Source organism: Lathyrus oleraceus, chromosome 1, assembly GCF_024323335.1.
Source record: "Lathyrus oleraceus cultivar Zhongwan6 chromosome 1, CAAS_Psat_ZW6_1.0, whole genome shotgun sequence".
NCBI classification, from domain to species: domain Eukaryota; kingdom Viridiplantae; phylum Streptophyta; class Magnoliopsida; order Fabales; family Fabaceae; genus Lathyrus; species Lathyrus oleraceus.
Genome location: NC_066579.1, coordinates 193,078,577 through 193,150,665, shown reverse-complemented (window position 1 = coordinate 193,150,665; position 72,089 = coordinate 193,078,577). Strand labels below are relative to the sequence as shown.

The 72,089-nt window shown below is 37.7% G+C and overlaps 3 protein-coding genes across 3 annotated transcripts; all 3 read left to right on the top strand.

Moving 5' to 3' along the window:
• Nucleotides 1-19,043: 19,043 nt before the first annotated feature.
• Nucleotides 19,044-22,789, top strand: LOC127127209 (transcription factor VIP1). The gene is made up of 4 exons (XM_051056340.1): nucleotides 19,044-19,787; nucleotides 20,535-20,667; nucleotides 21,887-21,971; nucleotides 22,168-22,789. Exons 1-4 carry the CDS (start codon nucleotides 19,291-19,293, stop codon nucleotides 22,410-22,412), a joined length of 960 nt encoding a protein of 319 aa, XP_050912297.1. The 5' UTR covers nucleotides 19,044-19,290; the 3' UTR covers nucleotides 22,413-22,789.
• Nucleotides 22,790-24,287: 1,498 nt separating this feature from the next.
• Nucleotides 24,288-27,755, top strand: LOC127127201 (abscisic acid 8'-hydroxylase 3). The gene is made up of 9 exons (XM_051056330.1): nucleotides 24,288-24,549; nucleotides 24,980-25,298; nucleotides 25,532-25,684; nucleotides 25,948-26,214; nucleotides 26,477-26,563; nucleotides 26,652-26,730; nucleotides 26,967-27,073; nucleotides 27,301-27,419; nucleotides 27,505-27,755. The coding sequence occupies exons 1-9, from the start codon at nucleotides 24,341-24,343 to the stop codon at nucleotides 27,593-27,595; spliced, it is 1,431 nt and encodes a 476-aa protein (XP_050912287.1). The 5' UTR covers nucleotides 24,288-24,340; the 3' UTR covers nucleotides 27,596-27,755.
• Nucleotides 27,756-62,372: 34,617 nt separating this feature from the next.
• On the top strand, nucleotides 62,373-64,489 carry LOC127127189 (SKP1-interacting partner 15). The gene has a single exon (XM_051056318.1). It carries the CDS (start codon nucleotides 62,544-62,546, stop codon nucleotides 63,699-63,701), a length of 1,158 nt encoding a protein of 385 aa, XP_050912275.1. The 5' UTR covers nucleotides 62,373-62,543; the 3' UTR covers nucleotides 63,702-64,489.
• The last annotated feature ends 7,600 nt before the right edge of the window (nucleotides 64,490-72,089 follow it).

Sequence of the window (72,089 nt, the reverse complement as noted above, 5' to 3'; positions counted from 1 at the left end):
CAAAACAGAATGCAGAATTCCCTGCGTTTTTCATCGTTGGAGGACTTCCGGACCTCCGATTTCGATTCCGTAAAAAGCTACACGTTCAGAAAATTATAACTCATACAATACTCTAAGTATATAACATTAATTTACAGTTTTAACACAGTCAAATCACCACAATCGAGAATATGCATCAAGACCTAACAATTCCAAAACCATGCAAAATTAGGGATTTTAACCTAGACATATATCTACCTATTGACCTGATCATACTATCCCATAACAATAAGGATTCCCCCCTTACCTCTTCAATTTTCTGGAAACCCTAGCTTCTCTCTTGTTCTTCCCCTCTTTTCCTTGTTTTTCCTCTTTCTTTCTCTATTGCCTTCAATGAGCTAATGAATCCTAATTCTCACTCTACTACCTCTTATATATAGTATTCTATTTGGGCTTAAAGAGTGATACCTCTAATTTAATTAATAGGCCCAATAAGACCTAATATTTAAATATCTCGAATTTAATTCAATAAAATTAAACCAACTCAATATACACCAAGTTAATTAATATAATTAATTATTCAATTATATCTCATATCAGCTAAATAATTAATTAGCACACCAAATAAATTAATATAATCAATTATTATGCTACCTAACAACCAATTAATTAATTACCACTCCAAATAAATAAATAAAATATAGTAATAATAATATAATAATTAAATACTAAAATTGGGTTGTTACAAGATCAACCTCAATTCCTCGCTGGCTTACAATGAAACCCAGTCGTTTGTCTAATCTTACCCCAAAGGTGAATTTAATTGGGTTTAGCCTTAGCCTGGATTTCCTCAATCGTGCAAATAGCTTTTGCAGATGGACAAGATGTTCTTCTTTAGTATGGGATTTTTCAATGATATCGTCGACATATACTTCGATCTCTTTATGAATCAAGTCATGAAAGAGAGCAACCATTGCTCGTTGATATGTTTCCCCAATGTTATTTAAGCCGAAAGGAATAACCTTGTAACAGAAGGTTCCCTATGGGGTGATGAACGTAGTTTTTTCCATGTCTTCCGGGGCCATTTTAATCTAGTTGTATCCGGAGAAGCCATCCATGAATGAAAATACCGAGAATTGAACTGCGTTATCCATTAACGCGTCTATGTAAGGTAATGGAAAGTCATATTTCTGGCTCGTTTTGTTTAAGTCCCTGTAGTCAACACACATTCGTAATTTTCCATCTTTATTTGGTACTAGTACAACATTTGCAACCCATTAAGGATAATTTTCCACGACTAAGAATCCTGCATCAAGTTGTTTCTTAACCTCTTCTTTGATCTTGATAGTCATATTCGGCCGAGTTCTTCTTAGATTTTGATTTATTGGCATACATTCTTATTTTAGAGGAAGCTTGTGCAAAACAATATTTGTATCAAGTTCTGGCATCTCTTGGTATGACCAGAAGAATACATCTACATACTCATACAGGAGTTCAATCAAATTCTTTTTCACATCGTCTTCTAGGGCGACGCCTATTTTGACTTCTTTTTTATCGTCCCCTATTCCGAGGTTAATGATTTCACCAATTCCTGGTGTGGTTGAATAACCCTTGATTCCTGCTGTAATAATTTGGCCAACTCCTTAGGGAGTTCATAATCTTCCTCACAATCCTCGTCAGCATGGTAGATTGGGTCATAATGGACCATAGCAATATCATTATCAATGAAATCTGAGGTGGATCTGCATGAATTATGATCCATGCTTTATTTTAGAATGATGGAGGAGAAAAGTGTATGAAAAGATCATTGCCATATTTTTTAAAAGAAAAATGAAAGACAAGGAACATAATTGAATGCAAAAATATACTTTTTATTCATGATAAACTTTGATTGAAAACAATAGGGATGCCCTACAAGATTCCACTATTCCTTTAGCAGAGCATAGGGATTTGAAAATAAAACAAGAAAATTACTTTTCAATTAAAACGACTTCAAGGATGTTCACGAAAATCCAATTGTTGATTTCTTCTCCTGAAGCTCTCTAGTACATAAGACATGCCATATCAATGACGTTGTGTTTAAAGTTCACTAGGGAAATCTGGCCTTCTTGAAGGTGTCTGACACTAGAAAAAGTTTCTGGCAGTGGGAGAACTCGTCCTTTAATTGCTTTCGAAGTCATCCTTTTTTGTGCAACCTAAGATGATTGATACCGTATTCCTAATCGATCTTTCTTTGCAGGTAACTCGAGTATTTTTTCCCACCCTTCAAGGTGAGCGGCTTCTACTACCGTTTTTGCTTCTTTCCAGGAGGTCATGGAAAGTTCAAGCTTTTTGTGCTCTTTGGAGAGAGGAGTCATTATAACATTTTCTATCTCGAAGGCTTGGAAAGGAGTTTCATGAATTTCACTTTCTACTTCGACATATTTGAATGATGACAAATGGCTCATAATTATGTCGTCTTCACAGTCTATAATGACCAGCTTGTCATTGACTATGAATTGAGCTTTTGATGGAGAGTCGAGGTGACTTCTCCGATTGTGTGAATCCATAGACGTCCTAGAAGACAACTGTGTGCATGATATATATCCATGACATAGAAGGTATGAGGACCAACCTTGACTGGGAGGTCCACTTCTTTGATTATTGATCTCCTGAAGACGTCAAAGGCTTTCACCACTAGGGTGATGGGCTTCACCAGTAGTTCTTCTATCATCAATTTTGTAAGGCAGTTTTAGGTAAGACATTCAAGGATGATGTTGTGTCAACCAACACTCTGGACTGGACGATGTCCACACACTCAATTGAAATATGTAATGCCTTATTGTGAGCCATCCTCTTAGGTGGTAAGTCATTATCACTGAACTCCAGGCAATTTCCCACTGCAATGTTAGCTACTACTCCCTTGAATTGATTCACAATTATTTCTTGAGCAACCTGGGTTGCGCCCAAGAATTTCATTAAAGCATTCTGATGTTCCTCTGAACATAATAGTAAGAACAAGATGGATATCTTCGAGTGTGTTTGGTTGAGCTGGACAACCACTTTACAGTCGCTTTTATTTATAATCTAGAGAAGTTCTTCAACTTCTTCTAAGGAAGATACATTATGAGGAGGATTTTCCCCTGGTTGGTGTTGAAAACCTGTTTCCCTTTTTCTTTGGTCAAGTATTCATTACAATTCTCCCTTTGAGGTTGTGCAGGTGCGAATACCCGATCACTTCGATTCATGCCTCCTATTCCGACGATGTTGGTAACAATTGGTTCTTTGACCACAAGTGGTTTATCCTCCTGATTTTTCCCCTGTATGTAGACCGTGGAATCATAACTCCAAGGGATGACCTTTGTGCTTTCATAGGGGAAAGGAGATGGCACACTAATTACCAAGGGGGTTATCGGATCTTTCGCTACTTTTATTTGGGCTTGGTAATATGGAATATACAAGGTAGAGACATCTTCATCCATTAAACCTTGTTCTACTCAGATGGCTCCTTGATCTATCAGTTGTTGAATACTGACTCTTAACTTATCATATGCTTCGGGATTCAAAAGACATTGCTTACAATCAGCTTGGCACCCTGGGAACACATCATGTTTCAACAATTATTATTTGACTACTTACATTAGAGTTTTCATTTTATCCACCTCAGTCACTATGTTATGTCCTACAGATTCTTCCACGACACTTACAGAAGGACCCATGTGCGCAGGCATGGAATTCTTGTTCACATTTGGGCCATTGGGTGTGAAAATGATAGATTTTGAATCAATCGGGTATTTTACTTTGTTCTTCAGAGCTTTACAATTATCGATTGTGTGTTTGGGTGCTCCGGAGTGGAACTCACATCTAGCATTTGCGTTGTTTCCCCTAGGAAGAGGTGTTGGAGGAGACCCAAGTTCCCTTAATTGAACCAATGAGCTATTAAGAAAATGAGGGAGTAGTTGGTTGTAAAGCATAGGAACCGGTCCATCCTTCTTTCTGGCTTCCTTTGTCTCTGATGTCCCTGTTGATACTAGTTCTACTGTTGTGGGACATATGGAGGTTGATACTGCCCTGACTGTTGCGAAGTTGCTAACCAGGGTTGTTGTGGATACTGATTTGGTATTACCGTTGCTACCTAGTAGTAAGGCACTTGGTAAGTTATAACCTTCCCCTTGGCTACTGTGGCAGCGTTAGTTTCTCCTTCATTCTTCTTTTGAAAGTCAGAATAGGGCTTCTTTGCTCCATTTGAGGTAATGGCAGCACCCTGTATCTTGCTATTCTTAAGGCAATTTTCTATCTGTTCTCCTACAACAACTAGATCTGAGAATCTATTAGAGACACTTCCGACCATTATATCCAGATAGGAGCCCTGAAGGGTGCCCATGAACATGTCGACAAGTTCCTAGTCTAGTAGGGGATGTTGAACTCTGGCAGCTAGTTCTCTCCATCTTTGTGTGTACTCTTTAAGAGTTGTGCACAAGCAAAAAATACTCATTTTATTCAATTGAAGAAGCAATTACAAATATTGGATTACAATCAATTTACCATTCAGGCTTGCTTAAGTTCGACTCTAAAGTCGGTCATCATGACCTTACAAGAGGCAACAAAATTGTAAACTTCCCTAAGGGTGTTTTGGGGAACCATTACTACAAGGCCATTTTCAATTTCTCGGGAATATCTTCAATTGCTCAGTCTACAAACTTTGCTAGATCAAGGTGTTTCTCTCTCCATTCCTGAGCATCTCGGAGAAGATTCTGATTAGCTTCTGATTTCTACCTTGGTTAAGGTCTTGAATTAACGTTTCCCTTTGGTCTATGAGAACCACTAGATGATGGCCTTTACCTTCCCAATAAGAGCTTTATTCTCTTAGTTAATCGTAAGCAACCCTATGTTGATGGTCTTGATCCCTGAGCATGCGGATATCCTCGAAGGCATTTTCCAATTCATACTGACGTCTAGCAAGCAGGCTTTTGAATTCGTCCTTTATGCATTGTTAACTCTTTAGGTAGTCTTGGTTGTCCTTAAGTTCAGCTTGGATACTCTTCACTTAAGCTTCAAATTTTTCCCTCATTTCCTTTTTAGCTTCCGTGGCCTGTTTCCACCAATTCCCCATCTTATGAATTTGACGATAGGCATTGGCCAACTCTTGATTTTTGGTGCTAAGACTACTTTTAACGTCTCTTAATTCTTCTCCTATTATTTTTCTTTGTTTTTGTTCTCATCTTGGATCATCTCTGTTATTGAGAAGTTTCTCTGTCTTTTGGCCGAGGTCGAGCTCCATGTCATCCTTTTTACGGGTGACTTGATTGAGGCTTAGTCGTAACTCTTCACTTTCCTTTTTTAGCCCTTGGATGATAACTTTGAGTTCGTTAAATATTTCAATAGGAACATGATTTGGTTCAACGGGATATGGGTTCATGGTAGGCTCAAAAGGAAAAGTCAACATTGTAACACCCTTCTAAAATACCCCAATAATAATTAATTCAACAAAATATAAATCAGAGTAGATATGCAATTTAAGGGTGTCACACTTGACACTTCACACCATTCACCAAAATAGTTTGTCATGCTCATTTAACAATCAAAATAAAATATTGCACAATTCGCAGCGGATATGCAAACCATGTAATCACCTTACATGTAAAACTGTTCAACAATCACAATTGAAAACAAGGTAAAACATCCCGTCCCGATGTTACATCTACCAGAGCATGACCCACTAAGGAACTACACTAGACTCCAAGCACTAGCTTCTACTCAATCACTGCTCGTTACCTGAAACATAGTTGTAAGGGTGAGTTCCTCAATCGATATAATAAGCATTATAAAATATCATGTAATGCTAAGTAATTTAACACATTTCATCACCCAAATCAGATCACACATTCAGCAACGGCAACATCAACTCAAAATCATAATCATACTCAACCCAACATAAAACACACGTATAATATTGGAATACATCCATTCATATTATACGCCATACATACATTATGCAATAAGACTCCATGCATGCGGTACCGACTATTCGTGAACATATAGTTCAACCTCACCGATCAAATCCAGATACGGCTACCAAGCTCACTAGTCCCACTCATTTGAGACCTAGTGACTCACATCACTAATTCCTCACCATGGGAATTAGCTACCACCCCAAGGGCTATGCTATGCACGCTAAATCACCTAGCATGCAACCATCAACAACAATCCACAATAATTCACTCACTAATTCCTCACCATGGGAATTAGCTACCACCATAAAGGCCATATTATGCACACTAAATCACCTAGCATGCAACCATCAACAATCCACAATGGACATATGCTCACACTCTAAGCCATAAACAGTCCATTCACAATAGCATACATAATAGATATATTCACAACATTATGCACACCATCATACATCATCAATACAATTATCACAGAATCATATTATGTCATGCCACATAATCAATCACAGTATTAGCACACTCTACTAATACCTACACTGCTCAAAACAACGGGAAATTGATCCCTCATATATCATACACCAATATAGGCCAATCATCAATTGTTCACAATATTTAAAATATCAGTTTTTCTACTTTTCAAACAGTGTTAACCGGTTAACGCCCTGGGTTAACCGGTTAACGCAAACAGAACACGCTTCCTGGCACATTTTAACAGTGTTAACCGGTTAACACCCTGGGTTAACCGGTTAACGCAAGACGGACAACAATATTTCACAATTCATAACAGTGTTAACCAGTTAACACCCTGGGTTAACCGGTTAACGCAAGACAGAAAGCTGTTCCTGCGCTAACACGAAACAGAATGCAGAATTCTCCGCATTTTCCGCCGTTGGAGGACTTTCGGACCTCCGATTTCGATTCCGTAAACGGCTACACGTCCAGAAAATCACAACTCATCCAATTATAGATTTAATCACAGTTTTTAACGTAATTTGATCATCACAATTTGCAACACTCATCATCCAAATTAGGGTCAATTCAATGGCTTATTACTACCCATTACATGTTAACCCATAATACCCATTAAACGACGATAAACCCCCCTTACCTGAGTTAATCCGGCAAATCCTTTAGCTTCAAGCTTTTCCCCTTCTTCAACCCTTGTTCTCTTGCTCTTCCTCCTTGCCCTTTTCTCACTTTCTGTCGTTTCTCTGGTTTTCACGTGAAAAAACCCTTTTTACCAAATGGAACTCTTTATATATATTCCAACTTTATTATTCCAATAATAATAATCCAATAATATTCTAATTATTTAATTAAATTAATAAATATTCTATTAACTTAAATTAAATAATTATCATATTTTTATCGGGGTGTTACAACTCTCCCCCACTAAAAGAGTTTTCGTCCTCGAAAACATACCTCAAGCGAATAACTCTGGATAAGACTCCTTCATCTGACTCTCAAGTTCCCAAGTCACATTGCCACCTGCTGGTCCTCCCCAAGCTACCTTTACCAAAACAATCTCTTTACCCCGCAACTGCTTCAACTCTCGATCCTCTATCCTCATAGGTGATGTCTCAACAGTCAGGTTATCTCTCACCTGTACATCATCTACTTGGACCACATGCGACGGATCAGGAATGTACCTCCTCAACTGAGACACATGAAAAACCTCATGCAAATTCGCAAGTGACGGCGGTAAAGCGATACGATAGGCTACCTCCCCTATCCTCTCCAAAATCTGATAAGGACCAATAAATCGAGGTGTCAACTTCTTCGACTTCAAAGCTCGACCAACCCCAGTTATCGGAGTAACACGAAGAAACACATGATCTCCCTCTTGAAACTCAAGTGACTTCCTCCTCTTGTCGTGATAACTCTTCTGACGACTCTGAGCAATCCTCATCTTCTCCTGAATCATCTTAATCTTTTCCGTAGTTTGTTGAACAATCTCCGGACCAACCACAGCACTCTCACCGGACTCATACCAACATAAAGGTGTCTGACATCTCCTACCATACAAAGCTTCAAACTGTGCCATACCAATGCTCGAATGAAAACTATTGTTGTAGGTAAACTCAATCAAAGGTAAATAACAATCCCAAGCACCTCCCTTCTCCAAAACACAAGCCCTCAAAAGATCCTCCAGTGACTGAATCGTCCTCTCAGTCTGACCATCAGTCTGCGGATGATATGCAGAACTCAATCTCAGCTTAGTTCCCAAAGCCCTCTGCAAACCTTCCCAGAACTTCGAGGTAAATCTAGGATCTCTGTCCGAAACAATACTCGACGGAATACCATGCAAACTTACAATTTTCTCAATATACAACTCAGCTAATCTCTCTAACGGATAATCCATTCTGATCGGAATGAAATGAGCCGATTTTGTCAATCTGTCAACAATCACCCAAATAGCTTCAAAATTCTTAATTGTCCTCGGTAAACCAGAAACAAAATCCATACTGATACTATCCCACATCCACTTTGGAATAGCCAACAGTTGCATTAGCCCAGACGGCTTCTGATGCTCAATCTTTGACTTCTGACAAGTCAAACAGGAATAAACAAAACTCGCAATTTCTCTTTTCATTCCCGGCCACCAAAATAACTTTTTCAAATCATGATACATCTTCGTAGCCCCAGGATGAATACTCAGGCCACTACGATGTCCTTCCTCAAGAATACTCTTCTTAAGTTCGGTAACATCCGGAATACACACCCGATTACCAAATTTCAAAACACCATTCTCATCAACTCTGAATTCACCACCTTGACCTTGATTCACTAGAGTCAACTTATCAACCAAAAGCACATCGGATTTCTGACCCTCTCTAATCTCATCCAGAATACCACTCGTTAACTTTAACATTCCCAATTTAACACTATTGTGAGTACTCTCACACACCAAACTCAAGTCTCTAAACTGCTCAATTAAATCCAATTCCTTAACCATTAACATAGACATATGCAATGATTTCCGACTCAATGCATCAGCCACTACGTTTGCTTTACCCGGATGGTAATTCAAACCAAAGTCATAATCCTTCAGAAACTCTAACCATCTCCTCTGTCTCATATTCAGCTCTTTCTGATCAAACAAATACTTTAAACTTTTATGGTCACTGAAAACCCCAAATCTTGACCCGTACAAGTAATGCCTCCATAACTTCAGAACAAATACCACAGATGCCAACTCTAAATCGTGTGTCGGATAGTTCCTCTCATGAACCTTCAGTTGTCTCGAAGCATAAGCTACAACCTGCTTACTCTGCATCAAAACACCACCCAAACCCAACAATGAAGCATCACAGTAAACCTCAAATGGTTCCGACGGACTTGGTAATATCAGAATAGGAGCAGTAGTTAACCTCCTCTTTAACTCTTGGAAACCTTCTTCACATTTTGAGTCCCAAACAAACGCTTGCCCCTTTCTAGTCAACATCGTCAACGGTAACGCCAACTTAGAAAATCCTTCAATGAATTTCCTATAATAACCTGCAAGTCCAAGAAAACTCCTTATCTCAGAAACTGACTTCGGAGCTTCCCACTTAGATACCACTTCTATCTTAGAAGGATCAACAGCAACACCACCTCTTGAAACCACATGACCAAGAAAACTAACCTCTTCTAACCAAAATTCACACTTAGACAGTTTAGCAAATAACTTCTTTTCTCGTAGAACTCCTAAAACCACTCTCAAATGTTCAGCATGCTCTTCTTCAGAGTTCGAATACACCAAAATATCGTCAATAAACACCACAACAAACTTGTCTAGGTACGGATGGAAAATCCTATTCATATACTCCATAAATACCCCAGGCGCATTAGTCACACCAAAAGGCATTACAGAATACTCATAATGTCCATACCTTGTTCTGAAAGCAGTCTTCTGAATATCCTCAGTTTTCACACGTATCTGATGATACCCCGATCTCAAATCTATTTTGCTGAACACACTCGCCCCAACCAACTGATCCATCAAATCATCAATCCTCGGCAAAGGATACCGATTCTTGATCGTCACTTTATTCAGTTGTCTGTAGTTCACACACAACCTCATAGTACCTTCTTTCTTCTTAACCAATAACACTGGTGCACCCCACGGTGACACACTCGGACGAATAAATTTCTTATCCAACAGATCTTCCAGCTGACTCTTCAATTCAGTTAACTCAACAGCAGACATACGGTACGGAGCCATCGATATCGGCCTAGTACCAGGTACCAAATCAATCGAGAACTCAACTTCACGCTCTGGCGGTAATTCATTCACTTCTTCAGGAAACACATCAGGAAAATCACACACCACGGCTAGATCGCAAATCACTAGTTTATCTTTAGCCTCCAAAGTCGCTAACAGCATAAACAACTCTGCCCCATCTGCTACTGCCTCATTCACCTGCCTTGCTGATAGAAACAAACTCTTTCCTTCCTCAATCTCAGGAAAGATCACAGTCTTATCAAAACAGTTGATATAAACTCGGTTAGACACCAACCAGTTCATACCCAGGATAACATCAATCTGCACTAGTGGAAGACACATGAGGTCCATCCCAAAGTCTCTACCAAAAATACTCAAAGGGCAATTTAAACAAACTGAAGTAGTAGTCACTGAACCCTTCGCAGGAGTATCAATCACCATACTCCCATGCATCTCAGATATCTCTAATTTAAGTTTCACAGCACAATCCAAAGATATAAAGGAATGAGTCGCACCTATGTCAATAATAGCTACAAGAGGAAAGCCATTAATATAACACGTACCTCGGATCAAACGATCATCTGCAGAAGTCTCAGAACCCGATAAAGCAAAGACCTTGCCTCCCGACTGGTTCTCTTTCTTCGGCTTAGGACACTGTGGACTGATATGACCCACCTCTCCACAGTTGAAACAAGTCATAGTCTTCAACCGGCACTCTACAGCCAAGTGACCACCTTTGCCACACTTGAAACACTTCTTCTCATTACTGGTACACTCATGGAAACGATGTCCAGCCTGACCACATCTGTAACACTTAGCAGGGGCACTGGAGTCTCCCCCACTAGGTCTCTTCATCCCACTCTGTCTCTGGAAACCTTTGCCAGCTGCATATGGTTTCCCACGATCATTCTGATTCTTGCCTTTCCTATCAACCCTCTGCTGATAGCTCTCCGCTCTGGCCTTGGTATCCTGTTCAAAAATCCTGCAACAGTCAACCAAGTCAGAAAACACTCTAATCCGCTGATACCCAATAGCCTGCTTGATCTCGGGACGTAACCCGTTCTCAAACTTCACACATTTTGAAAATTCCCCAGTAGCCTCATCATAGGGAGTGTAATACTTCGACAGCTCTGTGAACTTAGCAGCATACTCAGTAACAGACCGGTTGCCCTGCTTCAATTCTAAGAACTCTATCTCTTTCTTTCCTCTGACATCCTCTGGAAAGTACTTCCTCAGGAATCTCTCTCTGAACACCGCCCAAGTGATCTCAGCACCCCCAGCAGCTTCCAACTCAGTGCGGGCAGCAACCCACCAATCATCTGCTTCCTCAAACAGCATATGCGTACCGAACCTGACCTTCTGGTTATCGGCACACTCAGTCACTCGGAAGATCCTCTCGATCTCCTTCAACCACTTCTGAGCACCATCTGGATCGTATGCTCCCTTGAACATTGGAGGATTGTTCTTCTGGAACTCACTCAGTTGACGAGCAGCTCCCATTCCCACAACATTCGGATTCCCTCCAAGTACTCCAGCTAGCATACCCAGAGCCTCAGCAATCGCAGCATCGTCTCTACCTCTTCCAGCCATCTCTATTCTGAGAACCCAACAAGCTAAAATAATAAGTACTGATAGGGTTACACAACACCTATCACATACAGGGAAACAGAATAATTACGACTCGACTCGACCGACTATGCTCTGATACCACTAATGTAACACCCTTCTAAAATACCCCAATAATAATTAATTCAACAAAATATAAATCAGAGTAGATATGCAATTTAAGGGTGTCACACTTGACACTTCACACCATTCACCAAAATAGTTTGTCATGCTCATTTAACAATCAAAATAAAATATTGCACAATTTGCAGCGGATATACAAACCATGTAATCACCTTACATGTAAAACTGTTCAACAATCACAATTGAAAACAAGGTAAAACATCCCGTCCCGATGTTACATCTACCAGAGCATGACCCACTAAGGAACTACACTAGACTCCAAGCACTAGCTTCTACTCAATCACTACTCGTTACCTGGAACATAGTTGTAAGGGTGAGTTCCTCAATCGATATAATAAGCATTATAAAATATCATGTAATGCTAAGTAATTTAACACATTTCATCACCCAAATCAGATCACACATTCAGCAACGGCAACATCAACTCAAAATCATAATCATACTCAACCCAACATAAAACACACGTATAATATTGGAATACATCCATTCATATTATACGCCATACATACATTATGCAATAAGACTCCATGCATGCGGTACCGACTATTCGTGAACATATAGTTCAACCTCACCGATCAAATCCAGATACGGCTACCAAGCTCACTAGTCCCACTCATTTGAGACCTAGTGACTCACATCACTAATTCCTCACCATGGGAATTAGCTACCACCCCAAGGGCTATGCTATGCACGCTAAATCACCTAGCATGCAACCATCAACAACAATCCACAATAATTCACTCACTAATTCCTCACCATGGGAATTAGCTACCACCATAAAGGCCATATTATACACACTAAATCACCTAGCATGCAACCATCAACAATCCACAATGGACATATGCTCACACTCTAAGCCATAAACAGTCCATTCACAATAGCATACATAATAGATATATTCACAACATTATGCACACCATCATACATCATCAATACAATTATCACAGAATCATATTATGTCATGCCACATAATCAATCACAGTATTAGCACACTCTACTAATACCTACACTGCTCAAAACAACGGGAAATTGATCCCTCCTATATCATACACCAATATAGGCCAATCATCAATTGTTCACAATATTTAAAATATCGGTTTTTCTACTTTTCAAACAGTGTTAACCGGTTAACGCCCTGGGTTAACCGGTTAACGCAAACAGAACACGCTTCCTGGCACATTTTAACAGTGTTAACCGGTTAACACCCTGGGTTAACCGGTTAACGCAAGACGGACAACAATATTTCACAATTCATAACAGTGTTAACCGGTTAACACCCTGGGTTAACCGGTTAACGCAAGACAGAAAGCTGTTCCTGCGCTAACACGAAACAGAATGCAGAATTCTCCGCATTTTCCGCCGTTGGAGGACTTCCGGACCTCCGATTTCGATTCCGTAAACGGCTACACGTCCAGAAAATCACAACTCATCCAATTATAGATTTAATCACAGTTTTTAACGTAATTTGATCATCACAATTTGCAACACTCATCATCCAAATTAGGGTCAATTCAATGGCTTATTACTACCCATTACATGTTAACCCATAATACCCATTAAACGACGATAAACCCCCCTTACCTGAGTTAATCCGGCAAATCCTTTAGCTTCAAGCTTTTCCCCTTCTTCAACCCTTGTTCTCTTGCTCTTCCTCCTTGCCCTTTTCTCACTTTCTGTCGTTTCTCTGGTTTTCACGTGAAAAAACCCTTTTTACCAAATGGAACTCTTTATATATATTCCAACTTTATTATTCCAATAATAATAATCCAATAATATTCTAATTATTTAATTAAATTAATAAATATTCTATTAACTTAAATTAAATAATTATCATATTTTTATCGGGGTGTTACAAACATGACCTCCTTGACACTCTCTCCTTGACTAACTGCGTATAGGGCTATTTAGCAATACAGTTCTTTTTACCTAGCTCATCCTTCCCCTGATGGTGAACCTTGCCACAAGCTCTACTTATCCTCTTCAGTAATTATGGATATTCAACCCCTTCAGTTAGGACAAATTCTTCCAATTGCTTGGTATCAGGTTTGTCGAGGATCGGGTAACCCAGTTGACGCAAATCCAGACTCTGATTGTAGTTAATCCCCCTTTAGTTCCTATAAGAGGCATGCTGGGGAAATTACCATAAATAAAGATGATCTTGATACCGTCGTAGTCTCGAGAATACCAAGATATGTCGTTAGTTGTTAGAGAAATAGTCCTTTGGGACCATTTGAGGTTGCCCTTATTTTCAACGAAAGGGCCTTTATTAGGTAAGTGGGTCATGAACCATCTGTATAGAAAGGGTGCATAACACAAAATAGTTCCTTTCCTTTTCTTATTCCTCAAATGAATCGAGTAATAAGTATCACCAAGAAAGGTAGGAACGAGATTCTTGGTCATGACGATGCAGATTGAAGCCAAGTCCATAAAATCTTCAATGTTGGGGAATAAGACTATCCCATATATGAGGAGAGTAAGTATTGCATTGAAAGCATCCCAACTTCCTGTGTCAGCAAAGGTCGTAGCTTTGTCCATCAAGAACTTCATGGTAAAACCATAAGTACCACCATTAGGCTTAAGGTTGATTTCTACATCCCTTTTTTTTCTTCCAAGTAGAGTGCTTCAGCTATTTGGTGAAACTTAGGAAGTTCCTTCGAGTAATTTAATGGAACTTGATCCTTAATTCCAATCCCCAGGATGTGTGAATAGTCTTCCAGTGTAGGAGCTAACTAGTAATCTTCAAAGGTAAAACATCCAAGTAGGAGGACCGCAAAACTGCACAAGGGTATGGATGACCATTATATTGACTTCAGTGTTTAAGATACTCAGGAGATTGCCATAACCTTTCTTGAAATCACCTCTAAGAACCAAACGGAATCCCAACCCTCTTAGAGCCTTCAATCGAGGTTCTACGAACTCGTAACTATAAGTACTTTTTCTGCCAGTACTCATCTTCTTTGGAATGCTCAACAAAGACTAATACCTTTGGATTCCCTAGAAATGGTATGCATATGCTAAATTAGTTTTTTATGATGATATAATGTCATGGTATGCAATATCATAGGTTTCAAAGTTTGACGTATTCTGGATAAGCTGCATATGATTCTCAAGGTAGGTAGAGTTTTAAGTTTCCTGCAACCCATATCCCTCTCACAGATAGGAGTCATGGATTCAAATGAAAATACCTTGTCGTAGCAAATGCTTGCAGGATAATGATACTATCATGTGTGTATACTCAAGCTCAAGTAGGAGGATTTTCTCTCAAATAGCATCATGAAACCTAACTCATAATTGAGAACCAATAAACAAATATATCTAAAATATATTAAATACATAAAGCGGTAAATGCAGTAATAGAAGTAAAGTAAAGAGTAAAACAATAAAGATAAACACCCAAACACACAAAGAAAACAAATAATACTGGGTTTGACTCGCTTAGGTAATCCCCAACAGAGTCATCAGCTGCCGCACCGCGAAAAATACAGAGTCTTCACCAAACTTTATTTATTCCAAAGGAAATGGGAAATATCGATAAAACTCATGAAGAAAAGAAGATGGCCGTCGCAACCAAATTCGGGTTCGTGAGTTGGTTATCTAAGGGGAAGGTATTAACACCTCTCACATTCGTTGTAATCAATGAGAACCATTTTGATTGTTTTGCACGGATGAGTGTTATTATCTAAAGGTTACCTGCGACTAGTTTTAATTAAGGGGAAAATAAGTTATTAATTAATGTGCTCGCCAAGATTTTGAAATCCTATGCCTACATATTCCCATAATGCAATGACAAAATCAGAGCGTCTTAGTTCGTGGGATAGAAAATAAGTATTTCTTGGTTGTTTTTATTGAATGATGTTAACGTTCACACTCTAGCAGTTAAACGTTGTCTGTATACTTAAGTGTGAAAGGTCTAAACATAGTTTGTATTGCAGTAGAACGGAAATAACATGTTCATTTGTGGAAAGTTTTTGAATGCCCTAAGGCGAAAATATGGTTTGATGTATTGAGATATTTTTTAATCTTAAGACAAATGTTCAGATGGGGAGCTCTACAACAGTGTCTGAACATTCAGGGAGAGAGAGTCTATACCCTCATCCTTTTTCTTCTAAATTTTTGTGAGTTCATGGCGAATTTAGTCAGTTAGGATCGACTTAATTCAATTTATTAACGTGTTTTAATATGGAATATGAAGTTTTAAACATGGAGTTCTACAACATTGTACAATCCTTCTTCCTTCGTTTTTGTTGTGAAAGAGATTTTGAAAATGACTTAACAATTAATCAAGTTTATTTTTGTTCTTTTGAAAAAGGTTCTTTTTAGGTCGATCTTGATTATTTCTAAGTTGCTTCGTTGACGCTGGCAACATAATCCCTCAATGATTCTGAGGCCCCCTGTCTTATGTTGAACAGGATGGAAGTGAACATTTTCCTATGGCGGCTAGCGTCAAATTGGTGTACAAGCTTCCTCACCAATTCCTAATAGCTGGAAATGGAGGCTCGAGTCAAACCCATATACAATTGTAGGGCGACATCACTAAGGGAGCCACACAGTAAATTTTACTTCAGATTATAATGAAGAACCTGTGGAATTTGAGGAATGTTATGAAGTAAGAGACTATGAGGATCACATTGAGCATTAGATTGAAATAATTTCTTGAAAAATTAGAGGCTTCCCTCTTTAAAGTCCTGTCATCAGAACACTAAATTCCATCAATATTGAGACTAATAATCTTTCTCCTTCTCCTCCGAATCACCATTTGAGCATGATAGAATTTAATATTTTTATTTCCAAATTTGATCCAGTTTTCTCTAAATTTTTGATACCATAAAAGTTCTTATTCTTCTAGAATAGTTGAGAATTATTTTTGAACCTCTCTTTCCAACCGGATGATATTAGATAATGAAGAGATATCCAACTTCCGGTGGACACCTTTAATATGACCATCAACCTATATTTTCCTCTTAAAAATATTACCAAAGACTTCCTTGTTGGAAATGATGGATTTTTCCTTGATGCTAGCCAATTTAGCAGTTGTAGTAAGACCATAAGCATTCCAAGTATTATCAACAAGTTTCTCATAATCAGGGTGAGAAATCCATGGTGCTTAAAAGTGAAGTTTTTTGAAACGTTGCTACAAATGATCAATAAAGGGTTATGATCGGAATCATGTTGAGGGAAGACTTCAATTATTGCATGATGAATCAATAAAGGGTTGTGATCCAACCTTTTTTAACATGTCCACCCATTTGAATATTCCTGTGCCACGTAAAAATGACTCCGATTGTATGTATATCCACTAAATTACAATTCGTCGTTACCTGAGCTAGACGATAAGCTTGTGTATGATGAAAATTGCCACCAGATACTTCAGATGAAAAAAATACTTCATTTAGATCGCCAACTAATAACCAAGGAACGTGGACAATATTTATTAGCCGAGAGAGGTAATCCCCATAATGTATGCATAAGTTCAAGATAAGAGATGTATAAATAGAAGTGAAACACCAAACCCCATCCTTACGGTGAATAAGGGAAGTAATAACTTTATGCATGCTATCCAAAACCGTGATAGTTATTTTCAACACAAGAAGGTATCCAAATACCACTAGAGTGACCTCTAGCTTCTTTAGTTTCAACATGTTTATAATTTAAGGAGCTATGAAATTGCTCAACTTTAACAAACTGAACATGAGTTTCATAAACACAAAACACTAATGAGTTGTGTGTTTTGATAAGACCCCTGACATGGTGCCTAGTGTTGCTACTAAAGGCTCCACGAATGTTCCAAGACATGATTGAAAAGTTTTGAAACCAATCCATAAATAATCATGTTTGGAGCAGGGACCGAAACTCCAATGGCTATGCTTCCATTTTATCTGGAGGGGTTGTTAGGACTTCATAAATATTGTATTGATCAAGATTGACACTACTATCTTGCACATGATCGCGGGATAGTTTATGCATGTCTCCCGATTCCTCAAACATAACAATGCAATTTGGTGATATAGCCTCAAAACTAATTGTTGATTTAATTCCAAACTCAATCTCATATGAATTAGAATTTTGTCTCATGCACATATTGTCTTGGTTGGTGTCTTGTGCGTTAGGCTAAAAATTAGTTTCATTAGTCTGGTGCCTTTTGAGGGGTATATTTAGATCATTAGGTTAAATAGAAACAATAGGTCCCATACCAAGTTTATGTGCATTCCTTGCTTTTCTTTTCTTATGATCCAAATCAATAACATTAATAACTTTATTGTTGGAAGGTTTCCTATTTTTTCTCTTAACTACTAACCAATCTTCTCCTTTATCTGGATTAATATTTGTAACAGTTGTACCCATAATTTCAATAATAGATCCCATAATTAGCACAACAAACAAATCAACAACAGTAGTTGGTATTGTCTCTGTTATGTTAACCGTTTTTTTTTCATTTTTCTTCGATGTAGCTTTGATGGTGCACTATCTTGTGAGATGTCCATAACAACCACATGTAGAACAACAAATATAGTGAAGTCCTTCATATTCCACTTGATACCATATATTTTTCATTCAAAATTTATCCAAACCGGTTTATTGAGATCAATTTGGACACATACACAGAACAATCTTCCATTCCGAACATTCAACGTATTACTACTATCGACCTTAACAGGTGTACCAACGGTAACCGCTAAGGCTAACAATATACTCTTATCATAATAAAACACATTGAGACCTGGGAAACGAATCCAAACCACAATTTTATCCATCTTTGCAGTAGGGGAAGCAAACTCCGAAGTCCAACATTGTATTGTTAAATAGTGATTGAATATCATCCAAAGACCACCCTACATGATATTGGATCGATCATGAAGAATTCTTTAACAATATTCATGATCTCAAATCCTCTCTATATATATATATATATATATATATATATATATATATATATATATATATATATATATATTATATATATATATATATATATATATATATATATATATATATATATATATATATATATATATATATATATATATATAATGATAATATAAACTATATAACTTCTTAATATAATAAAGTGAATTATAGACCGAATGTTTATACCTAATGATAGTAGTAATATATTTAAATAAAATTTGATAGGTAGCTTTGTACCCAAAATAAATAAATTAGATAGGTAGCCATCAAGTTAATTGGCCATTGCCGTCACTTACATCCATCCAATCAAACATAATCTCAACACTAATCATGCTCTTTACACAATTTCCTCAACTTTAGGTAATTAACCAAACTCAAGTTTCATTTTCTTTCCCACACACACTTGAAGCTTTTTTCACTAACTTTCAACAACCACTTCAACAATCACAACGCAACCTCTTCTTCCCATTTCAATCACCACACCAAAAAAGTCGAATAATTTTTTTCCCTTCATTTTCGATGGACCCTAAGTTCATCGGAAAACAACCGCCGGTAATAATCGACCTAGAACGCATGCCGGAGCGTGGCTCCCACCACCGTCGCTCACACTCCGACACTTCCTTCCGTTTCGCCGCAGCCAACTTCGACGACCTTCTCCTCTTCGACCCGTCCGACTTCGACATCTCCAACTTCCCTCTCCCATCTCCTGTCTCCGACGCCGTTCCGATGACGGTCGATTCCGACGAATCCAACGGGAAGTCTGCTTCCGCGCGTCATCTCCGGAGCTTGTCTGTGGATTCTGAGTTCTTTGACGGATTAGGGTTTTCGGGAGGTGGTGATGAGAAAGTTGAAGAGAGGAAGGTGAATCGTCATAGGCATAGTAATTCGATGGATGGTTCTTCAGCGACGTCGTTTGATGGTGACTGTTCTATGGGGATGGTTGATGGTGTGAAGAAGTCTATGCCACCTGAGAAGCTTGCTGAACTTGCTCTTATTGATCCTAAGAGAGCTAAAAGGTTTATCATCATCAACCCAAGCAACATCACTTTTTTTATTTTTTTACTGAAGTTGATTTTGAAGAAATTAAATTTAAATAATTTATTATCTGTGTGTAGTTAAATTGTATTGTGCAACTGTTTTCAACTTTCAACTAGTTAATGAACTTCACTTAAGGTGGAAGTTAAGATAGAATTTACAGGTGCTTTAGAGTTTTGGTCTTGTTGGAACCATTTTTAGTGAGACTTTGACTTAACTTTGGACTAAACTCTTGATTAGGTTCCTTTTCCCTAGGAACAAAAGAGTCAAGACAAAAGTTGTATTTGTGTCTATGATTGGTTCTATGGTCAGGAGATTGAATTCGTGATGTTAATCGAGCACAAATTGAATTTCTGGTCAAAGACTTAAACTATGTGTGTGTGTTTCCCCCTTATTTCAAGAGGTTTTTTGTTTGCAAAAATGTCATTTTTGATTTAGTGTTTCTGGTTGATTCTAAGTTCAGGGTTTCTAATATTGGACCTATGTTCCAGATGGTTAATACTAGTATATTACACATTAGAAGTCCTAGTCGATGTCTAAAAACAATTATGTTTGCTTGTGAGTTTGATCATATCATAATTCATTAATTTGATTTTTTAATTTGTATGTGTTTTATTTTGTAATAGACGATTTTAAACAAGTTGTTTCTATTGAAGGTGTTGTTTGGATTATGGGAATTTGGTTTGGTGCTTAAACTGTTGTGTGTGTGTGTGTGTGTGTTTTTACAGGATTCTTGCAAATAGGCAATCTGCTGCTCGATCAAAAGAGAGGAAAACTCGATATACAAGTGAGTTGGAGAGGAAGGTGCAGACACTTCAAACTGAAGCAACTAACCTCTCTGCACAACTCACCATCCTTCAGGTATGTTCTTTCCTTTTCTTTTCTTAATTTTGAATTGTAGCTTTTTATGAATTGATACATTGAATTTGTTGGTTACTTGTTCTTGTCAGTGTTTGTTGGAGCCCTCCATCTTTACCAATGATGTAGATTTATTTTCTCTCTGATTGTGAGTTGTGTGGTCACAACAACTGTTTAAGGAACCTACCATTGACTTTTTTTTTTTTAAAAAGAAAAAACATGATTTTTAAATAGTAATTATTTTATGTTTCATGAAATGAAAAGTAGGGTGAAGTCAGTTTCTCAATGATTAAATAATAGGAATACATATATATGTATGTATGTATATACTGTAGGTCTATGTATGTAATACATATATGCACCAAATACGTATTACTAATGTATGTGCAGGGGTAGATCTGTGGCGACCCAAAACAAATTAAAATAGTATAAATTTGGTATATAAATAAGTTACTTTAGCCTATAAACATATATTATAGAACACAAGAAATTTTGGCCAAAGGATGGGTCCCGAGTCTATGCATGCCCCTTGATTTGAAAAGTCGCATGGTCTAAAACTAGTGTTGCAATTCTGTTTGTGTTAGTAAATTGAGTTGTGCCACCGGACAAAATAACCAGAGTTTTGAAATCAAATACGCCATTGCTTGATGTCTATTTGTAAATATCATCCAAACCAAAACTGTTTATTTTGTATCTTTTGTTAAAGAAAAATACTTGTGTTCTATGATATGGGGCATGGCTTTTGATCAAATTTCCACTGATTAAGCATTCTGAGTTCTGATTGTGAACCATCAAACCTGTGACTGCTATATCTGAAACAAGTTATAGATTTAACTTTGATTATGACTCTAGCAAAAATTATTTCACCTGAGATTCGAATGCGGGTTCTTCCGAATGATCCGTCTTTAAGTGGAGCTTACTGACCAACCACTTGAGCCCAATCACTTGGTTGATATTGGGAGTGATTGTCACTAAAGGAAAGCTATATACATATTACAATGTATTTGAGACATTGTTTTTAGTATAGAAGTAGTAATTATCTAGGCATCCAACCAACATGGTCCCTATTGGGTTGTTGAATAAATTAATTTAAACCTTTCTGACTATGTCGCTCACATGCACGAATCTAGTGTTTTTAGTTAATTTCAGATTGTTTACACGCCATATAATGTGCAAAAGAATATAAAGGCAGGGAACTTATCAATAAAGTCATGTGATGCAGAGAGACACCACTGATTTGAGTGCTCAGAATAAGGAGCTCAAGATGAAGTTAGAGGCTTTCGAGCAACAAGCACAGCTTAGAGAAGGTATGTGTATCATTTCATATTTATTGATGCGTGAAAAATCGTTGATTTAAACAAAGAGGAATCGAAATCATGAATGAGGAAAATAGATGGACCAAGTATGCATTTAAACCAAAAAGTGGTTGAATTCCTAAAAAATATCATTGCTTGAAGTGTTTTACCACTTAAATATGATCATGGCTACACTTTGTGATTGCAGATCTCAACGAAGCATTGAAGAAAGAACTGCAACGCCTTAGGGCTCAAAAGAATCATTTGATTGCCGTCACCGGTAATCCTTCTTATAACGGAATGTTCTCCCAATTTTCTACACAATTAACCATGCAAGATATGGGTAATCCTCAATCCCAGCAGGCACGATCTGGCATGCCGCCTTCTCGTTCCGATCAACCTTTCAACGGTCTTGGCCGCCCTAACTTCATGGACTTCAATCAACAGAAGTAACTCATATACTAGCATCAAAGTAAATGATTTGGTTACATAATATGTTCTTCACAAGTATATCATGTTGTGTATATATATGTATGTATTATTACATATCTTGTGAAGGGTATAATTGTCTTCAGTCCTGTGTTTTTATATATCTTCTACAGTTGTTTATATCCTATAATGTACTTTCTGTAATTCTAGGTTAGAAGCACATCCTTTGAAATTTCTGTTGCAGTGTTTGGTGGAAACATAGTTAACATAAAGATTTAGAAGAACTAGTTGATGATAGATGGTGGTTATGGAACCACATAACATGTTGTAAATGTTTGAAGTTGAAGCATCTTCTTTGTATGCATTTGGGTTTTAATGAATTTACAACAATTTGCTGACAATGAGGTGAAGGAATTGTTTAATGCTATGAGAATATTAAAAATGGTTTCATGATTTTCGTTGGAAAATTATTTATTTATGGATATAAAATATGTAAAATGCATTATTGACTAGTGTTTTTAATAAAATAATGGCTAGTTGGTACATACAAAACATTCTAATGCTTTTGAATAGTGTGTCAATAGCATGAAACTTTTGGTTAAATAGGTTTGATTAGGGTGGAAGTTTGGTAGAAATTCAAGGTTCAAACTTTAGCTATTACTTGTTAAATACAATTTTTTAATTAAGACGTAGTTTAATATGATTAATTTGTTTAAAACGCATCATCTGATTTTTTTAAAGTTGAAAATGTCAATGTATGTATATTATTAAAAATATAAGAAAATGTTGTCAAATTTTGAACTTTGTATCGCTCAAACCAGTTGAACTATCCTATCCTTTCACCGCTTCTTAAAATAGTAAACGAGTATATACCTTTAACTCTTGTAGGACGACAGAAACTTAAGGCATTATAGAGTAGGGTGGACTCTCAAAATAATAGAGAAATGGTTTGAAATTGAGAATGAGATTATACTTGCAAATAGTGCGAGTCATAAAACTTATATATGGAAAACAGTTAGAATATGTGAGAAACTGTTTGATCAGATCATTCATGTTTGATCAAATCCAATTATGAATGATGATGCTTGGGCAAGTGGAATCGAATGAATGATGATGCTTGGGCAAGTGGAATCAAGTGTCGATCCTCTGATGATGATGCAGTTCTACCTGGTCATTCACTAATATGTGAAAGTGTTTTTGATCGTTTATATCTGGTCGCTCACTAATATCTGAAAGTGCTTTTTGGGGTTGAAGCTCTTGGACGAGTGGAATCAAATGTTGATCCTATGAGGCAGTAGTTCTCTTGAACATCTAGTTAATCCGAAACAAATAACGATAAAAAATTATTATTAGACATAAAAAAGACTTTAGAAACAAACCTAATACTTGAATTTTTAACTAAATATATTTTTCCCACTATACTAGGCCATAATTTACATGCATTTGAAGCATGGCATTGGTTTCCCAACCTAGTTTTGTCCAAGGAATCCTAAATTTGGAGAACACAAGTCAAACTCCTCCTTATTACTACTATTACAAACAAATTTTTATGTATTTGAAACAAGACTTTGGATACCTATGGACGGCAAATAGAATCTCTTTCTTTTCAAAATTGTCATTATACATAAATTACATGCAAATATATAGTATAAACTAACTTGTGTCAACAACATGGGGTACACATATGAAAATAATGACAAGAACATAGAAGTTGTAACATTAATCTACCCAAAAATTCTTTAATAATTACCACCTCAAAATTATCGTTAAACATGTAAATTCCTTTATACAGTAAAAAAAAACATTGGCCTGCAGAATATTAAATTATTGTTATAAATATGCATGCTTTGTCATGAACACAATCTTCAATTTCTAACATACTAGTATGCCTTAAGCATAAGGTGTTCAAATTTATAACAAGCATTTAGTTAATCAAGTATTAGCGGTGATTAATGGAGTTGATTATTATTATAGTTTCTTTGATCCTTTCTTTGGTAGTGTTGCCAATTCTGTGGTTGATGTATAAGACTCGTTCTCCTAAAGAAATGGAAGGTATACCTGGAAATCTAGGGTGGCCTATTGTTGGTGAGAGTTTCTCATTTCTCTCTGATTTTTCAAGTCCTTCTGGAATCTTTAGCTTCATGAATAAAAGACAAAAGAGGTAATCAAAACATCAAAACTTATAACTTTCTAGAAAGATTTAATATGTTTTTGCTCGTAAAGAAAGTCTGATTGCCCGTAAAAAAAGTCATCTATCAAATACAGACACGGACACGGTTTCTAGACACGGATACATCTGAACGTTGATAATAAGTTAGAGAAAATGAAATTGAGTAGCTTTAGCAATATCCTATATAATAGTCTTTTATCCAATATAAAAATGAATGATAGAACAGACCGACCCGTTTTTCCACCTCTATTTGACACAAATCACAAAAAATAACGGACTAAACGGGCAATGCCTGATTGATCGACCTATTTTCCTACCCCTACTTATCATTACCAACTGAACTATATTAACGATACGATAAAAAAATATTTTTAGTCTACATTATTATATCCTTCACTATGATTTACTTATTTTCTTCTAGATATGGAAAAGTTTTCAAGAGCTTTGTCTTAGGGAGATTCACAGTCTTCATGACTGGGAGAGAAGCAAGCAAGATATTATTAACAGGCAAAGATGGGATTGTAAGTTTGAACTTATTTTACACTGGCCAACAAGTTCTTGGCCCCACCAGCCTGCTTCAAACCACTGGTGAAGCACACAAAAGGCTTAGAAGACTAATTGCTGAGCCTCTTTCATTAGATGGTTTGAAAAAATATTTCCATTTTATCAACACTCAAGCAATGGTAACATTAGATCAATGGGAAGGAAAGAAGGTTCATGTTCTAGAAGAAGCTTCTACAGTTGAGTGCACTACGATACGCATGAAATCGGATTCATTGCAGTTGAAAATTTGACGCATTCGTAGAGTTAATATATCCGTGGTCGTTAGATTGAGATTAGACATTCTAACGATCATAGATGTACTAACTTCGTGAATGCGTCAAATTGAAGACCGAATGAAATCTTGGTTCGATATGAATACCAAACATTTTATTGCATGCTAATTGCTAAGTAAGTTTTTTGAACATTGTAGTTTACATTGAAAGTGATTGGACACATGATCATGAGCTTAGAGCCTACCGGAGAGGAACAAGAAAAGTTTAGGTCAAATTTCAAAATCATTTCTTCCTCATTTGCTTCATTGCCTTTTAAACTTCCCGGGACAGCTTTTCATCGCGGTATCAAGGTAACAAAGTAATTCAAATCGGCTAAGAATTCAAATTAATCCGATATATTTCCTCATTCGTAGTGATAAACTTGTATTTTTTTTCCTATGGATACAATATTTGAGGCACCGACAGTTACGCAGACACTCATACACACACCATGTGTGTCTTACACCAGACACATAAACATGTGTCGGTACTACATAGTATAATATATTTTTTTTCCGAATTTCTAGCTAAGAAGTTCACTAAAGTTTCGTTTTCTTTGATGCGTCGTGTGCAGGCGCGCGATAGGATGTACGAAATGTTGGATTCTGTAATTTTGCGGAGGCGAAACGGCCAAGATTTCCAACAGGATTTCTTAGAGTCCTTAATTATGAAACATAGCAGAAAATCAGATGCACAAGAAGATGAAAATAAGCTTACTGATAAGCAATTAAAGGACAATGTATTAACTCTGCTTGTTGCAGGACATGATACCACAACTGCTGCTCTTACATGGCTTATCAAGTTTCTTGAAGAAAATCCAAATGTTCTAGAACAGCTTAGAGTAAGGACTTGTTTGGATTGAGTAACGGATCAAAACAGCTTATGACATGTTTATAAGCTATTTTCTGCTTATTTCAATAAGCTCTCCAAGTTAGCTTTTATAAACCACTTATATGAAAATAATTTATAGTTTGTATGAAAATGTTTGAGTTTAATTAATCTTCTGTTATAGAAATAACTTATACGTAAGCACTTATGTGATAAGTGCTTATGCTATAAACACTTAATTAAGTTGATTATCTAAGTCCATTATGTTTTTGTAGGAGGAACATAGAGAAATTATTGCAAACAGAAAAAGTGGAACAGATCTTACATGGTCAGAAGTCAATAACATGCCTTACACAGCAAAAGTGAGAATCAACATTAACTTTTTGTTTCTAAGTAACTTCAAAATTTTCACACATATCTCTAAGATTATTAATCATTTGATTTTTTCAGGTGATTAGTGAAACACTTAGAAGAGCCACAATACTACCTTGGTTTTCAAGAAAAGCATCTCAAGATTTTGAAATTGATGGTAAGCAAAAAAAATATAATTAGTTATAAATTATCATTTAGTTTAAGATTAATAGAGACTCTGTAACAACATACATCTCTGAAAAAAAAAGTATGTGTTTGTCGGTGTTGAAAACCGACACTAATTTATTTTTTAAAATTATTATCAATATCGAGTGTCTGTATCGTTGTCGTGTTCAGTTTCCGTGTAAGTGCTTCATAATTAATAGATGATTAATTAACATTTGTATTTTGTAGGATTCAAAGTAAAGAAAGGTTGGTCTTTGAACCTAGATGTTGTTTCAATACATCATGACCCTAAAGTTTTTCCAGATCCTTACAAGTTTGATCCATCTAGATTTGATGTAAGTTTCTTCTTTACATTACTATAGCACCGACATCTCGAAAAAAACATGTCTATATAAGTGTCAGCGACACAATACTATTACTGACACTTGTGATTACATTCAACTTATTTATTTTTTCAAATTATTACAGTATCAGTGTTAGTGTCATGTTTTGTATTGTATCCGTGTCTGTGTCCGTGATCGATGGAAGCAAAACTTGATATAATATGAATGAAATAATGCAGGAACACTTGAGGCCATTCAGCTTTCTTGGGTTTGGTAATGGACCACGTATGTGTCCTGGAATGAACCTTGCTAAGGTTGAAATTTATGTCTTCATTCATCACCTTGTCACTAGATACAAGTAAGATATGTGGATTGTATTTATTTTTATCGCCTTGTTTGCACTAAAATTTTCCATTGTATATGATAAAATTTTGATGTTACAGATGGAGAGCTCTAGAGAAAGATGATTCTGTCCAACCAACACTTGTGAGGATGCCAAAGAATAAGTATCCAATTATAGTTGAGTCACTATAAGAAGATTGATTGTGTGTGGAACAAGATATGGACACTATCTTTCATATTTCTATTAGCTATGAAGAAATCAAAGAACCAAAAACCATGCTTTATATCCTCAATAAATAATTGTATTTTCTTATCCAATATATCTATATAAATGGAATAACAAGTTTTTTGAGATGGATGAAGATGTCATAAAATCTCTCACCAAACATGTCACGAAGGATGAGGTTTTTGTAGCCTAAAACTCGATGAAGTCATTCATGGCTCTAGTAGATACTCCCATTGGCCCTCTATCAAAGCATATTTTGCTAGCTAGAGACACTTCAAACAATTTTATTATTTTAAAAGAATTATCCACTTCTTGCGAAAATCAAATAAGAAAAAAATGATAATTTGCTTTCAAACTTGATTTGAAAAATGACTTTGACAATGTCAAGTGAGAGATTTCCTCAAAAGTTGTCTTTTAGATTTTGGATTCCCACTAATGTAATCCAACTTATTATGCATTGTTGTGAAAAATATTGTCGGAATAATAAAGTATAATCGTTTTTTTTTATCGACAAGAAATCCACAAGGATAGAAAAGAGGAAAGAAAGAAGAACACAATGAAATTGGTTATAAACTACTATTATTTACTTTCTCTTGGGAACAAGATTACAAGTGTTACAAAGTAGCAAATGACCTCTCTCACCTTAATTAGGATGTGTTATACAATGATGAGAGATTAGTATGTTATTTATAAGAAAACTAACACGTTAAACTAATGAGTTTTTACATACAGACTCATTACACAAACTAACTTAGAGAACAAACTAACTTAAACAATTGGGCTAAACAAACAAGTTCAATTCGACATGCTAACAATCATAGTATATTTCGACTACAACATGTGAATAGACTTCAACGACATGCTAAGGTCCTGTCGAATTGTCGAACTAAGAAGCCATCCTTCGATCATACTAGAGTTTGATACAATATCTCACAAATCTTCACCTTGGAACAAACTCTATAACATCAAGGGAACAAATTAGCTTTCTTCGTGTAGTTTTATCAACTCCATAAGTGGAAAAACTTGCAACTTGGTAATGTCTTGGTGATCATAACAACAACATTGTGATATGTTAAAACTACAACACTTGCACTTCTCCATGCTCGATTACCCCTATGACAAAATGCAGTATCACATCGAGGTGTTTGGTTCGTTCATGATAGGATGAATTCTTCATCAGGTGTATAACACTTTGACTATCACATTTAACAGTGATAACTCGACCTTGAAGTTCCAGCTCCTTAGCAAAACCTTCAAGCCACAATGCTTCTTTCACAGCTTTAGTGAGGGTGATATTTTCTGCTTCAATGGTTGATAAGGAAACAACCTTTTGAAGTGTTGTTTTCCAACTGATTGTTGTGCCAAACATAGTGAACACATATCCAGAAATAGATTTTTTGGAATCCATACAACCTGCATAATCAGAGTCGACATACCCTTCAATTTCTGCTTTACTATTTTTACCACATGCTCCACCATAAATCAGGACTCTGTTTAGAGCCCCATTTATGTACCTTAGAATCCACTTCAATGCTTGTCAGTGAGTCTTTCCCGGATTCTCCATGTACCTGCTTACAAGACTTACCGCATATTCTATGTCGGGTATAATACAAAACATATCATACAACAAAGAACCTACTATGTTAACAAAGAACCCTCAACTTGAATTGAGGGTTTGTCGGAGTCTCAACAAGATTTGAATTCAACATGCCAAACTTGTCAAGAATCTTTCGTAGGTATTTCTCTTGAGATAAACATAATTTTGACTACTTTTTGTCTCTTCAGATGTCAATCCCAAGAATCCTGGATGCAACTCCCAGATCCTTCATATCAAACTCCTTATTAAGTTCAACCATCACCTTCATTACATCCTCGACATTGTTGCTTTCTATGAGAATATCATCCATATAAAACAACAAAATAACATATGAATTTCTAGATCAAAATCTAAAGTAAACACATTGGTCGAACTGACTTCTAATGAAGTCTATGTGTGCCATGAAATTGTCGAATCTCATATTCCACTGTCGAGGAGATTTTTTCAGTCCATATAAAGATCTATTCAGCTTGCACACACAATCTTCCTTTCCCTTTTCTGCATACCCTTCACGTTACCTCATCAGGATTGTTTCATCTAGATTTCCATACAAGAAAGCAATCTTCACATCCATTTGTTCTAATTCTAGGTCGAACTGTGGCACCATGGAAAGTAACATTCGAATGGACATGTGCTTCACAATAGGAGAGAACACATCATTGAAGTCAATACCTTCTTTCTGAGTGAAACCCCTTGCGACTAATCTTGCCTTGTATCTCTTCGACGTCACTCCTTCGATCCTTTCCTTAACTTTGAAAATCCACTTACAACTAACTAACCTGGATCCAACAGGTTTATTGATAAGTTCCCAAGTGTGGCTATCATAAAGAGACTTCATATCCTCATCCATGGCCTTCATCCATTTAGTCTTATTTCGACTTCTCATAAATTCCTTATAGTCTCTAAGTTCTTCATCTAGAACTTCACTTAAAGATATTAAGGCATAAGTTATGAGATCTGCATTCCCAAGTATTTGAGGTGGCTTGGAGACTCTTCTCGGCCTATCTCTTGCCAACAGGTAGTCATCAGCAGTTTCCTCAACTTCCTTACTATCTTTAACATCTTGTGCTTCTTCTTTGACTTGATATGGGATACGCAATTTAACATCAACATGCTACACCTCAACATGAATCTCTTCCTATTCAAGCCCTTCTTCATATATTTGTGCAATTTGACTAACGTCATTAGTTTTCTTGAAAGCCATCTCAACTTCATTGAAAACTATATCTCGACTGTGATACACCTCCTGTGACCTGGATCTAGGCACCATAACCTATAAGCTTTGACTCCTTCAGGATATTCCATGAACATGAACCTCAGAGCTCTAGGTTCAACCTTGTCTTGCCTAATGTGAGCATAGGATATGCAACCAAATACTCTAAGTTTGTCGAGATCTGGTGGATGTTCGGACCAAACCTCTTCAGGTGTCTTCATATCTAACGTAGTCGGAGGACATCTGTTTATCATATATGTTGATGTCGAAACAACCTCTGCCCAAAAACACCTTTTTTAACTCAACACTAGTTAACATGCATCTAACTCTTTCCAAAATGGTTTGATTAAACCTTTCCGCCAAATCATTTTTTTCGGGAGTACCTGCAGTAGTTTTGTGCCTTATAATACTAGAGGCTGCACAAAAATTGTTGAATGCCTCATTGCAAAATTCAAGGCCATTGTCGATTCTCAACCTCTTAACCTTTCTGCCAGTCTGATTTTCAACCAGAGTCTTCCAACTTTTGAAGTTCTCAAAAGTTTCATCCTTAGTCTTCCGGATGAATACACATAACTTTCTGGAATAATCATCAACTATGGATAGAAAATACCTTGCTCCTGGATGTGATAGGCACCTTATAGGCCCCCAAATATCATCATGGATATAATCAAGGGATCCGTGTGTTCTTTGTTTGCCTTTATTGAACTTCACTCTGCAAGATTTTCTAAGTACACAGGGTTCAAAAACTTCATCTTTTCGACTTTGTCTCCACCAAGTAGATTTTGTTTTGTTATAACAAGATTTGGTTCTGCATCTATACCTTGAGTTTTGATAATAACAATGTTGTATTTGTGTGAGAATAATTTTGGTATCCTAATGATTTATTATTGTGTAGCTTTAACATCCAATTCTAATTGTGAGTATATGACGTACAACGTCATCAGTTTCTGACACAATGAGTTCCAAATCCGCTTCTACGCTAATTATTAGAAGTTCTGAAAGATGTTCGATGTTGCTGCTGCAATGATATTTCTGCTTCTGTGTTGATTCACTCCTGAGAAGCTTCTGAGGAAATGCTATGTTGCTACTGCAACGTTCTCTCTGTGCGTGCTTCTGGATGTGACTCTGATCACCAAGCTTTTGAAGAATGAAAAGCTTCTGAAGTTGTGTTACGTAGGTGAAAATTATGAAGATCTTAGGTCAGATGATTGAGTTTATCAAGGCTCTGATTGTAGATTACCGACGCTGTGAAAGTTCTGACCAAAGATTATGAAGTTTCTGAATCCAACTTTATGTTTCTTCATTTCATGCTTCATCAACTTCCATCAGAAGCCAATGAACTTGAAGATAAGATCAAATAGGTACATGATCAAATAGTACATAGCACAAATCGAATATCCTTTCCACTACCTGTTTTCATGGGCAAAGATAATACTATACATCGCACTTGTCACTGATTTTGTTGGTGAAGGACAGTACACAATATCACTCCTTTCACCATCCAATAGTAGACAACCGCTCTATGAGCTTTCCTCATTTTACCCTCCAACGGTCTTCTTCTTATGCTATATAAGTAAGACTTGGAGAATTGAAGAAATACGCTGGTGATACAACATTTTGACAAGTCTGTTTCGACATGAGTAGTTGCTTGTGAGTTGGAAGACGACCTTGGAGCTTTCTTTGTTTACTTTCACATTTATCACTATTTAGTTGGTCGTTATGCTTTGGTCTATAACATTGGGAGTGAAGTGTAATGTTTGTTTTGGAGTTTTTGCTTTGGAGTTATTTTCATTGAGTATTTGCTTTAAATAGTTATTTTATGTTTTGAGATATTTTGAATTCCGCTGTGAAGTTTTTGAAAAATATCTTTGAGGTTGCATGTTTGCGTTGAGTAACATCTTAAGTTGTGAAAATTCTCTTTTATATTAAGAGTCGGGGTTTAGTGTATTACAGTTCTATCCCAAAGTTGACAAAGGATTATGCAGTTTATATGTCAGAAGTGTTATGCCCCTACATAAGTGTCTCTTCTCGCGGATGGGATTCATGTTTCTCTTCAATGATTTTGAAGTTGGAGTTATCAATTTGTGGTTTCTCTAGAGACTTAGGGATGTTGTTGTTTACTGTGGAAATTGGTAAACAACCGTTGGTCCTCCCTGGTCTTAAAACGAAGGGTTACTTGCAGGATCGACCAGTTGATCCTAGGACATGTGCTAGTGCAAGTGATACTTGTTCAACTTTCGACGAAATGACTTTGTGAGGAACGGCTCCCAACAAAGTGTCGAACAAGGGTTTTCCACACGAACGATTTTAGACAATGTTATCGCCTGTAGGTGGCTTGTGACTGACAGCGCTATAACATTCAAAAGCTGTATACTACGAACACGCTTTTGGTAAACTCTATGATCGTGACAGAGTCAGTGTCGACAGCGTAAACGACAACGTAAAATGATAACTCAAAAAAAAAGGAAATTAAGATAAAATGTTCAACGGGAACAATTGAAAAGTAGGGAAGTTGCATTGAAATAAATGTGGTAATTCACGTACATAACACTCTCAGAGAAACTTTTGCTTCCTCGCGCTGGGAATGAGAAGTTTTCTTACAAGTGAATTTGTAGTACAAAGTGAACACCTTGAGCCCCTTGTGGGATACTCCTATTTATACTGAGCTAGAGGAACTATTCCTAAGCTAACTTCCTAGAAGCTAGCAGATGTTATGACCCACGATTTGCATAACCGCTGCACCCATGTCTTGCTAACTGCTCCACGTTATTGTAAGAACAAAAATTGTTCTACAACAGATTCCTTGATTTTGATGATAACAAAGGATGAAACCAAAAATGGCACCCTAACGAAAAGTTTCTAAGTGTGCAGGGTTCTAAAGAAAGAAGGAAGAAATCTGATGATGTCATCAGATACAAAACCAGATCAGATACTAATTATCAAATGATCAGAAGCATCTGAAGTGAAAACAAGTTCAAGATAGTCTAACTCTGAGCAAAACAAAAAGTATCAGAAGCATCTGAACAAGAAGTGAACTCTAGAAGTTCTGACTCTGAACAACGTATGCTAAACTCCAGAAGTTCTCAGCGCTATCTGAAGAAACTATCTGAACTCACAAGAGATCAACATCAGAAGCAAGATTCCAAGATTCTCCAGAAACACAAATACTCTGAGCATGGAATTGCTAATCATGAAAGAGTAACGTTAAAGTCAAGTAAAGATTTGCAAATGGATTTCCTAATTAAGAAAGAGACGTTAATCTCCAATTTCAATAAAGAAGATACTACTTGTGGTAAGTAGTCATTTCAAGGAGAGAAAGTTATCCTGCAGAAGCTACTTATGTTATGGCGTAAAATCATCTTATTACTCATCAGTTTCAACTACTACCTCACTGATCTATATAAAGGATTACAAATCAACTTTCAGTATACAATAAGCAAGCCAACAAGCCAAAATTATACTGAAACATCAACACTCAAGAAAAACACTCTTGCTCTCTAAGATCTTCACGAAGCTTTTGCTTATAACGTGAAAAAACTCTTGTTCTTAATACTGTAATATTTGCTTTCTTAGAAGCACTCTAGATTACATAAACCTTTTATCATTGTTTGTTTTATTTCCTCAAGTGACTTTGTGAAGTCTGTATACTTGAGAGGACTAAGAGATTTTTCTCTTAGACGTTGTTTGTAATCTTTCAAGATTAGTGGATTAAGTCCTTGTTGAAGGCGAAATCACCTCGACCGGGTGGACTGGAGTAGCTTTGTGTTATAAGCGAACCAGTATAAAATTCTTGTGTGATTTTCTTTTTGAAAAGTGCTTATTTTTCCAAACAATTCAACCCCCCCCCCCCCCCCCCTTGTTTTTCTCACCTTCAATTGGTATCAGAGCTCCGGCTCTGTTATTGATTTTCTAATCAAACACTTAACCGTGTAGAGAGATCCAGTACGAGAAAAACAATGGCCCACTCAAATGAAAGAGATTCTTACAATGCTAAGCCTCCTGTTTTTGATGGAGAGAAATTTGATTACTGGAAAGATAGAATCGAAAGTTTCTTTCTGGGTTATGATGCTGACCTCTGGGACATAGTCACAGATGGATATACACCTCCAGTCTTAGAAAATGGAGCTGAAGTTCCCAGAAACAAGATGTCAGAAGATCAGAAACGTATCTTCAAAAATCATCACAAGGCCAGAACAATACTTCTAAATGCTATATCATACAACGAATATGAAAAGATCACCAACAGAGAGACAACCAAAGATATACTTGACTCTCTGAAGATGACCCATGAAGGAAACTCCCAAGTCAAGGAGACGAAGGCTGTAACACCCTTCTAAAATACCCCGAGTATATAATTAAAATAACACGTATCAATCAGAGTAAATATGCAATCAAGGGTGTCACACAATATTTCACACCATAATAACTGTCATGCTCTTTCATTAACTCAAAACATAAAACATTTGCACAATACGCAGCGGATAGAGATCAAATCGATCATTCAAAACATGCAACATACTACATGTAAACTGGTTCAACAATCATCAACAACAATATTAAAATGTTCCCTCCCGATGTTACATCTATCAGAGCATGACCCACTTAGGAGACTACACTAGACTCCAAGCATTAGCTTCCATTCAACTCATTTGTTCGTTACCTGAAAAATAGTTGTAAGGGTGAGTTCCTCAATCGATATAATAAGCATTATAAATCATCATGTAATGCTAAGTAAATTCACACATTTCATCACCCTAATCGTAACATACATCCAGTAACGACACATCAACTCAAACATCATACTTAATATCAACACAATTCCACTCCTCAATTAAATTAAATATCCATACAACAAGCCAACACAATGCAACTCTAATGAGACTCGACTCGTCATGCATGTGGTACCATTCGGAGTAAAACTCCCAACTTAAAATCATTGCCATTTTATTGGGCATCAAGGCATAAGCCTTCAACTTTCAACTTAAAATTTGCCAATCCAGGCCAACGTGGTGTGAGCAAAGCTCCGACTTAATGCATATGAATGTACATGGCATACACGACTTTAAACTGTCGACAACATAATAATAATAGCAATACAACAATGTTTTCAACAACATCAACTTATAATCAACTTTGGCTCACCAAGCCTACAACTCAGTATTTTCAACAACTTTCCGTACACGGAACAACTCGGCAACATACTTGTATCAACACTTCATAACATAAATCCAACAAAATTACTCATCACAATTAACTATAATAGGCCAATCACCAATTAGGTTCACAACATTAAAAATATCAATTTTTCAAATTTCCAACAGTGTTAACCGGTTAACGCCCTGGGTTAACCGGTTAACGCAGGACAAAACACACTTTCTGGCAAAACGCAACAGTGTTAACCGGTTAACGCCCTGGGTTAACCGGTTAACGCAGACAAAACAGCAGTTCCTGCGCTAACACAAGGCAGAATGCAGAGTTCTCCGCATTTTCCGCCGTTGGAGGACTTCCGGACCTCCGATTCAATTTCCGTAAAAAGCTATACGTTCGGGGGAACGCGACTCACACAATTACGGACTCAATTACATCTTTAATACAACTTATTCATCACAATATTTCAGCATTCAACATCCCAATTAGGGTCACTTCAACGGTTTATCACTACCCATGACATGTTAATCTATAATACCCAGTAAACGACGATAAACCCCCCTTACCTGAGATAATCCGGCAATCTCTAAGCTTCAAGCTTTTCCGTTCTTCAACCTTTGCTCTCTAGCTCTTCCTCTTTGCCCTTTCTCCACTTTCCACTTTTCAGCCGCTTCTCTGTTTCACGTGAAAACTCTTTACCAAAAATGAAAACCCTTTTCTCTTATTCCAACTTATATATTTTCCACTAATTATTATTCCAAATAATAATAATAATAATAATCCAATAATTCAATTTATTTAATTAAATTAATAAATATATTATTAACTTAATTTAAATAATTTTCTTATTTTATTCGGGGTGTTACAACTCTCCCCCACTAAAAGAGTTTTCGTCCTCGAAAACATACCTCAAGCAAATAACTCTGGATAAGACTCTTTCATCTGACTCTCCAGTTCCCAAGTCACATTGCCACCTGCTGGTCCTCCCCAAGCTACTTTCACTAAGGCAATCTCTTTACCCCGCAACTGCTTCAACTCTCGATCCTCAATCCTCATAGGCGATATTTCAACAGTCAGGTTATCTCTTACCTGTACATCATCTACTTGGATCACATGCGACGGATCATGAATGTACCTCCTCAACTAAGACACATGAAAAACCTCATGCAAATTCGCAAGTGACGGCGGTAAAGCGATACGATAGGCTACCTCTCCTATCCTCTCCAAAATCTGATAAGGACCAATAAATCGAGGTGTCAACTTCTTTGACTTCAAAGCTCGACCAACCCCAGTTATCGGAGTAACACGAAGAAACACGTGATCTCCCTCTCGGAACTCAAGTGATTTCCTCCTCTTGTCATGATAACTCTTCTGACGACTCTGAGCAATTCTCATCTTCTCCTGAATCATCTTAATCTTTTCTGTAGTCTGTTGAACAATCTCCGGTCCAACCACAGCACTCTCACCGGACTCATACCAACATAAAGGTGTCCGACATCTCCTACCATACAAAGCTTCAAACGGCGCCATACCAATGCTCGAATGAAAACTATTGTTGTAGGTAAACTCAATCAAAGGTAAATAACAATCCCAAGCACCTCCCTTTTCCAAAACGCAAGCTCTCAAAAGATCCTCCAATGACTGAATCGTCCTCTCAGTCTGACCATCAGTCTGCGGGTGATATGCAGAGCTCAATCTCAGTTTAGTTCCCAAAGCCTTCTGCAAACCTTCCCAGAATTTCGATGTAAATCTAGGATCTCTGTCCCAAACAATACTCGACGGAATACCATGCAAACTTACAATTTTCTCAATATACAACTCAGCTAATTTCTCTAACGGATAGTCCATTCTGATCGGAATGAAATGAGCCGACTTTGTCAATCTGTCAACAATCACCCAAATAGCTTCAAAATTCTTAATTGTCCTCGGTAAACCAGAAACAAAATCCATACTGATACTATCCCACTTCCACTCTGGAATAGCCAACGGTTGCATTAGCCCAGACGGCTTCTGATGCTCAATCTTTGACTTCTGACAAGTCAAACAGGAATAAACAAAACTCACAATTTCTCTTTTCATTCCCGGCCACCAAAATAACTTTTTCAAATCATGATACATCTTCGTAGCTCCAGGATGAATACTCAGGCCACTACGATGCCCTTCTTCAAGAATACTCTTCTTAAGTTCGATAACATCCGGAATACACACCCGATTACCAAATTTCAAAACATCATTCTCATCAACTCTGAATTCACCACCTTGACCTTGATTCACTAGAGTCAACTTATCAACCAAAAGCACATCGGATTTCTGACCCTCTCTGATCTCATCCAGAATACCACTTGTTAACTTCAACATTCCCAATTTAACACTATTGTGAGTACTCTCACACACCAAACTCAAGTCTCTAAACTGCTCAATTAAATCCAATTCCTTAACCATTAGCATAGACATATGTAATGATTTCCGACTCAATGCATCAGCCACTACGTTTGCTTTACCCGGATGGTAATTCAAACCAAAGTCATAATCCTTCAGAAACTCTAACCATCTTCTCTGTCTCATATTCAGCTCTTTCTGATCAAACAAATACTTTAAACTTTTATGGTCACTGAAAACCTCAAATCTTGACCCGTACAAGTAATGCCTCCATAACTTCAGAACAAACACCACAGCCGCCAACTCTAAATCGTGCGTCAGATAGTTCCTCTCATGAACTCTCAGCTGTCTTGAAGCATAAGCTATAACCTGCTTATTCTGCATCAACACGCCACCCAAACCCAACAATGAAGCATCACAGTAAACTTCAAATGATTCCGACGAACTCGGTAATATCAGAATAGGAGCAGTAGTTAACCTTCTCTTTAACTCTTGGAAACCTCCTTCACATTTTGAGTCCCAAACAAACGCTTGCCCCTTCCTAGTCAACATCGTCAATGGTAACTCCAACTTAGAAAATCCCTCAATGAACTTCCTATAATAACCAGCCAAACCAAGGAAACTTCGAATCTCAGCAACAGACTTCAGAGCTTCCCACTTAGATACCGCTTCTATCTTAGAAGGATCAACAGCAACGCCACCTCTTGAAATCACATGACCAAGAAAACTCACCTCTCCTAACCAAAATTCACACTTGGACAATTTAGCAAATAACTTCTTTTCTCGTAGAACTCCCAAAACCACTCTCAAATGTTCAGCATGCTCTTCTTCAGATTTCGAATACACCAAAATATCATCAATAAACACCACAACAAACTTGTCTAGGTACGGATGGAAAATCCTATTCATGTACTCCATAAATACTCCAGGCGCATTAGTCACACCAAAAGGCATTACAGAATACTCATAATGTCCATACCTTGTCTTGAAAGCAGTCTTCTGAATATCCTCAGTTTTCACACGTATCTGATGATACCCAGATCTCAAATCTATTTTGCTGAACACACTTGCACCAACCAACTGATCCATCAAATCATCAATCCTCGGCAAAGGATATCGATTCTTGATCGTCACTTTATTCAGTTGCCTGTAGTCCACACACAATCTCATAGTACCTTCTTTCTTCTTAACCAATAGCACTGGTGCACCCCACGGTGACACACTCGGACGAATAAATTTCTTATCCAACAGATCTTCCAACTGACTCTTCAATTCAGTTAACTCAACAGCAGACATACGGTACGGAGCCATCGATATCGGCCTAGTACCAGGTACCAAATCAATCGAGAACTCCACTTCGCGCTCTGGCGGTAATTCATTCACCTCTTCCAGAAACACATCAGGAAAATCACACACCACGGCTAGATCGCCAATCACCAGTTTATCTTTACCCTCCAAAGTCGCTAACAGCATAAACAACTCTGCCCCATCAACTACTTCCTCATTCACTTGCCTTGCTGATAGAAACAAACTCTTTCCCTCCTCAATCTCAGGAAAGACCACCGTCTTATCAAAACAGTTGATAGAAACTCGGTTAAACACCAACCAGTTCATACCCAGAATAACATCAATCTGCACTAGTGGAAGACACACTAGGTCCATCCCAAAGTCTCTACCAAAAATACTCAAAGGACAATTTAAACAAACCGAAGTAGTAGTCACTGAACCCTTCGCAGGAGTATCAATTACCATACTACCAAACATCTCAGATATCTCTAACTTAAGTTTCACAGCACAATCCAAAGATATAAAGAAATGAGTCGCACCTGTGTCAATAATAGCTACAAGAGGAAAGCCATTAATATAACACGTACCTCGGATAAGTCTGTCCTCACTGGAGGTTTGAGTTCCGGTCAATGCGAACACCTTCCCCGTCTGAGATTTCTTTGGCTTCTGACACTGACTTCCAATATGCCCTTCTTCGCCACAATTAAAACAAATCATTTCCTTGTGCTTGCAATCAGCTATTGCATGGCCAGTCTTACCACAGCGAAAACACCTCTTTACTTCAGCAGTGCATACATTACTCTTATGACCAGCCTGACCACATTTGAAGCAAACTATACCAGCAGGAGCACCTCCCCTACTAGTCCTCTGAGCCGGAGCAGCTCCTTGTTTCCCTTTTCCCACTGGGGCATCATACGGCTTGCCACGATTTTGATGTTGCTTGCCCCTGCGGTCACTGACAATCTTGTAATGAGCATTATTGTCTTCTTCAAATATCCTGCAGCTATCAACCAATTCAGTAAAAATGCGTATCTTCTGATACCCAACAGCCTTCTTAATTTCAGAGCGCAGTCCATTTTCAAACTTGATGCACTTTGAAAATTCAGCACCAGCACCAGTGTAATGAGGATAAAATTTGGACAGCTCCACAAATTTCGCAGCATAATCAGTGACAGACATGTTTCCTTGCTTCAGCTCAAGGAACTCAATTTCCTTCTTACCACGGACATCTTCCGGATAATACTTTCTCATGAATTCCCTACGGAATACATCCCAAGTAATGACTTCACCTGCCACGGCCAACCTCTCGTGAGTCTCTAGCCACCAATCATCAGCTTCGACTGCTAGCATGTGAGTACCATACCGAACCTTCTGAGCTGGAGTGCAATCCATAACACGGAAGATTCTCTCAATCTCTTTCAACCATCCCAAGGCTGCATCTGGATCATGCTTCCCTTTAAACACCGGCGGATTCTCTCTCTGAAAAGTCGCCAAGCTACGTGATCCAGCATCACCACCAGCATTTGGCAAGTTCTGCACAGCTTGTGCCATCGCTTGCATTGCGGCAACCATTGCAGCGTCATTCCTTCCAGCCATTTCAACTTATCAATACAACACAACTTAAAAGTTAGATTAGTAACAATATACAATTGTTAGACAGTAACGACACGACAACTGGCCGGACAGACCGACCTGCTCTGATACCACTAATGTAACACCCTTCTAAAATACCCCGAGTATATAATTAAAATAACACGTATCAATCAGAGTAAATATGCAATCAAGGGTGTCACACAACATTTCACACCATAATAACTGTCATGCTCTTTCATTAACTCAAAACATAAAACATTTGCACAATACGCAGCGGATAGAGATCAAATCGATCATTCAAAACATGCAACATACTACATGTAAACTGGTTCAACAATCATCAACAACAATATTAAAATGTTCCTTCCCGATGTTACATCTATCAGAGCATGACCCACTTAGGAGACTACACTAGACTCCAAGCATTAGCTTCCATTCAACTCATTTGTTCGTTACCTGAAAAATAGTTGTAAGGGTGAGTTCCTCAATCGATATAATAAGCATTATAAATCATCATGTAATGCTAAGTAAATTCACACATTTCATCACCCTAATCGTAACATACATCCAGTAACGACACATCAACTCAAACATCATACTTAATATCAACACAATTCCACTCCTCAATTAAATTAAATATCCATACAACAAGCCAACACAATGCAACTCTAATGAGACTCGACTCGTCATGCATGTGGTACCATTCGGAGTAAAACTCCCAACTTAAAATCATTGCCATTTTATTGGGCATCAAGGCATAAGCCTTCAACTTTCAACTTAAAATTTGCCAATCCAGGCCAACGTGGTGTGAGCAAAGCTCCGACTTAATGCATATGAATGTACATGGCATACACGACTTTAAATTGTCGACAACATAATAATAATAGCAATACAACAATGTTTTCAACAACATCAACTTATAATCAACTTTGGCTCACCAAGCCTACAACTCAGTATTTTCAACAACTTTCCGTACACGGAACAACTCGGCAACATACTTGTATCAACACTTCATAACATAAATCCAACAAAATTACTCATCACAATTAACTATAATAGGCCAATAACCAATTAGGTTCACAACATTAAAAATATCAATTTTTCAAATTTCCAACAGTGTTAACCGGTTAACGCCCTGGGTTAACCGGTTAACGCAGGACAAAACACACTTTCTGGCAAAACGCAACAGTGTTAACCGGTTAACGCCCTGGGTTAACCAGTTAACGCAGACAAAACAGCAGTTCCTGCGCTAACACAAGGCAGAATGCAGAGTTCTCCGCATTTTCCGCCGTTGGAGGACTTCCGGACCTCCGATTCAATTTCCGTAAAAAGCTATACGTTCGGGGGAACGCGACTCACACAATTACGGACTCAATTACAGCTTTAATACAACTTATTCATCACAATATTTCAGCATTCAACATCCCAATTAGGGTCACTTCAACGGTTTATCACTACCCATGACATGTTAATCTATAATACCCAGTAAACGACGATAAACCCCCCTTACCTGAGATAATCCGGCAATCTCTAAGCTTCAAGCTTTTCCGTTCTTCAACCTTTGCTCTCTAGCTCTTCCTCTTTGCCCTTTCTCCACTTTCCACTTTTCAGCCGCTTCTCTGTTTCACGTGAAAACTCTTTACCAAAAATGAAAACCCTTTTCTCTTATTCCAACTTATATATTTTCCACTAATTATTATTCCAAATAATAATAATAATAATAATAATCCAATAATTCAATTTATTTAATTAAATTAATAAATATATTATTAACTTAATTTAAATAATTTTCTTATTTTATTCGGGGTGTTACAAAGGCTCTGGCGCTTATCCAGAAATATGAAGCCTTCAAAATGGAAGATGACGAAGCTATAGAGGCTATGTTTTCTAGATTTCAAACTCTTATTGCAGGTCTTAAAGTGCTAGACAAAGGATACACGACTGCAGATCATGTTAAGAAGATAGTCAGAAGTCTGCCAAAGAAATGGAGACCTATGGTTACTGCTCTGAAGCTGTCAAAGGATCTGAACAATATCAGCCTTGAAGAACTTGTTAGTTCTCTCAGAAGCCATGAGATAGAACTAGAGGAGGATGAGCCTCAGAAAAAGAACAAGTTCGTAGCGCTAAAGTCCAGATCTGAAAGACGGAAACCTGACAGAACCAAAGCTCTCCAGGCAGAAACTGAAGATACTGACGATTCTGAACCAGAAGACTCTGATGATGAAGAAGAGTTGTCCCTACTAACCAGAAGAGTCAAGCAACTCTGGAAAAAGAGGAACAACAACTTCAGAAGACCAAGACCCAGAGGGGATCGATCAGAGTCAACTTCAAAAGGTAAAGCTAACAAAGATATTACCTGTTATGAATGTAAAGAAACAGGTCATTACAGAAATGAATGCCCCAAGCTGAAGAAAGACAACTCTAGAAAAGAAAGCTTCAAGAAAAATACCTTCAGAACAAAGAAAGGATTAATGGCCACCTGGGATGATAGTGAATCTGGATCATCAGAATCTGACTCTGATGAACAGGCCAACGTAGCACTTATGGCTACCACATCCAGCAGCTCAGATGAAGAATCTGAAGAGGTATTTTCTGAACTTTCTCGTTCTGATTTAGAATCATGCTTGTCAGAAACTCTAAGCTCATATCAGAAATTAAAACAAAAGTTTAAAAACATCAAAGGCTGTCTTAAAGCAAAATTTGAAGAATGTAGAGAGCTTGAGATAACAATTTTATCACGAGAAGATACAATCAAATCTTTAATGTTAGAAAGAGATGAAGCAAAAACAAAAAGCTCTGAATTAGAAGAAGCATTATCTCAAGCACCACAAACTTCAAATAAAATAATTTATCAATATGAAGAAGCCTTTCAAGAATTTCTGAAAAATGGGATAGATAGGAGTATCATGGCATCCATGATTTATGGAGTAAGTCAGAACAATAAAAGGGGAATTGGGTATGATCCTAAGGAAGATAAAACTTCTACCAGTGACCAACTTAAATCTCCCTTTTCATATCATTACACACACACACAAGAACAAAAATTTAAAAATGCTAGAAAACCCAAAGTTATGAGAAACTCTGGGAAAACTAATCTGAAAGGACCCAAGAGATTCTGGGTACCGAAAGATAAGATTATCTATGTTGCAGATATCCTATGCAGCAAAGTTCAGACACCAGTCATGGTACCTGGACTCTGGATGCTCGCGACACATGACGGGAAGAAAGTCTATGTTCCAAAGTCTGGAACTTAAAGACGCTGGATTTGTAGGCTTCGGAGGAGATCAGAAAGGAAGGATCAGAGGCTCCGGAACTATTGGTAATGGTACTCTTCCCTCTATATCTGATGTTCTTTATGTAGAAGGATTAATGCATAACTTGTTATCCATAAGTCAATTAAGTGATAACGGTTATGATGTAATCTTCAATCAAAAAACATGTAAAGCCATTAATCAGAACGATGGCTCTGTCCTTTTCACAGGCAAGAGGAAAAACAACATTTACAAAATAAATCTTTGTGATTTAAAAGATCAAAATGTTAAATGTCTAATGTCAGTTCACGAAGAGCAATGGGTATGGCATAGACGCTTGGGCCACATTAGCATGAGGAAACTTTCTCAGCTAACTAAACTCGAGTTAGTCAGAGGCCTACCTAAACTGAAGTTTTCTTCAGATGCTCTGTGTGAAGCTTGTCAGAAAGGAAAATTTTCAAAAACATCTTTTAAAAAGAAAAATGTTTTTTCTACCTCTAAGCCTCTGGAACTTCTTCACATTGACTTATTTGGTCCTGTGAAAACAGCATCAGTTAATGGAAAGAAGTATGGACTAGTCATTGTTGATGATTACAGTCGCTGGACATGGGTAAAATTCCTAAAGCACAAGAGTGAGTCTCACTCTGTATTCACCAGTTTCTGTTCCAAAGTGCAAAAAGAATTTGACTCTAAAATTATTAGAGTCAGAAGTGATCATGGTGGAGAATTTGAAAACAAAGATTTTGAAGAATTATTTGATTCTAATGGAATATCCCATGATTTCTCCTGCCCTAGAACTCCACAACAAAATGGAGTTGTAGAGAGGAAGAATAGGACACTCCAAGAGATGGCCAGAACCATGATCAATGAAACTAATGTAGCAAAGCACTTTTGGGCAGAAGCTGTAAATACAGCGTGTTACATTCAGAATAGAATCTCTATAAGACCTATTCTAGAAAAGACTCCCTATGAATTGTGTAAAGGAAGAAAACCAAACATTTCATATTTTCATCCTTTTGGATGTTCTTGTTTTATATTAAATACTAAAGAACATCTGAACAAGTTTGATTCCAAAGCACAGAAAGGTATTATGTTAGGATACTCAGAACGCTCTAAAGGCTACAGAGTATACAACACAGAAACCAAAATTGTGGAAGAATCAATTCATGTCAGATTTGATGATAAGCTTGACCCTGAAAAGTCAAAGCTAGTTGAAAAGTTTGCAGATTTGGAAATCACTCTTGTAGAATCTGATAAAACTCCAGAAGCAACTGTCACTCAGAACTCTGAAGAAATTAAATCTCCAGAAATCCCAAAGAAAGTCAAAAGTCGTATCAATGTATCTGAAGATTTGATTCTGGGAAACAAGGATGAACCTGTCAGAACCAGATCTACCTTCAGGACTTCTGAAGATACTACTCTGGGACTAGTGTCTCTGATTGAGCCTACGTCTTGTGATGAAGCACTTCAGGATAACGACTGGGTGGCAGCTATGCAAGAAGAATTGGATCAATTCTCAAAGAATGATGTCTGGGATCTCGTTCCTAAACCCAGAGGCACTCATGTCATTGGAACCAGATGGGTTTTCAGAAACAAGCTGAACGAGAAAGGAGAAGTTGTCAGAAACAAAGCTCGACTGGTAGCTCAAGGTTACAGTCAACAAGAAGGTATTGACTATAATGAAACCTTTGCTCCAGTCGCGAGGTTAGAATCTATTCGTCTTCTTGTATCTTTTGCTAATAATCATTCTATTAAATTATATCAAATGGATGTCAAGAGTGCATTCCTTAATGGTTATATATCAGAAGAAGTGTATGTCAACCAACCTCCAGGTTTTGAAAATTCAAATTTTCCAGAACATGTTTTTAAACTTAAGAAATCCTTATATGGACTTAAACAAGCTCCCAGAGCTTGGTATGAACGATTAAGCAATTTTCTTCTGGAACAAAATTTTATCAGAAGGAAAGTTGATTCTACACTCTTCTATAAAAACCTTAATAATGATCTCATGATATGCCAGATTTATGTTGATGATATTATTTTTGGTTCTGCTAATATCTCTGTTTGCCAAGAATTTTCTAAGTTAATGCAGGCAGAATTTGAGATGAGTTTAATGCAAGAACTAAAGTTCTTTCTAGGAATTCAAATTAATCAAACTCCAGAAGTCACGTACGTCCATCAAAGTAAATATATTAAAGACGTTCTGAAGAAGTTTGACATGACTGAATGCAACTCTGCAAAAACTCCCATGCACCCAACTTGCATTCTGGAAAAGGAAGAGGTAAGCAACAAGGTTTGTCAGAAGCTCTATCGAGGTATGATAGGCTCTCTTCTCTATCTGACTGCTACTCGTCCTGATATTCTCTTTAGTGTCTGTCTTTGTGCCAGATTCCAATCAGATCCTAGAGAATCTCATTTAACAGCAGTTAAGAGAATTCTTAAGTATCTGAAAGGAACTCCTAACCTGGGCCTGATGTATGAGAAAACATCAGAGTATAGACTCTCGGGTTATTGTGATGCAGATTATGCAGGAGATAGAATAGAACGAAAAAGCACCTCTGGAAATTGCCAGCTTCTGGGAAACAATCTGATATCCTGGGCTAGCAAAAGACAATCAACAATTGCTCTATCAACTGCAGAAGCAGAATATATCTCAGCGTCACTGTGCACAACTCAGATGCTCTGGATGAAGCATCAGCTAGAAGATCTACAAATCTTTGAGAGTAACATTCCTATCTTTTGTGATAATACTGTTGCTATTTGTTTAAGTAAGAATCCCATTCTACATTCCAGAGCCAAACACATTGAAATAAAACATCATTTTATCAGAGACTATGTTCAGAAAGGGATAGTAACATTGAAGTTTATTGATACAGAACATCAATGGGCAGATATCTTTACTAAGCCTCTAGCTGAAGATAGATTTCTTTTCATCTTAGAAAATCTGAACATTAAAAATTGCCCTGAATGAAGTGTGGCTCTGAAAAAGTAAAATGAGACTCTGATGTAAACAAATACATTTCTGCCTCTGACTCTGATACTTCTACCAAGTTAAGAAGATATCTGAGTTAGAAATCTTCAGAAACCAATCCTTTGGTATTCCTGAAGATCAGATACATCAACACGTGGAGCTCTGAGCGTCTAACCTTAGAACTTCTAGACAGCTGTCAAAAGAAATTCAAAAGGCAGACGTTTGAGTTCTCCTCGAGCAGTGTGCGTACTGTGGGATTAGACATTCATTAATTAGCTGTAATCATTTTTCCCCCAAGCATGCTTACTTGAGCGTTGTGCTAACGCAATTTTATGTGTCGTTTTGCATGTGTTTCACTTAGAGTATATAAACACTTTTCTCACATTTCACACACTTATCACTCTCACTCACTCTAAAACCCTAAACCTCTCTCAAGCATTCTCTGAAAAAAAACTCCTCATCTTCATCAATCTTCATCTTCTTCTTTCACCATGGACACTCAACAACAACAAGTCTTTAACTTCTCTCAAGAAATGGAATCAAGCTCTACTGCTCAAACCTCAAGCATTCCAACACCAACCGTTACAGGCGTCACCATCACCCCTGTTTACAAAGAACCCCATGTTCTTGACCGAGAACGCCATATCAACCTTTCAACCCCTTTTGAAGGATTGGACGTGTTGTGTGAATCGCTAGTTGATTTCGACAACTTGAAGAGAAATGGCGTTGATCTCACTGAAGAGCTTCGTAAACAAGGATGGGAAAATTATTTCCAAAGGCTTTATGGTCCTGTTTACCCTCTTCTCATCAAGGAGTTCTGGAGATTTGCAGATGCAGATGACCACTTCATCGTATCCTATGTTCTGGGGGTAAAGATTGTTATCACTGAAGGATCAATTGCCTCCTTACTAAACATGGAAAGAGCTGGAGGTAAAAGGATTTACAACATCCCTCCTAGGTCAAAGCGCATTACTGATGTAATCAATCCAACAATCTTCAAACCCAACACTGAAGGAAATCCTTCAAAGAACAAGGAGCTACATCAGAACCTCAGAGTGTGGCTGAAGATCATTCTGGGAACCATTCACCACCGTCCAGCCTCTAACTCCTCTGACTACATCAATGCAGACCAGAAATGCATTCTGTATTGCATTCAGAAGGGTGTGAAAATCTGCCTCCCTGCTCTCCTTTTCAGATATCTGAGAGATTCTGTCAGAGAAACCAGAAACAACATGAAGCCCAGATCCTACATCCCTCTGGGAAGATTGTTATCTGATGTCTTCATTGAGAATGGGCTTGTGGATCATCTGGAGAAGGCCAAGCTGATGCTAGATCTGGCAATAGATGTTGGGAAGCCTCTGAACGCCAGAAATCTCAAGAGTATGGGAATAATCAAGAAGATTCAAGTCAGACCCACTCTGGACACATCCTGGGATTCTTTGAAAGATCAGAGGAAGATGCCTCATGGCCTTGCCAGGTTCTTCAAGAATGAACCCAGAGATGCTGTTGCTATCTATCTTCAGCGTCTGCTAGATAATGGTGTTGACATCTCTGACTTCAGCCTCGACGACTGTCTGGATTCAGAAGAAGATTTCGTCAGATACAAGAGAGGTCTCTCTGAGAAGAAGATAGCACCTCCGGCAAAGAAGGCCAGACTTGGAGAAGCTTCTGGAAGCAAATCTTCAGCTCCTCTGAATATCTCTACTGGTACGTCTGTTCCTCCTGTTACCTCTAATCCTCTGATGGCTTCTTCTAACCCTCTCTCTTCACAACCTATTTTTACTACCTCTGAAAATCCCACCTTCAACCACCAGAACCTCCCAACCTTCACCAGTTCTAAATGTAGCCCGTACATTCATACCTCCCTCTGAACCTAAACAAACTCACCAAAGCACTTCTTCTTCATCATCCTCAGAACCAGAATCACCCCCATATGTTTCCATCTCTTCTGACCCAGAATATCCTGACCCTGATTCCCCAACCATAGCCACAATTTTTGCTCATAAACTTGCTTCACAACACCAAACACAAACACAATCTGAAGCAACTTCACCTCCACCACAACAAACAACCACCATACCTTCTGAAACTCAACCCTCTGAACCCCACACCTCTGATATCACCCCACCAAACATCTCCGCTGCACCTGAAGCTGAAACTGAACCCTTAGATTTAAACCCTCTTTACGCTTCACCCCAAATATCTGAACCTCAACTAGAAGCAGAATCTGAACCCCAACCTGAATCAGAATCTGAACCTCACACATTAAATCTCAGCCCTCCACCTCATACCTCTGAACCTGAACCTGAACCTGAACTTTCTACACCTACCCTTGAGGAAGCCATCATGCAGGTAGCAGAAGCTTCAGTACAAAAGGTCAAGTCTCTAACCACTAACTCTGAAATCAGTGATGATCCTAAATCTGTAAGGACACACTGGAACAGAGTCATTGGCTGGATGACCTCTGAGTCTTTTAGACTGAAGAACATCTCTGAACAAGTCAGAAATGGCTACATCAGAGATGCTGAGGCAAGACTCCAGGAGAGACTTGCCAGAGAGGCTGAAGCCAGAAGGCTAGAGGAAGAGAGATTGGCCAAGGAAGCTGAAGAAGAAGCAAGAAGACTGGAAGAAGAAGAAAAAGCTCGTCAAGCTGAAATCCTAAGGGAAAAGGAAGCTGAAGCTAAGGCTCTGGCGGATGCAGAAGCACAAGCTGCTGCTGAAGCTGAAGCTCAGCAGGCTCTGACTCTGGGAGAGTCCTCTTCTGTGATCCCTATGGTTCTTCAGACTCTGAAAGAACTTAAGCAAGATCAGAATGAACTCCGGGCCAGAATGGACAAGCAAGATACTGTCAACGACAACATCCAGAACATGCTTGCTATGTTGCTTCAGAGAATGCCTCCACCTCCGAACCCTTAGGCACTTAGGAATTATTTTTGCTTGACTGTTGTTTTGTTTCTTTTCGTTTTTCTCTGGATCCGATGTTTTCTTGTTGCCTTTGTGCGTTTATCTGAATACAAGTTTTTCTCTTTACTTATTTATTTTTTTTACTATGTCTTTTTGATTCTGACAAAAAGGGGAGAAGTCATTAATAGCTCTGATGAAAATATTGTCTAATTACCTTAAGCATTCTGCAACATATTTTTTCTTAAAAATAATTTTATCTAACCTGGATTTAAGAAATTGCAGAAGGTATCAAGAAACCTCCTTACTTAAGAAACTCTGGTAAGAACTTCTGAACTCCCTAGCACTATCTCAGGGGGAGCTTCTGTCTATCTGATCTAATATTATTCATGTTTCATCTGCTAATTAAGGTTGTTTTGTCATCATCAAAAAGAGGGAGATTGTAAGAACAAAAATTGTTCTACAACAGATTCCTTGATTTTGATGATAACAAAGGATGAAACCAAAAATGGCACCCTAACGAAAAGTTTCTAAGTGTGCAGGGTTCTAAAGAAAGAAGGAAGAAATCTGATGATGTCATCAGATACAAAACCAGATCAGATACTAATTATCAAATGATCAGAAGCATCTGAAGTGAAAACAAGTTCAAGATAGTCTAACTCTGAGCAAAACAAAAAGTATCAGAAGCATCTGAACAAGAAGTGAACTCTAGAAGTTCTGACTCTGAACAACGTATGCTAAACTCCAGAAGTTCTCAGCGCTATCTGAAGAAACTATCTGAACTCACAAGAGATCAACATCAGAAGCAAGATTCCAAGATTCTCCAGAAACACAAATACTCTGAGCATGTAATTGCTAATCATGAAAGAGTAACGTTAAAGTCAAGTAAAGATTTGCAAATGGATTTCCTAATTAAGAAAGAGACGTTAATCTCCAATTTCAATAAAGAAGATACTACTTGTGGTAAGTAGTCATTTCAAGAAGAGAAAGTTATCCTGCAGAAGCTACTTATGTTATGGCGTAAAATCATCTTATTACTCATCAGTTTCAACTACTACCTCACTGATCTATATAAAGGATTACAAATCAACTTTCAGTATACAATAAGCAAGCCAACAAGCCAAAATTATACTGAAACATCAACACTCAAGAAAAACACTCTTGCTCTCTAAGATCTTCATGAAGCTTTTGCTTATAACGTGAAAAAACTCTTGTTCTTAATACTGTAATATTTGCTTTCTTAGAAGCACTCTAGATTACATAAACCTTTTATCATTGTTTGTTTTATTTCCTCAAGTGACTTTGTGAAGTCTGTATACTTGAGAGGACTAAGAGATTTTTCTCTTAGACGTTGTTTGTAATCTTTCAAGATTAGTGGATTAAGTCCTTGTTGAAGGCGAAATCACCTCGGCCGGGTGGACTGGAGTAGCTTTGTGTTATAAGCGAACCAGTATAAAATTCTTGTGTGATTTTCTTTTTGAAAAGTGCTTATTTTTCCAAACAATTCAACCCCCCCCCCCTTTCTTGTTTTTCTCACCTTCAATTGGTATCAGAGCTCTGGCTCTGTTATTGATTTTCTAATCAAACACTTAACCGTGTAGAGAGATCCAGTACGAGAAAAACAATGGCCCACTCAAATGAAAGAGATTCTTACAATGCTAAGCCTCCTGTTTTTGATGGAGAGAAATTTGATTACTGGAAAGATAGAATCGAAAGTTTCTTTCTGGGTTATGATGCTGACCTCTGGGACATAGTCACAGATGGATATACACCTCCAGTCTTAGAAAATGGAGCTGAAGTTCCCAGAAACAAGATGTCAGAAGATCAGAAACGTATCTTCAAAAATCATCACAAGGCCAGAACAATACTTCTAAATGCTATATCATACAACGAATATGAAAAGATCACCAACAGAGAGACAGCCAAAGATATACTTGACTCTCTGAAGATGACCCATGAAGGAAACTCCCAAGTCAAGGAGACGAAGGCTCTGGCGCTTATCCAGAAATATGAAGCCTTCAAAATGGAAGATGACGAAGCTATAGAGGCTATGTTTTCTAGATTTCAAACTCTTATTGCAGGTCTTAAAGTGCTAGACAAAGGATACACGACTGCAGATCATGTTAAGAAGATAGTCAGAAGTCTGCCAAAGAAATGGAGACCTATGGTTACTGCTCTGAAGCTGTCAAAGGATCTGAACAATATCAGCCTTGAAGAACTTGTTAGTTCTCTCAGAAGCCATGAGATAGAACTAGAGGAGGATGAGCCTCAGAAAAAGAACAAGTCCGTAGCGCTAAAGTCCAGATCTGAAAGACGGAAACCTGACAGAACCAAAGCTCTCCAGGAAGAAACTGAAGATACTGACGATTCTGAACCAGAAGAGTCTGATGATGAAGAAGAGTTGTCCCTACTAACCAGAAGAGTCAAGCAACTCTGGAAAAAGAGGAACAACAACTTCAGAAGACCAAGACCCAGAGGGGATCGATCAGAGTCAACTTCAAAAGGTAAAGCTAATAAAGATATTACCTGTTATGAATGTAAAGAAACAGGTCATTACAGAAATGAATGCCCCAAGCTGAAGAAAGACAACTCTAGAAAAGAAAGCTTCAAGAAAAATACCTTCAGAACAAAGAAAGGATTAATGGCCACCTGGGATGATAGTGAATCTGGATCATCAGAATCTGACTCTGATGAACAGGCCAACATAGCACTTATGGCTACCACATCCAGCAACTCAGATGAAGAATCTGAAGAGGTATTTTCTGAACTTTCTCGTTCTGATTTAGAATCATGCTTGTCAGAAACTCTAAGCTCATATCAGAAATTAAAACAAAAGTTTAAAAACATCAAAGGCTGTCTTAAAGCAAAATTTGAAGAATGTAGAGAGCTTGAGATAACAATTTTATCACGAGAAGATACAATCAAATCTTTAATGTTAGAAAGATATGAAGCAAAAACAAAAAGCTCTGAATTAGAAGAAGCATTATCTCAAGCACCAGAAACTTCAAATAAAATAATTTATCAATATGAAGAAGCCTTTCAAGAATTTCTGAAAAATGGGATAGATAGGAGTATTATGGCATCCATGATTTATGGAGTAAGTCAGAACAATAAAAGGGGAATTGGGTATGATCCTAAGGAAGATAAAACTTCTACCAGTGACCAACTTAAATCTCCCTTTTCATATCATTACACACACACAAGAACAAAAATTTAAAAATGCTAGAAAACCCAAAGTTATGAGAAACTCTGGGAAAACTAATCTGAAAGGACCCAAGAGATTCTGGGTACCGAAAGATAAGATTATCTATGTTGCAGATATCCTATGCAGCAAAGTTCAGACACCAGTCATGGTACCTGGACTCTGGATGCTCGCGACACATGACGGGAAGAAAGTCTATGTTCCAAAGTCTGGAACTTAAAAACGCTGGATTTGTAGGCTTCGGAGGAGATCAGAAAGGAAGGATCAGAGGCTCCGGAACTATTGGTAATGGTACTCTTCCCTCTATATCTGATGTTCTTTATGTAGAAGGATTAATGCATAACTTGTTATCCATAAGTCAATTAAGTGATAACGGTTATGATGTAATCTTCAATCAAAAAACATGTAAAGCCATTAATCAGAACGATGGCTCTGTCCTTTTCACAGGCAAGAGGAAAAACAACATTTACAAAATAAATCTTTGTGATTTAAAAGATCAAAATGTTAAATGTCTAATGTCAGTTCACGAAGAGCAATGGGTATGGCATAGACGCTTGGGCCACATTAGCATGAGGAAACTTTCTCAGCTAACTAAACTCGAGTTAGTCAGAGGCCTACCTAAACTGAAGTTTTCTTCAGATGCTCTGTGTGAAGCTTGTCAGAAAGGAAAATTTTCAAAAACATCTTTTAAAAAGAAAAATGTTTTTTCTACCTCTAAGCCTCTGGAACTTCTTCACATTGACTTATTTGGTCCTGTGAAAACAGCATCAGTTAATGGAAAGAAGTATGGACTAGTCATTGTTGATGATTACAGTCGCTGGACATGGGTAAAATTCCTAAAGCACAAGAGTGAGTCTCACTCTGTATTCACCAGTTTCTGTTCCAAAGTGCAAAAAGAATTTGACTCTAAAATTATTAGAGTCAGAAGTGATCATGGTGGAGAATTTGAAAACAAAGATTTTGAAGAATTATTTGATTCTAATGGAATATCCCATGATTTCTCCTGCCCTAGAACTCCACAACAAAATGGAGTTGTAGAGAGGAAGAATAGGACACTCCAAGAGATGGCCAGAACCATGATCAATGAAACTAATGTAGCAAAGCACTTTTGGGCAGAAGCTGTAAATACAGCGTGTTACATTCAGAATAGAATCTCTATAAGACCTATTCTAGAAAAGACTCCCTATGAATTGTGTAAAGGAAGAAAACCAAACATTTCATATTTTCATCCTTTTGGATGTTCTTGTTTTATATTAAATACTAAAGAACATCTGAACAAGTTTGATTCCAAAGCACAGAAAGGTATTATGTTAGAATACTCAGAACGCTCTAAAGGCTACAGAGTATACAACACAGAAACCAAAATTGTGGAAGAATCAATTCATGTCAGATTTGATGATAAGCTTGACCCTGAAAAGTCAAAGCTAGTTGAAAAGTTTGCAGATTTGGAAATCACTCTTGTAGAATCTGATAAAACTCCAGAAGCAACTGTCACTCAGAACTCTGAAGAAATTAAATCTCCAGAAATCCCAAAGAAAGTCAAAAGTCGTATCAATGTATCTGAATATTTGATTCTGGGAAACAAGGACGAACCTGTCAGAACCAGATCTACCTTCAGGACTTCTGAAGATACTACTCTGGGACTAGTGTCTCTGATTGAGCCTACGTCTTGTGATGAAGCACTTCAGGATAACGACTGGGTGGCAGCTATGCAAGAAGAATTGGATCAATTCTCAAAGAATGATGTCTGGGATCTCGTTCCTAAACCCAGAGGCACTCATGTCATTGGAACCAGATGGGTTTTCAGAAACAAGCTGAACGAGAAAGGAGAAGTTGTCAGAAACAAAGCTCGACTGGTAGCTCAAGGTTACAGTCAACAAGAAGGTATTGACTATAATGAAACCTTTGCTCCAGTCGCGAGGTTAGAATCTATTCGTCTTCTTGTATCTTTTGCTAATAATCATTCTATTAAATTATATCAAATGGATGTCAAGAGTGCATTCCTTAATGGTTATATATCAGAAGAAGTGTATGTCAACCAACCTCCAGGTTTTGAAAATTCAAATTTTCCAGAACATGTTTTTAAACTTAAGAAATCCTTATATGGACTTAAACAAGCTCCCAGAGCTTGGTATGAACGATTAAGCAATTTTCTTCTGGAACAAAATTTTATCAGAGGGAAAGTTGATTCTACACTCTTCTGTAAAAACCTTAATAATGATCTCATGATATGCCAGATTTATGTTGATGATATTATTTTTGGTTCTGCTAATATCTCTGTTTGCCAAGAATTTTCTAAGTTAATGCAGGCAGAATTTGAGATGAGTTTAATGCAAGAACTAAAGTTCTTTCTAGGAATTCAAATTAATCAAACTCCAGAAGTCACGTACGTCCATCAAAGTAAATATATTAAAGACGTTCTGAAGAAGTTTGACATGACTGAATGCAACTCTGCAAAAACTCCCATGCACCCAACTTGCATTCTGGAAAAGGAAGAGGTAAGCAACAAGGTTTGTCAGAAGCTCTATCGAGGTATGATAGGCTCTCTTCTCTATCTGACTGCTACTCGTCCTGATATTCTCTTTAGTGTCTGTCTTTGTGCCAGATTCCAATCAGATCCTAGAGAATCTCATTTAACAGCAGTTAAGAGAATTCTTAAGTATCTGAAAGGAACTCCTAACCTGGGCCTGATGTATGAGAAAACATCAGAGTATAGACTCTCGGGTTATTGTGATGCAGATTATGCAGGAGATAGAATAGAACGAAAAAGCACCTCTGGAAATTGCCAGCTTCTGGGAAACAATCTGATATCCTGGGCTAGCAAAAGACAATCAACAATTGCTCTATCAACTGCAGAAGCAGAATATATCTCAGCGTCACTGTGCACAACTCAGATGCTCTGGATGAAGCATCAGCTAGAAGATCTACAAATCTTTGAGAGTAACATTCCTATCTTTTGTGATAATACTATTGCTATTTGTTTAAGTAAGAATCCCATTCTACATTCCAGAGCCAAACACATTGAAATAAAACATCATTTTATCAGAGACTATGTTCAGAAAGGGATAGTAACATTGAAGTTTATTGATACAGAACATCAATGGGCAGATATCTTTACTAAGCCTCTAGATGAAGATAGATTTCTTTTCATCTTAGAAAATCTGAACATTAAAAATTGCCCTGAATGAAGTGTGGCTCTGAAAAAGTAAAATGAGACTCTGATGTAAACAAATACATTTCTGCCTCTGACTCTGATACTTCTACCAAGTTAAGAAGATATCTGAGTTAGAAATCTTCAGAAACCAATCCTTTGGTATTCCTGAAGATCAGATACCTCAACACGTGGAGCTCTGAGCGTCTAACCTTAGAACTTCTAGACAGCTGTCAAAAGAAATTCAAAAGGCAGACGTTTGAGTTCTCCTCGAGCAGTGTGCGTACTGTGGGATTAGACATTCATTAATTAGCTGTAATCATTTTCCCCCCCAAGCATGCTTACTTGAGCGTTGTGCTAACGCAATTTTATGTGTCGTTTTGCATGTGTTTCACTTAGAGTATATAAACACTTTTCTCACATTTCACACACTTATCACTCTCACTCACTCTAAAACCCTAAACCTCTCTCAAGCATTCTCTGAAAAAAAACTCCTCATCTTCATCAATCTTCATCTTCTTCTTTCACCATGGACACTCAACAACAACAAGTCTTTAACTTCTCTCAAGAAATGGAATCAAGCTCTACTGCTCAAACCTCAAGCATTCCAACACCAACCGTTACAGGCGTCACCATCACCCCTGTTTACAAAGAACCCCATGTTCTTGACCGAGAACGCCATATCAACCTTTCAACCCCTTTTGAAGGATTGGACGTGTTGTGTGAATCGCTAGTTGATTTCGACAACTTGAAGAGAAATGGCGTTGATCTCACTGAAGAGCTTCGTAAACAAGGATGGGAAAATTATTTCCAAAGGCTTTATGGTCCTGTTTACCCTCTTCTCATCAAGGAGTTCTGGAGATTTGCAGATGCAGATGACCACTTCATCGTATCCTATGTTCTAGGGGTAAAGATTGTTATCACTGAAGGATCAATTGCCTCCTTACTAAACATGGAAAGAGCTGGAGGTAAAAGGATTTACAACATCCCTCCTAGGTCAAAGCGCATTACTGATGTAATCAATCCAACAATCTTCAAACCCAACACTGAAGGAAATCCTTCAAAGAACAAGGAGCTACATCAGAACCTCAGAGTGTGGCTGAAGATCATTCTGGGAACCATTCACCACCGTCCAGCCTCTAACTCCTCTGACTACATCAATGCAGACCAGAAATGCATTCTGTATTGCATTCAGAAGGGTGTGAAAATCTGCCTCCCTGCTCTCCTTTTCAGATATCTGAGAGATTCTGTCAGAGAAACCAGAAACAACATGAAGCCCAGATCCTACATCCCTCTGGGAAGATTGTTATCTGATGTCTTCATTGAGAATGGGCTTGTGGATCATCTGGAGAAGGCCAAGCTGATGCTAGATCTGGCAATAGATGTTGGGAAGCCTCTGAACGCCAGAAATCTCAAGAGTATGGGAATAATCAAGAAGATTCAAGTCAGACCCACTCTGGACACATCCTGGGATTCTTTGAAAGATCAGAGGAAGATGCCTCATGGCCTTGCCAGGTTCTTCAAGAATGAACCCAGAGATGCTGTTGCTATCTATCTTCAGCGTCTGCTAGATGATGGTGTTGACATCTCTGACTTCAGCCTCGACGACTGTCTGGATTCAGAAGAAGATTTCGTCAGATACAAGAGAGGTCTCTCTGAGAAGAAGATAGCACCTCCGGCAAAGAAGGCCAGACTTGGAGAAGCTTCTGGAAGCAAATCTTCAGCTCCTCTGAATATCTCTACTGGTACGTCTGTTCCTCCTGTTACCTCTAATCCTCTGATGGCTTCTTCTAACCCTCTCTCTTCACAACCTATTTTTACTACCTCTGAAAATCCCACCTTCAACCACCAGAACCTCCCAACCTTCACCAGTTCTAAATGTAGCCCGTACATTCATACCTCCCTCTGAACCTAAACAAACTCACCAAAGCACTTCTTCTTCATCATCCTCAGAACCAGAATCACCCCCATATGTTTCCATCTCTTCTGACCCAGAATATCCTGACCCTGATTCCCCAACCATAGCCACAATTTTTGCTCATAAACTTGCTTCACAACACCAAACACAAACACAATCTGAAGCAACTTCACCTCCACCACAACAAACAACCACCATACCTTCTGAAACTCAACCCTCTGAACCCCACACCTCTGATATCACCCCACCAAACATCTCCGCTGCACCTGAAGCTGAAACTGAACCCTTAGATTTAAACCCTCTTTACGCTTCACCCCAAATATCTGAACCTCAACTAGAAGCAGAATCTGAACCCCAACCTGAATCAGAATCTGAACCTCACACATTAAATCTCAGCCCTCCACCTCATACCTCTGAACCTGAACCTGAACCTGAACTTTCTACACCTACCCTTGAGGAAGCCATCATGCAGGTAGCAGAAGCTTCAGTACAAAAGGTCAAGTCTCTAACCACTAACTCTGAAATCAGTGATGATCCTAAATCTGTAAGGACACACTGGAACAGAGTCATTGGCTGGATGACCTCTGAGTCTTTTAGACTGAAGAACATCTCTGAACAAGTCAGAAATGGCTACATCAGAGATGCTGAAGCAAGACTCCAGGAGAGACTTGCCAGAGAGGCTGAAGCCAGAAGGCTAGAGGAAGAGAGATTGGCCAAGGAAGCTGAAGAAGAAGCAAGAAGACTGGAAGAAGAAGAAAAAGCTCGTCAAGCTGAAATCCTAAGGGAAAAGGAAGCTGAAGCTAAGGCTCTGGCGGATGCAGAAGCACAAGCTGCTGCTGAAGCTGAAGCTCAGCAGGCTCTGACTCTGGGAGAGTCCTCTTCTGTGATCCCTATGGTTCTTCAGACTCTGAAAGAACTTAAGCAAGATCAGAATGAACTCCGGGCCAGAATGGACAAGCAAGATACTGTCAACGACAACATCCAGAACATGCTTGCTATGTTGCTTCAGAGAATGCCTCCGCCTCCGAACCCTTAGGCACTTAGGAATTATTTTTGCTTGACTGTTGTTTTGTTTCTTTTCGTTTTTCTCTGGATCCGATGTTTTCTTGTTGCCTTTGTGCGTTTATCTGAATACAAGTTTTTCTCTTTACTTATTTATTTTTTTTACTATGTCTTTTTGATTCTGACAAAAAGGGGGAGAAGTCATTAATAGCTCTGATGAAAATATTGTCTAATTACCTTAAGCATTCTGCAACATATTTTTTCTTAAAAATAATTTTATCTAACCTGGATTTAAGAAATTGCAGAAGGTATCAAGAAACCTCCTTACTTAAGAAACTCTGGTAAGAACTTCTGAACTCCCTAGCACTATCTCAGGGGGAGCTTCTGTCTATCTGATCTAATATTATTCATGTTTCATCTGCTAATTAAGGTTGTTTTGTCATCATCAAAAAGGGGGAGATTGTAAGAACAAAAATTGTTCTACAACAGATTCCTTGATTTTGATGATAACAAAGGATGAAACCAAAAATGGCACCCTAACGAAAAGTTTCTAAGTGTGCAGGGTTCTAAAGAAAGAAGGAAGAAATCTGATGATGTCATCAGATACAAAACCAGATCAGATACTAATTATCAAATGATCAGAAGCATCTGAAGTGAAAACAAGTTCAAGATAGTCTAACTCTGAGCAAAACAAAAAGTATCAGAAGCATCTGAACAAGAAGTGAACTCTAGAAGTTCTGACTCTGAACAACGTATGCTAAACTCCAGAAGTTCTCAGCGCTATCTGAAGAAACTATCTGAACTCACAAGAGATCAACATCAGAAGCAAGATTCCAAGATTCTCCAGAAACACAAATACTCTGAGCATGGAATTGCTAATCATGAAAGAGTAACGTTAAAGTCAAGTAAAGATTTGCAAATGGATTTCCTAATTAAGAAAGAGACGTTAATCTCCAATTTCAATAAAGAAGATACTACTTGTGGTAAGTAGTCATTTCAAGGAGAGAAAGTTATCCTGCAGAAGCTACTTATGTTATGGCGTAAAATCATCTTATTACTCATCAGTTTCAACTACTACCTCACTGATCTATATAAAGGATTACAAATCAACTTTCAGTATACAATAAGCAAGCCAACAAGCCAAAATTATACTGAAACATCAACACTCAAGAAAAACACTCTTGCTCTCTAAGATCTTCACGAAGCTTTTGCTTATAACGTGAAAAAACTCTTGTTCTTAATACTGTAATATTTGCTTTCTTAGAAGCACTCTAGATTACATAAACCTTTTATCATTGTTTGTTTTATTTCCTCAAGTGACTTTGTGAAGTCTGTATACTTGAGAGGACTAAGAGATTTTTCTCTTAGACGTTGTTTGTAATCTTTCAAGATTAGTGGATTAAGTCCTTGTTGAAGGCGAAATCACCTCGGCCGGGTGGACTGGAGTAGCTTTGTGTTATAAGCGAACCAGTATAAAATTCTTGTGTGATTTTCTTTTTGAAAAGTGCTTATTTTTCCAAACAATTCAAACCCCCCCCCTTTCTTGTTTTTCTCACCTTCAGTTATGACGCTCTTATTTCTTTTTGGAACTGCTATTTTATTTCAAATTTCAAATTTCCCCCGCCCAAACGTCAAGGCGAAGCGGTCTTCCGTGCATTTGATTAAAATTCTTTAAGTCCCAAAACCTCATGTTGGTCGACATAATGACCTGCCGACGGAGACGTCGTTTCCTGTCGGCCTCCTCTTTTAGTTTGCTTTTCTTTCTTGATTGCATTCGACATCTTTTACCTTTTGGTAGGGTATAATCCCCACATTCATAGGCCTCTTTCATTACTTGTGCTTTCAACCTGCCTTAGGTATATATCGTGGTAACAGTTGTACTCGATAATATGTTTGGCGAATGAATTCTATCGTTGATGAGAGGGAATCTGATGAGTGGTGTCATGCTTGTTTCTCCTTTGAGAGTAGTGCATAAGGCACTTCCCGAAATAATGATTTTAAAGAGAAGTGTGAATATCATCACCATCATGGGTTGTGAGGATAAGAGTTAAGACCATGATGGCTCATGTGTTTTCTGTTGAGAAACAAGTGTGAGTTGTGTAAGTCCCACATTGCTTAAAAAGTGGAGGTTGAACACTTGATAAGTCAGAGGACTCATACACCTATTGCCTTAAGATTTTGTATGAATATGTGGTCTCTTTCACTTGTTTGAGTGATTCTTTGACCTTTAGGTGAGTTTTTGATCCAATGTGGATGCTTCCCATCATGATGATCCATCAGTGGTATTAGAGTCTGATTCGAGAAATGGACTTACTTATTGAATTAAAAGTCTTCCTGATATTGTGGTGGTCAAGCGGCGTGTCCCATTGAAGTTCCTGTGAGAATCAAGAGACATCCTATAAATTGCACCACTATTCCAAGGTATAATAGAATATAGGTAGTACGTGGAAGAAGTCCACCGAAGAAGGTTCTAGCACATTGTTGGATGTTTCCGATGGTTAGAGAAAGGGAGAGGATTAACAAAGTTAGAAAGAAGAAACAACGTTCAAGTTAGCAAAGTTAAAGAAAAGAAACTTGTAAATGTGTCATCAATCATATTTTGGTGTGATTCGAAGTCACACTTCTATAATAATACCAGTTAAAACCATTCTCAATGGATACTGAATAAATCTTCAAAAATATTCTAAGATGTAACTTATTTTATACATTAATGCATCACAATTACTCACATGTGTTATTTTAAATATAGTTAAAATAAAAATTAAGCTATATTTAAAGTCTTAAGATTAACTTATAGTACAAAATACTTTTTTTTTATTTAGTAATTATATCAAGACCGGATAATTCTTCTTTTTTCCAAAATCACTGTCCCTTTCTTTTCCCTCTTCCGTAAATCACAGAGAGTGTCTCTTTTCTTACTTTTCTTCCATAAATCACAGTGTCCATTTTAACTTGGTCAAAGTAAAATTCAATCCAAAGATACATTTAACCTTTCCCTCTTTTTTCAACATTATCATCTCTCTTTCCTCTTTTCATATCTCATCTCTGACACATCTCACACTCCTTTACAACACATCCTAAATCTAAGCAAAGGACAAAATAGTAAAAACAATAAAACAATATCCCAAATCAAAATCCTCAATTACCCTAAATATCCTAACAAAACTCGACAAGTCAATACACAAAAAAGAAATTCCCACCTTTAAAAAAAAACATTAAAAAAAGACATCCTTACCCATTATTCTCCCACATAAAACTTCTTCACCACAACACAACACAACACAAACACAAAAAAAAAAAAATGGAACAAGAACATCATCAACAAGAACAAGAACCATTAATCTACAACCTCCCACACGACACACTTCTCAAAATCTTCTCCACTTTACCCCTCCGTCAAATCATTCTCTGCCGTTCCCTTTCCAAATTCTTCAACCACCTACTCACCACACCAACCTTCCTCCACCACATCTCCGCCACTCTTCCATCACTCAACCTCCTTGCCCTCCGCCACCACAACCACCACAACCACCACAACCCCTCCACCGTCCACCTCTTCGATCCTGACCTAAATCAATGGCTTCATTTTCCTCTTAATTTTCTCCCTTTCTCTAATCCTCTCCCTGTCGCTTCCTCTCATGGACTCATTTACCTTTGGGCCCAGCCCAATAACACAAGCCCAATTTCACAAGCCCAAGCCCAAACTAAATCATTACTCGCTTGTAATCCACTAACCCGCAAATTCCGGATCCTTCCTCAATTAGGATCCGCTTGGTGTCGACATGGATCGGTGTTAGTTGACTCAGTCAACCGAGTCATGGTTCTAACTGAACTCGCCGCTTTATATTTCTCCGGTGACGGCGGTGATAACGGTGGTTGCTGGCTGAAATTTTCGTCAAATCTTCCATCGAAGCCGCGGAGTCCGGTTCTGATTGAGGATTCTGCTTACGCGCTTTGCTGCGATGATGTTGGATCTCCTTGGAGGAGTCAATGGAAGCTATTCTCGTGCCGATTTACTTCGACAACTTCGGTGAAGTGGTCGAGAGTAGATCGTCGGGAGTGGGGAGATGTTTTTGATATACTGAAACGGCCACGCCTTGTTCGCGGTGTTGGGAACCGGATCTTGATGATTGGGGGATTGAAGTCTTCGTTTTCGTTGAATTCACCGTGCTCGACAATTTTGATTTTGAGGCTTGATCTTGGGAATATGGAGTGGGATGAAGCTGGGAGAATGCCGGTGGAGATGTTTAGGTGTTTTCAGGATGCTGGGAAGTTTAAGGTTTTTGGTGCTGGTGATAGGGTTTGCTTCTCGGCGAAGAGGATTGGGAAAGTGGCGCTTTGGGATCGTGGTGCGGTGGCAGAGGGTGGAGAGTGGCGGTGGATTGTTAATGTGCCGGGAAATGGGGATGGAGTCTACCGGGGATTCGTGTTTGAAGGGAGGCTTGATGCATTGCCTTGAGGGTTAGGATCGGGAAATTGACGATTTATGATGTGGTGCTGCAGAGGGTGAAGAGTGGCTGTGTATCGGTAGTGTGCCAATCTGTCTTTGAAGGTAGGCTTGATGCATTGCCTTGAGGGTTAGGATTGGGAAATTGGCGATTTGGGATCGTGGTGCTGCAGAGGGCGAAGAGTGGCTGTGTATCGGTAGTGTGTCAATCTGTCTTTGAAGGTATGCTTGATGCATTACCTTGAGGGTTAGGATCGGGAAATTGATGCATTTGGATCGGGGTGAAGAGTGGCGGTGGATTGATAATGTTTTGATCGGTGATTTGTCTTTGAAGGGTGGCATGATGCATTACATTGAGGGGTGATTTGTCTTTGAAGGGTGGCTTGATGCATTATATTGAGGGTTAGGATCGGGAAATAGCGGTTTGGATTGGGAAAGTGGAGAGTGGCGGTGGATTGTTGATATATGGTAAATGGCGATGGAGCCTACTGAAGATTCGTCTTTGAAGGGAGGGTTGATGCATTGCCCCGAGAGTTCCAATTATGGATTCAAAATTTGGTATTTTAATTAAAGTTGTTTATGCTATGTTGATTTTGGATATAATTTATATGCATTGAATTCTTTTTTACACATGCATCCAATTACATATAAACTAGATACAGATATTTGTGGAGATATTATCGAAACACTGATTACAAACTGATTACAAAGTTACATTGTGTGATTTGATTGGGTGTATATGTTAAAAAAATTATGTTGTAAGTTGGCTTTATATTTAAACATGATTTTGAATGTTTTAAGACCATGCTTTAAGTAAAAGCAAGAAAAACTTGCTTTTCAGTTGGATCAAACCATGGTAGATGTCTAAGGTTGCTTGTAGTTTAAGTCATATAAATTTATCATTGCAATTTCATGTGGGTTTTATGGTGGTCCATGAAAAAGAGGGTGAGTTTTATTACTGTACCTAATAAGCTTAATTCTATATAGATTTTAAAAATATAGATATTTAAGTTCATCATGATTGACTCTTGTGTTATCAAATATCGGCCATGGCAGATATACATTGGCGGTTTTTGGGCTGTTGCGGATTTTTCCGGCAGTATGGCAGTCCGGTATTGACAACATCAATTAATCCACATTTACTTGTGAAAGTTACTTTGTATGAACAGTTGAGTGCATACCTTTCAATGTGATGATTAATATTTCTTTTGAACCCAAATTCCAACTATATATATATATTCCGCCATTAGGGGATCAGTGACTGTGGAATCAAGATGAGTTGGTCTAGATCTAAAACGCGGTGATTTTAGTTTTATAAAATAAACCAAAAGGTTCATATGTGTGAGGTATGTCAATATTAGAGATTAGCTGTTGGGTTTCACTTGAAGTTTACTTCAAACTTCATAGGTGAAGCTGGAAATGAGTTTAAACAACATTCCTCACAATAGAGGCACTAAGTGGAGATAAATATTGTGGTATGTTCTCTAAGATTTGTGATTTTTTTTTAAAATAAGCATTTTTTTAAAATTTAAATATTTAAATAATTTATTTTTCAAATTAATTATCGAAATAACGACCTTTCAGAACTGATGCTTCAGTTGAACTGACACATCTAATTACCATTCAAAGGAGGCACCCAAGCATCTGATGCATGCTTGCAATGCTAATGAGCTTAGACGCCTAAGCATGTGGTGCATGTATGCGTGCTTATGAGTGTGCGTCATCATATGCATTGGCGCATGTATGTGTCATGTGTGTGTGACGCTTAGTGTGCATCTCCCATAATTTTTTACATAATTTTTTATTCTCCTTTTATTTTTCTTCATTTTTCTTCCATCTCCTTCAATTTTTTTTTCTTTTCTTTAACCATGTCTGAATACTCATATATTCACAAGAGAAATGCCGATTTAATCTTTATCGGAGACTGCACTGTTGAAAAAATTAAATCAACATTTCTCTTGTGAGTACATGAGTATTCAAACATGATTAAAGAATTTTTTTTGAAGGAGATTGAATGAAAATGAAGGAATATGGAAGGAGGGAAAAAAATTGTGTGGAAAAATATGGGAGATGCACACACATGCATGCGCCATTGCCCTAGGCGTCACACACACATGGCACATGCATGCGTCAATGCATGTGGCGCACACATACATGTGCCACATGCTTGGGCATCTAAGTCCATTAACATTGCAAACATATGTAAGATGCTTGGACGTCTCCTTTGAATGATAATTGAATGCGTCAGATCAACCGACACATTATTATTTCGGTAATTAATTTAAAAAATATACTATTTTAATATTTAAATTAAAAAAAATGATTGTTTAAAAAAAAATCATGATCTGTCTCTTAGATTTTCTTATTCAATTTTAATGTATAGATAAATATCTTTCCCCATAGCATCATGGCATTATGGCGCGGTGGATTTTTATGCTGATTTCAATAGGAACTCGGCCAATGGATGGCCGAGTGCTTAAAACATTTTTTTTTAATTTCTTTTATTTATTTAAATTTTTTTAATTAATTAACATTTATTGTCCTATTATTTACTATTTGACATCATATCCATATGTAATAAGACACTAAAATTCATTAAATACATTTTATTATCCTCATAAAAAAATAATATATAACATCAATACTTTTAAATAATAATTAATTAAATTATATATAACATTTATTGTTCCTCATAGTAATTAATTAAAACTTTAAAAAGAAATTAAAAGTCCTTCAATCATTCCTTTTCAATTGATTGAAGGAATATGAAAAGGATTAGGCAATCATAGAAATATATGAGTATTTGTTGAACATTATATCTTCGGCAAATATTTTTATATCGTATCCACAGAGATTGGTTGATATTACCGCCGTTCTATAATTCAAATATTGTAAGTTTAGAAAGTAACAAGGTTGTTTTGGTTGAAAAGTTATCTTGTGAGTAAATGTCACTAAAAACCGTAAAATGATTTTAATCTAATGTAAAAGCTTGGCAAGATTGGAGTTCACTATTTCAAATACTTATGATTCCTTATGATAAATAAATAGATTCAAGATTATTGATGATGTTCAAGTATCCTCTCAAAGTCATTTATGTCTAAATGATATTGTGATAATCACTATATTGATCCTTAGACGATCTCTCCACCTAACTATCAATATAGCAACCTTTAATGCTTAATACCAAAGAAGAGTAATGAATAAATCTATCTCTACAACTTATTCACTACTTGAAAATCTGTTTTATGTCAAGACTCAAATAATCTCTCTCGACAACTACTCAAATCTGGTTTTCAACTTAGGACAAAAACAGTATTCAATACATCAACAATCTTTATCATATATATAACTCAAATGGAATACATAAACATATGAGAATAGCTACTACCTCCAATCTTGACAAAAGGAGTTTAGCTCCTCATCATCATTGTTACAAAGCAGAGTGTTAAAGAAGAGAAAACTTTGTTTTCTCTCTTACAAAATATCTCAATGTGTGAATGATAATAGTTAATGTGAATAATGTGTTTTTCTCTCCTAAAAGAGTTGACATTTCCTTAATTGATCATTTCCATCCAAAGCAGAAAAGCTATCCCAAGGCAGACACCAAAATGGTAAAACCAGCTGGCCTTCAAAACAACACTTTTGACCCAAAATCAACTTGCTGGATTCGCAGGGTTCGCGGCGCGAACTGACACTGTCATTCAGTTCGCGGGGCGAACTTTGTTCGCGGGGCGAACTGAAGCTGCCTCAGTTTCCTTGCTTTGCAAGCTTCATCCAAAATCTTCCATATTATGATGCTGCAATCCAAAGCTTTCTCATCCAAAAATTCTACAAAACTAACAAATATGTGAAATAACTATTCAAAACAAAATAAATTAAACCTAATTGCATTTATACAAAATAGTGAGAATAAAAGTATGTAATTACATCAAAACTTGGTAAAAGAAACCAATAAAATGATATAAAAAGTAGTACCAATTGGTCCCTAACAACTCTCCCCAACTTAGCATTTTGTTTGTCCCTAAACAAAAGTTTCCACCCTTACAACCAAAGCAATGACACAAAAGATTGAAACAAGGATTTACCAAGGACATTCAAATGATTCAAAAGCGTTTGGCATTTTCTCAATTCACCTATCTCAATTCTAGACAAAACATGAATAAGGGAAATGGTTGAGTGCAAAAATCATTCCAAGGAATTCAAAGCCATATATGTCAAAATTGAATCAAACTTACACACACATCATATTGATGATGAATAACATGAAGGGTTACTTTCACTCATCCAAGCAATTAAATCAACAACAACTCAAATCATGCGGTTATCACAACAAATACCAAATTATGTGAAAAATGTGAATCAAGAGGTCTTTCAAAGGTTGTAATGTGGCTTAGGTTACAAGAAAGGATATGATTAAGAGAATTCAACCAAATTGCCTATCCTAAGGGAGCATTCCCAAATATTCAACTCTACACAATTTCCATTTCTTTGATCCTTATTATTTTTTTTTCTTTTTCCTTTTACATCCACACAACCATGAACATTTCTTTGCTTTTTTTTTTCTTTGCTCTATGGTTTCAAGGGTGATTTCTTTTTCTTGTTTCTTTTCATATTTTCACCCTTTTATAAAAACTCACTTTTCCAAGTTTCTAATCAACTTTTCACTTTACTCTCCCCAATTTTAGATTCCAAAACCAAATTTATTTAATAATGCTCCCTACTTAGACATAAGCAAAAGGCAAAATTTTGCAAACAACTTGGTTTGAGGTTTCAACTGATACGAAAGAAATTAGGATTCATTTATTCCACAATTTTCAATTGATTTCACAATGATCAATCAAATGAATCCTAAAATAAGCTCAAAGGGGTTTAACTAAGGATTATTCCTCACAAGGTTAGTTGATTCAAACTTTTTGGTCAAGTGGTTTTTCTCACAAACAATGCCTCTATCATTTTCAAAATTTTCACACAAAAATAGATTGATGCATGATTTAGCATGATAAGAATGAGTTAAAATAATGCTCGGTTTCCCGCTTTTTAGTGTACAATGGAAAGCTTCCTCACAAATGGTTAAGTCCTATTTTGATTCAAAGATGACATACATTTCAATGAGTTTATGATATGAAATTTGCACAAACCATCAAACTACTCATGTTAAGTCTAGAAAGCGATAAAGTGTACCTTGAAATACCGACACTAATTCTTATCATCACCACTCGAGGTGTCCTATGCTTCTTTCTTTGCGATCATTTCTCGGTTGCTTTAAGCTTGACTTAAGAGTAAGAACAATTAAACAAAAAATGTTGATAAACCAATTTGATTGTAACACACTTAAATCTCAAAAAGTATTCATGCAATTATCAAGCCAAACTCTAAAGTTCAACAAACTTCTCAATCTTCCTTCAACTCATCGCCATGGATTACACCACCTCCTGCACCCCCCAAAAAAAATTGGCTTGCCCTCAGGCCACTTAGCATAATCAACAAAATCCTCTTAGGAAGGGAATGAAGAGGGGAAGTTTTGAAATTTGGAGGTTTGGACGTGGAGTAGCGAGGTTGTTGAAAGAATCTCCTAAGTTCGTGAAAATAGGAATGAAACGAAAATGACATAAAACAAAAGGTTTTTTTTTTTTTTTTTTTTTTTTTTTTTTTTTTTTCAGTTCGCGGGGCGAACTGAAGGAAATTTCCAAAAAGTTGGTTCTGCCATTCACTGTTCGCGGCGCGAACTGAAGCTGTGAATTCAGTTCGCGGGGCGAACGGTAAAAAACAGAACCCAATTTTTTCAAAATTTAACACAGTAGAAACTCACACAGCAGAAAATAAAATAAAATGCAGACTTACAACGTTGGGTTGCCTCCCAACAAGCGCTTTGTTTAACGTCGTTTAGAGCTCGACGGTTCAACGGTCTTCACGATCCGGCTTTGTTGAGCAACTTCCTCAAGGGCTTTGTTGTCTTTAAGAGGTTCTTGATGAACCTTCGATAAAATCTGATACCACCCGTTTTCGGAACTACTCGCACAACACTCACCCATTCACCATCGGAAATAGAACAAATCATCCCGACCTCTACTAAGTTGACCACTTCCTTCTTTTTTAGCAATCGCATCAATCGATTCTCCTCTTTTGTGGACAATGTATTACTAACGACCATCGGTTTAGTGCAGTCATCACCAAGGAACGAATACTTCAAATTTGGCTCTAGTTTTGGCTCTTCCACTTCCTTTGTCATATCCAAGCCTTCGTTTTTGGTCAAAACTTTGTAGACTCCGATAAGAGATTTCTCTGATGGATTAGAAAGATGAACCTGGTCTGCGATATCAACTAGTCCCTCTTTGGTGGCATCGATTCGGAAGGAGTCACACTTACCATTGAAATGCTTTTTGGCTTCAAAAAGATTGAAGGCTACCTCTTCATCTTGCACCCTCACTTTCATTAGTCCATCATCAATATCAATCATCATTCGGGCCGTTTTCATGAATGGTCTTCCAAGAATTATAGGAACATCACGATCCTCATCCATGTCTACTATCACAAAATCTACCGGAAACAAGAATTTGTCCACCTTCACTAACATGTCTTGAGCAACTCCATATGGTGAAGTGGTAGACTTATCAGCTAGTTGTAAAGTCATCCTTGTAGATTTGATCTCAACATTTCCCAATATTTTGACAATGGATAGGGGAATTAAATTGATTCTAGATCCCAAGTCAATCAAGCCATTACCCATGTAGGTGTCTCCAATAGTTACCGGTAAAACGACTCGGCCCGGATCGGATTCTTTCCTTGGGAGAGTCTTTTGGATGATGGCACTACACCATGCATCAAGCAATATGGTTTCGTCTTCCACATGTCTTCTTTTCTTTGTGAGAATATCCTTCATGAACTTTGCATACCGCGGCATTTGCTCTAATGCATCGGCAAATGGAATATTGATTTGAAGTTGTTTGAATATGTCCATAAACCGTGCATAGTGTCTAGCATTATCCTTCTTTGATGGTGCGTGCGGATATGGTAAATGTTGAACTGGACTGACCTTCACTCCTTTCTCTCCTTTCTTTTTCTTCCTTGGTTCGATTTCCTTATTCATTTCCGCTTCAGACTGCTGCTCTTCCATCAATTGCTGGTTCTGCTATTTTCGCGGCGCGAAGGGAGATCACGGCGCGAACTGAGCAGTTTCTGCCACTTTCTTCTTTCCACAAGCCACATACTCATTTTCCAGCACAACATCCATATCATTCTCAACTGTAATTTCCTCACTTTTTTCACTTGTCAACTCTCTACCGCTTCTAGTAAAGATTGCTTTACAATGCTCCTTTGGATTAGTTTAAGTATTAGCGGAGAAAGAAGATCATGCAGTTTGTTCCGACAATTGTTTTGCAAGCTGACCTACTTGATTCTCCAAATTCTTGATTGCTTCCTCGGTGCTCTTCTGATTTGCCATGGAGGTTTGCATGAATTGTTGGAGAGTGTCTTCTAGCGTTGAATTTCCTCCTTGCGATTGTTGTCCTTGAGAATTTGGGTGTTGATAAGGACTTTGCTGCTGAAAATTCTGGTTGTTGAACCTTGATGGTTGATAACCTTGATTGTTCCTTTGATAGCCTTGATTTTGATTGTTCACATAACTCACTTCTTCTAGTGGAGGGCAGAAACCAGTAGGATGATCTCCTTGACATAATTCGCAACATGCTACTTGATGTCGAACTTGAGAACCTTGAATTTCCTTCATTTGTTGTGGAAGCTTGGCCATTTGTTGAGTAAGCAACTCCACTTGTTGAGAGAGTAGCTTATTTTGAGCAAGAATGGCGTCATTGGTATTTAACTCAAGAACTCCCGGTTTACGTTGTGAAGGACTACGGTCATGTTGACTTTGACGATCATTGAGTGCCATCCGGTCAATAATGACTTTAGCTTCTTCCGCATTCTTTGACATAAGAGAGCCACCCGCGGTAGCATCCAAAAGTGTTCTGTGAGTTGATTGGAGCCCATTTAGAAAAATATGGATTTGAGTGAGCTCATCAAAACCATGACCCTTGCATTTTCTGAACATTGACTTGAATCTTTCCCAAGCCTCATTTAAAGACTCGTTGCTTCCTTGAGTGAATACTGCAATAGCCGTTTTGGCTTCCATGAATCGGGATTGAAGGAAATATCTTTCTAAGAACTTTTCTTCTAACAAATTCCAATCCGTCATCACTCTTGATTCTTGATCAAGGTACCACTCTTTTGCCTTTCCCACTAAGGAGTGTGGGAACATCCTCTTGAATAATGTTTCTTCACCCGCTTCGTCTATTCCCGTAGAACCCGCAATCTCATAGAATTTGATGAGATGGGTATACGGATCTTCATGATCCATTCCGGTGAATGGATTTGCATAGAGAAGTTGGAGGATTCCGGTCTTCA

Bases quoted from the DNA above. Each gene is read 5' to 3' on its own strand.
- LOC127127209 (XM_051056340.1), top strand. From the start codon at position 19,291: ATGGACCCTAAGTTCATCGGAAAACAACCGCCGGTAATAATCGACCTA. The intron at 20,668-21,886 runs GTATGTTCTTTC...CATGTGATGCAG, and splicing joins CACAACTCACCATCCTTCAG to AGAGACACCACTGATTTGAG. The intron at 21,972-22,167 runs GTATGTGTATCA...TTGTGATTGCAG, and splicing joins ACAAGCACAGCTTAGAGAAG to ATCTCAACGAAGCATTGAAG.
- LOC127127201 (XM_051056330.1), top strand. From the start codon at position 24,341: ATGGAGTTGATTATTATTATAGTTTCTTTGATCCTTTCTTTGGTAGTG. The intron at 24,550-24,979 runs GTAATCAAAACA...ATTTTCTTCTAG, and splicing joins ATGAATAAAAGACAAAAGAG to ATATGGAAAAGTTTTCAAGA. The intron at 26,731-26,966 runs GTAAGCAAAAAA...TGTATTTTGTAG, and splicing joins TCAAGATTTTGAAATTGATG to GATTCAAAGTAAAGAAAGGT.
- LOC127127189 (XM_051056318.1), top strand. From the start codon at position 62,544: ATGGAACAAGAACATCATCAACAAGAACAAGAACCATTAATCTACAAC.